Here is a 72089-nt window from a genome sequence, read left to right on the forward strand (position 1 = left end):
GATTTCTGAGTTCGAGGCCAGCCTGGTCTACAGAGTGAGTTCCAGGACAGCCAGGGCTATACAGAGAAACCCTGCCTTGGGAAAAAAGTAATAGTTTTAAGTCTCTGTGTGTATGTGTGTGTGTGTCCACAAGCGCATACGCACGCATGCGTGCACCGTGCACATGTTCATGTAAGCGTAGGTGTTTGTGAAAGCTAGAGATGTCTGATCCTCGTGGAGATGAAATTAGGCTGTTTTAAACCACAAGACATGGGTGTTAGGTATTAAGCTTGGGTCCACTGCAAGAACACTTTGCAGTCTTAACTGCTGGGCCATCTCTCTAGCTCCCAATGAATTATTTCAATTCTGTCGTTACACACATAACTTGCAGAAATTAAGAAAATGTAAAAGAATCATCATAACAGAGGAATATATAAGCTAAAAAAGAAAATGGGTGGAAGATTAAGTATTTAGGGTGTGTTGTAAAAGTAGCCACCAGACATGTGGTATGGAGAACTTAAAATATGGCCAATATGATCTAAGACTAAGCTTTGAGTGTGATGTGCATATCAGCGTCCTGACTAGTAAGAAGAGAAATACTTGGGCCCTCTCTCCTCCTGTTAGAAGTCATCTCTACTGCTGCGTTCCCAGATGCGGGGGTGCCTCGTGTTTTGAGCACATTGAGAACAGGCTCTTGGCGGGACCTAAATGGATGTGAGCACTGCCAGAGAGGACATTAAGAAGGAAATGATCAATAATTCAAATCTCTCATCTTCAAGGAGGAACGAGGGGCAGATACTGGGGAACCCTACACTTTAACCGACTCCCCATTCTCCAACTTTGCTGCGACTGAAATTTCCCAGGGTCCATGCAGTGTCGCATGATTACTAGAAATTATCCTGTCTGAAAGAATTTTTTTTCAAAAGTGAAGGTCATTACATTTGAGCATGCCTAATTTCCCTTTCGTACACTTATCTGAAAGGTAATCTATAGAATCTTACTCAATTACTGGCTGCTTTATAAATCACTGTAAAATAGACACATTAAAAAAAGACAGTATCTGAGTAGAAGGTTTTGTGGGTGGGATGGTGTCCCTATCGCTCGCTCATCTGGGGTTTCTGTCTGGCTACTGGAGAACGCCTCCTCAGGTTCCATATCCCTAATGCCATGAATCACAGCTAAGGTCACCCTCCATTGATTCTTGGGTGCCTCCTTTATCCCAGGTCTCTGTCTTGCCTGGAGATGCCCCCCACCTCCTCACCTCTATCAGTTGCAGATTTCCATTCATTCTCATGGCCATCTGGCCTTCTCTCCTGTCCCACCTCACACTCACGCCTAATCCTGAACCGTCCCCTGTTCCCCTCCAAATCCCTCTTCCCTCCCAGTTCCGTCTCCCCATCTGTCTTGTAGTCTGTTTTATTCATCTTCTAAGTGAGATTCAAGGGGATGGGGCAGAGACAAGGGAATGACTAACCAATAACCAGCCCAACTTGAGACCCATCCCATGGGCAAACACCAATCCCTGACATTCATTTTTTTTTTGAGACAGGGTTTCTCTGTGTAGCCCTGGCTGTCCTGGAACTCACTCTGTAGACCCGGCTGGCCTCAAACTCAGAAATCCACCTGCCTCTGCCTCTCAAGTGCTGGGATTACAGGCATGCACCACCACGCCTGGCTAATCCTTGACACTCTTAATGATAACTCTTAATGATGTTATGCTTGCAGACAGGAGCATAACATCAACCTCTCATGGTTGTCCTCTGAGAGGCTCCACCAGGCAGCTGACTCAGACAGATGCAGTCAGCCACAGCCAAACAGTGGATGGAGCTTGGAAACTCTTATGGAAGAGTAGGAGGAAGGACTGAGGATCCTGAAGGGGAAAGGAACTCCACAGAAAGATCAACAGAGTAAACTAATCTGGACCCTTGGGGATCTCAGAGACTGAACCAGCAGCCAAGCTGTTGCTTGTGTGTGACATGTGTTCTTCTAGCTGGGCTGCCTTGTCTGGCCTCAGTAAGAGAGGATGCACTTAGCCTTGAAGAGACTTGATGTACCAGGGTGGGGGATATCTAGGGGGTTCTTACCCTCTCCGATGAGAAGGGAATTGGAGAATGAGAGCTAGAATTGTAGGAGGAGGTGATTGGGAAGGAGACAGTGAGTGGGATGTAAAGTGAATAAGTTTTATAAAAAACAGTATTTACTGAGCAGTTGCCAACATACCAGGACATTAGTCTGTGAGATAAATACTATTATGTCAATTTTAGTGATTTGAAAACTAAAGTAAATAGCTGAATTAATACATTCAAAAGAATATCCTTGGGGAGTGGGAGGAGTTATGGCATGGAAGAAAAATGATTCTTTAGTATTTCTCTCTTCTGCTGTCTTGGAAACAAGGCTTCAGATATGCAAATATCTTGGTTTTATTTTATGCTCATGTAGAAACTCAGGACAAGCTGACCATTTATCTTGTAGGGGCTACTTACCCCAGGGAGACATTCAGTGCATTCAAGTCTTGGGAGAAAGCATCAAGGGTCAGTTTGTTGATATCTGAAAAGGCGCAGCTGAAGAAGCTATAGTGTACTCAGACCAAAGAACAGAAACAAGTCTCATGTGATTGTGAGGTTGGTGCCCCCATCAAGTTCTGTGTGTCTCTACTGACAAAGAAGAAGAACCTGTGAGGGGTGCTCTGTAGCAAACTGCTTACCTGCTTACCGTCCAAGCACGGGACCTGATTTACCCCCAAGAACCCATGTAAAAAAGTAGTTTGTGGTGGCACAGGCTTTAAATCTCCCTTCTCGGGGGAGATTTCTGGGGCTCCCTGATGAACTAGCCTAGTCTAAATAGCAAGCTCCAGACCAATGAGAGACCTTGTCCCCAAGGTGACATGGGTAGGGACTGTACCTGAGGAATGGTAACACCCAAGGTTAGCCTCTGGCCTCTGGCATGCACAGACATGGATGTTTAAGTATACCTGCATATACATGTGTACCTGTGCATGCATGTGCATGTGTGTGCTTGTGTGTGTGCCCTTGTAACTGTCACAATGACCCAGAATCAAGAAAAGAAGGACTTCTACAATACTGAGCTTTTCATAGCAGAGTTAGGATGCCATGACCTTCCTGTTTGAGATTTCATTGTTGGTTTTATTCAATTATTCATTTTATTATTGCATTGTATTAGTATGTTGCATGTACACCATATTAATTCCTGTTACCCATGGAGGCCAGAAGAGGATGTTGGAATCCCTGGAACTGGAGTTAAAAATGGTTATGAGCCACTTGTGAGTGCTGGGAATTGAACCCTGGTCCTATGGAAAAGCAGCCCATGCTATTAACTGAAGAACGATTTCTCCAGTCTCTCATTTCTGGTTTTAAAGAACAGAAACTTAATCAGGTTAGCTTGAGTGCACAGGTGTGGCTGGAGGGTGCAGAGAGGCATTAGAAAACAGAGCATTCACTTTGGGGTATTAGTTGACCATTATCCAGATGCACCAGGATTATTTGGCTATTGCCTACTGAAGGACATTTTGGTTCCTTTCAAATTATATAATAAAGTTACTATATTCTTTGTGATGAGATCTGGGCATGTGCACCTTTTTTGTTAGTTCTGTGTCTGATATGGACAGAGCATGTTAGGGCAGAATAGAGGATGCCCAGGTCAGGTTGGGTTTAGAGGGTACCTAAAGCTTTGGTAGAGTGAATTAGGTGGACACAGAGGACTGGGATGTATTTCCTAGTCCAAGCCTGGAGTGTAGGGGTAGAAATGGGTAGTGGGGAAGGTTTATGGAAGTGGAACCAGGCAGACTCACCAACCCAGACTCTGGAGAAGGATGTGTAAAATCTTGCTAAGTGGTGAGGTTGGGTTTGCAGGGGGAGGGCATGCGAGTCCTATAAATACTATAAATATTCATGGTGCAGGTTCTTGTGCAGACAAATTTTTAGCTCCAGTGGATAAATACTAATTAGATCATTACATCATATAGCAAGAATAGATTTAGCTTTGTATGAATCACAGTCATTTCTATGTTAATCAGAAACTGAAATAGTTTAGATACATTGGCTTCAATAAAATATCTCATTAATCTCTTCTGTTATTATACATTCAGGTTTGACAACTGAAAACTTAAAATTATGCTATTTTAATAGTATATACAACAGAATTTAATATTTTGTTAGAAGAATGCTGTTTTAAAAATCAAACTACTGGAGTTTATAAATAATCCTCCGTGGACTTAATGTGTTACGGTAATCACTTAAAATATGATACCATGGTTTCCTTATCTGCTCAGGGGTTGTAATGTTAATATTCAACCTGAATGAGAATCATTTATTACTGCATGTATTGATCTTGGCAAGTGCCAGGTAATCACTGACTTACAAGTGAGATAACCAGTGGAATGACCGAAGAGTGAACTCATTCTTAGCACAGATTTGGAAGCAGGATATATATTGATTGGTTTCTATTGTCATCTTGACACAAACTAGAGCCTCCTGGCAAGAAGGCCTCTCCATTGAGGAACTTCCTGCACCAGATTGACCTGAGGATATGTCTGTGAGGTATTTTCTTGATTGCTAATTGCCATATGAGGGACTGGCCCACCGTGGGTGGAACCATCTCTATGCAGATAGGCATGCACTATATAAGAGAAGTAGCTGGGAATGAAGCACTGAGGTGGGGGTAAGGCAGTAAGCAGCATCCTTTCATAGTACCTGCCTTGATTTCCCCTCGGTCATGGATTGTGATCTAGAAATGTAAGCCAAACAAGCCTTTTCTTCCCCAAGATGCTTTTGGTCACGTTGTTTTATCATAGCAACAGAAAGCAAACTAAAACAGGATATAATTAAGAAAATCGAAGGATTGCTAGAACAGTTTATTGCTCCCTTCTCTTTCTCCACCCTCTCCAATGAAAGTCAAACAAACTGCTGGTTAATGTTTGACGTTTCCTTCCTCTTGTTCACACCTATCTCTACAGGGAAACGTAACAAATACCATTCTGCTACACCTCAAAAATCAAGGGGCTTGGGAATGAGTTCTCTCCCTAACTTTCTGTTAGTCTAATGATACAGACACTTGTTCCCAAACATGATCTCACCATCCACCGTGGAGTGCTGCAGCTTAAGAAGCCTCTTAGCATTCCTGAGCCACTGCGGGCACTGAGGGCCTTCATGCCATTCAATCTCACACACCAAATAAGTGTCCTTTCTTCAGAATTTCCCATGTCTTGAGTATTCCGTTGTAGTCATTAAAAACTAACATACCACTGACAAAAGAAGGACCATGACACCTCTGTGGCTACTGAATGGTCTTGAGGCATCCTTTCTAAGCACTCTTGAGGAAGCAGAAACTAAACCAAGTCAAACTTAGAGGCAACGAATTCTTTTATTTTCCTTTTTAAAATTTATTTTTATTGGATATTTTATGTTTTTATATTTCAAATGTTATCCCCTTTCCCAGTTTCCCTTCCAGAACCTTCCCATCCTGTCCCCCCTCCCCCTGCTCTTTGAGAATGCTCCTCCTCCCATCCACCCACTCCCATCTCTCAGCCCTGGCATCCCCTACACTGGGGCATCAGCCTTTACACAACCAAGGCCTCTCCTCCTATTGATGCCATACAATGCCATCCTCTGCTACCTATGATGCTGGAGCCATGAGTCCCTTCATGTGTACTCTTTGGGTGGTGGCTTAGTCCTTGGGAGCTCTGGGGTGGTCTGGTTTGTTGATATTGTTGTTCTTCCTATGGGGTTGCAAACTCCTTCAGCTCTTTCAGTTCTTTCTTTAACTCCTCCACTGGGAACCCCGTGATCAGTCCAGTGGTTGGCTGTGAGCATTTGTCTCTGTTTGTCAGACTCTGCCAGTGCCTCTCAGGAGACAGCTATAATAGGCTCCTGTCAACAAGTACTTCTTGTCATCCACAGTAGTGTCTGGGTTTGGTGTGTGTATGGGATGGATTCCCAGGTGGGGTAGTCTCTGGATGGCCTTTCTTTCAGTCTCTGTTTCACACTTTGGCCCCGTATTTCCTTTAGACAGGAGCCCTTCTGGGTTAAGAATTTGGAGATAAGTAAGTGGCCCCATTCCCCAACTGGGGGGCCTTGCTTAACCTCTGGATATGGTCTCTACAGGTTCTTCCTCCCCTTTGTTGGGCAATTCAGCTAATCTCATCCATGTTGGGACCTCGGAGCCTCTTGCTTTCCTGGCATCTGGGACTCGCTGGTAGGTACTGTTGCATCCCCCATTGCTACACACCTGCTAAACTTCCTGATGGTCTGTATATCACCCCCATCTCCTCCCATACCTAATCCTACCCCTATTTTCCCCTCCCCTTCCTTTCTTCCTCCCAAATCTCTCCCACTCTCTACCTCCCATGAGTATTTTGTTCCCTCTTCTAAGAAGGACAGAAACATCCATATTTTGGTCTTCCTTCTTCTTAAGTTTCATGTGGTCTATGAATTGTATCATGGGTATTCAGAGATTTGGGGCTAATATCCACTTATCAGCAAGTATATACCATGTGTGTTCTTTTGTGACTGGGTTACTTCACTCAGGATGATATTTCCTAGTTCCATCCATTGATGCGACAAATTCTTAAAAAAGACTGCTATCAGTGGTCATCTCAAACCCCAAACAAACACCTGTATATAGAATTTACCTGTCACTTTTCTTTGGGGACAATTAAAAAGCATTATACTACCCATAAAATTGTTGTACAAATTGAGTAGAGGGGCTAGAGAGGTGGCTCAGAGATTAAGAGCACTTGCTCTTGCAGAAGACAGTTTCCAGCACCCACATAGGGCGGTTCCAAAGTACCATAACTGTGTTTCCAGGGACTCTGACACACTCTTCTGGCCTCCACAGATACCTGTACACATGTGGTGTGCAGATAATTGGGAGTGCACACATATACATAAATATTTTAAAATAAATGAAACATTATATCCATGATAGTAGGGGCTTATGAATATTAATGAGTAATATTATGATGAGTTACCTCATCAGTGTTATAGATTTGATTCACCATGTCAAAAAAAGGGTAACGGTGAGCCATGTCAAGATTAGAATTATTAAAATGTAATCAAATTTGGAGGAAGCAATTCTAAGAAGAAATTAATGTGGGTAGCTGTGCTAATTTAAAATGTGAAACACTTCAAGACTTGAGAACCGTGAATAATTTGGAACTTTAATACTTCTTACGTATCTGTGTAATGATGATGCCTGAAAATACATTTTCAAGAGGCAGAACTTCAAAATTATGTAAAATCCAAAGAGCTGCGATATAGAGAAAGCAAATTAATTATTTCCTTGTGGATAAAATGTGATAATCATTATAGAACGGGTAAATGAATAGCAAATTAATTATAAGGCAATGGAAAGAAAATAAAGCAATATTGGTACCTATTAGGAAAAGATTTGACTAGCTGTGTAGGCAGAGTGGCTATTCAGCTTGCAAAGAAGCCCCCATCCCTGACAGATATTGGTTCCCACAGAGAACATTAGTTCAGATACGGACACGTGATTAGTTAGGTCAATAAGGTTTAAGGTTTTGAAGCTAAGGACTACAGAAACGTGGAACCTGAGGTAGACTGATAGCAGAATACTAAGGATGAGACCTGTGGTTTCATTGTTGAGGGCCTTAAAGTCACCTTGGTTCTTCCTTTGACAATATTCACCTAATGTTTATGGCACTGCGCCATGGTAATGTAGCTCCACACTCTTCACCCACTCTTCTTGGGTTCAGTCTAACCTGATTTAGTTTCTGACATTAAAACAAGAAATAATATATATAACTCCTGGCTCTCACTTCAAGAGCTCGGAATTATGGGAAGTCTTTCTTCTCTTTCACCTGGGCTGTCAAGGTAGTTGCTACTGGCTGAGGGCCATCTTGGACCTTAGACGGAAAGATAGCAACAAGAAAGATCAAATTGGATTTAGTCAGCGCTGACTGACTGGTTATGAAATGTAGGGAGAAAAAACAGGGCATGCTAACATACCCCTTTAATTTTAGCACAAAAGGGGCTGAGGCAGGGGGATCTCTAGCTGGAAGCAGAACCTCACTTCAACAACAAAAAACTGCATGAAGTGCTCACGGGGTCCAAGCATACTCTGAAGAGAATCAGACAGAGCAAGGAGGTCAACTTGACCATCCTTCTTGGCAACACCAAGATTCTGAGGAAATGGAAGAAAGAGTAGAATTCTGTCTTAGTCAAAGTGTGTCTGTCAAATGGTGCCACTAATTTTGAATTGAGAAGAGTTGGCAGAACACCTGAGTATCCTGATACCATTGGAAGTGTGCCAGAATGGACTGGTAAAAAGTAAATAAAACAAAAGTTTTGTTTTGTTTTTAGGAAAATTCACAGGAAGTGGGTTCCCCTGCCCTTTACCCCTGGGTCTGCAGTAACCCAGGATGGACTTAAACTTACTAAGTAGCAGAGGCTGACTTTGAACCCTTGGTCCTCTAGTCCTACTTCTAAGGGCTAGGATCATAGACACATGTCACCACATGGAGCTCTCTTTTATTTAAAAATAATAAAAAGCCACTCGGGCTGGAGAGATGGCTCAGCTGTTAAAGGCTGGGCTCGCGACCAAAATGTCAAAAAAGTTAAAAAAAAATAAATCCTACTACAAGAACATTAACAAAATATCAAGATACATGTTACCACATTGATGTTATCAATAAAATTCTGAATGCTAAATCTAAATTCTCTGTGAAGTTTGCACATATGCAGTTTATTTCAATATGAAGTTTACTTCCATACTACATGACTCTTCTACATGTTTTCTCATTCAGCAATTGGAAGTTTAAAGGCAGTGTTATTGGAAGCTAGCTCATGGTCATAGGCTGTTATTTGAGAACTACTTGAACTGGCTCTGAAAGATAGGACTTTAAAATAAAATCCTTTTGTTACTCTGTAAGCTCACTTCAACAAACAGGGTAGTTTGGGGTCAGGGGAAATTGATTTTTTTCAAGGTCAGGAGGATAATTTTAGACAAAGTTGCTTCTAGATATTCCATGTTCCTTGAAAATAAATACATTGTTAAAGAAACATCTCTTGTAGATCAGATTCATGATGAACAGAGCTTATCCAGACAAGCTTACCCATTACTCCGGCTGACTGGTCATCAAATTTGTTTGTCATGTTGTGAATGCTTAGACTAGAAGTGTCTAGACATTTCATCAATATTTACTGAAGCATGGGAGACATTAATTTGCCCACTTATGAGTCACTGATGATAGAAAACGCAGATAAATGAAACTGTCTCATAATGGGAAATACTGCCACTTCATAACAATTCAATGCTCACGATCTTCAATTGGTGGTTGATTGGGCACCAATATATTATGCTAAAATTCATTTCAGTTTTATTAGTCTAGAATTAGTGGGTAGGGATATCTGAAATGATTACTCCCAGGATTAGGAAAGCACAATCTGCTGGGCACATGGTTTTTTTTTTTTTTTAAATATGTGTGACTAAAACCACATATTTTACTGTCCCCACTAATACATGCATGGGACACATCATAGCAACCTATCAAAAGAGGGGCCCATGCTGCATCTAGACATCAGACACAGGGAAATCGCTACTCCTCTTCCCCACTGTTTTATGACAAGGTTTTATTTGAGTCAAATTACAGAGTAGCATAAACAAGTGCCAGGTTATGATTTTAATATAATATAATGCAAATTTAGGAAAATTCCTTGAGTATCTAACATTCTCCATGTCTCAATGTACATTGAGAAGTGTATTTGAAATAACTTAGCACGATAAGCACTTTAGTATCTTATTTGACCAATCACCAGGTGTGTGTATATACATGCAGCTTATCAATGTGTGCGTGCACACAGACACCTCTAAATTAAATACATTTATATAAAAGGCCAAAGACTGATGTGCTATGTTTAATCCCTTTTAAAAAATCTTATAGTAAATTTTATTCCTGCATTGAAAGCAAAAATATAAAAAGAAATATAAAATGGCCAATTTACTAAATATAAATGAGTTCACAAAGGAGTTGAAAATTAAATTAAACATTCTATTGAAATGTTAAATTCAAGTTTGACATTTAAGAGGCACCAACAAACTGGGAATAAACATATTTTTTGTATACATTTTGGAGAGACTGAAGACTGCAGGAGCAGTTCTGGGCCCCCTAACCTAAGAAAGGAATTATAGTGGGAAAAGATGACATATAGTTTCCTCCTTTCTCACTGTGGGAACTGTAGGGAAGCAGTCACAACACAGTCTGTGCTACCCAGCCTGAGTTTTCTGTTCTTTTATCAGTGGAGGCCTGGCTTCTGATGGAAAGATACAGCCGGTTCATCTCTGATGCTTGCTGCATAGTGCTTAGCCTAGGTGCTTGCCAGAGCATATTTGAGAGAGGAAGCCCTCCAACAAATGCTCCAGCTACACCTGTACCAATTTCTTTCTGGTCTTAAGACAGCAGAAGCAGTGAGTTTTCCGTAGTCTGTCTTGCTCATGGGTGAAGATCGTGATTCCATGCCTTTCTGAGTTTACCTTTGGAAGAGCTTGTGCCTTTCTATCTCTTTAATGCCTGTCGTCTCAAATCCTTGATTTCTTTAGCAAAAGTGGCAGCAGCTTCCATTTCATTTCGGAAAAGGTTTTGCACATAAGGCATAACTATTATCAAGGATTCCATGAAGGACCTGGTGTAGAAAACTTTAGAGAGCTTGTTATTTTCATAAGCATGTTGAGCCATCTTCAACACTGTCTTTGGGAAGACTACAAGATAAAAAGCCAACCATATACTAAACTCCTGTGTTTCCTACCAAAGCCCCCTTTCTCCAAATCCGCATGTTTTCTATTTTAATAACATTTGGAAGCAGAAAGATTGGCTGTGAGGAACCTGTTGCTACCAGCAACTTCTGCAGCACAAGTTCCTGTTGGCTGATACTTCTGATTTGGAGCATCCACTTGGGCTCTGGCAGCTGTTCTTTTGAGGATTTCCACAAATCCACCTGTGGTGGCTTGAATAGACATAAACTCATGTGTTTGAAGGCCTGACCATACAAAATTGGAATGGCACTATTAAGAGGTATGCCTTGTTGTATGGAATAGGTGTGGGCTTTTTGGAGAAAGTGTGTCACTGTGGTAGTGGGCTTTGAAGTCTCCTATATTCAAGTTATGCCCAGGGTGGTACACCGTCTCCTGCTGACCGCTGATCAAGATGTAGAACTCTCATCTCTTTCTCCAACACCATGTCTGCCTGCACACCACCATGCTTCCCAACATGATGATAATGGATTAAACCACTAAAGCTGCAAGCCAGCCCCAAATTAAATGTTTTCCTTTATAAGAGTTGCTGTGGCCATGGTGTCTGTTCACAGCAATAGAACCTGAACAACTTTGAATTTTATTTTTACTAGATTATCAACAAAGTTCCTTGTGCTCATCTTCAGCCAAGATTTTGTTGCCTGGTTTTAGAGAATATTTATGAAGGAAATCTTTTGCTCACTATGGCTAGGACATCAAGAAATGAGCCCCCTATCTCAAAGAAGGTATTTTCACTTGGTATGGAAAGGCACCTTAAGTCTGGGCTTCAACTCCTTATCAGCTGCTACTGTCTTTGTTTCTCTTCTAGATACAAAATACAGTGGTGAGATTAAATGAGTCTGCATCTTCTACTCTGCAATCATTTTAACTGGAAACTTTCATTTCATTTACACACACACACACACACACACACTGCAATGTTAAGCCAGAAAAGTGAATTCATTTTCTATAGTGGTTAAATATTTTCTGTAGATCTAGGAAAAATGCATTCTTTTAGAATAAGTACAATAAATGGACATTTTCCCTCTCTTGTTGGTGACTTTATTTGCATATGTGCTTATATGTAAGTATATATGTTTCACTTTCATTTTGAAGTCCTGCTTGCAAAGTTGGTTCTTTCTTGATACCCAACAACTTCCTACATGGATATGCAATGTTCCCTCACTGGTAAGATGGACTCGCCATGGCGTCCTTGGCAAACTCTCCTACTTACACTTCTCCCACCTGCATTCCTTCTGAGAATCTGGAACTTCTGGCATGCAAGACATTGGTACCTGTAAAACAATATCTCTCAGCTAGCTTTACAATCACTAAGATAAACACCGTAACCAAAAGGAACTCAGCTAGGAAAGGGCTGCTTGGCTTACACTTCCATGTGACAATGTCCTGTTGAGGGAGGACAGGACAGGAATTCAAGCACGAACCTTTAGCCAGCAGGCACATGGGAGACAGAGACAGGTGGATTTCTGAGTTCTGAGGTCAGCCTGGTCTACAGAGTGAGTTCCAGGACAACCAGGGTTATACAGAGAAACTCTGTCTTGAAAAAACAAAAACAAAACCAAACATATAAACAAACAAAGGAACCTTGAGCCAGGAGCTAAGGCGGAGAACATGGAGGGATGCTGCTTACTATCTTGCTCTCCAAAGCTTGCTCAGCTTACTTTTTTATATGCCACAGGGCCACCAGCCACAGGGTCGTCACTGTCCACTTCGGACCAGGCCTTCCCACATCAACCATCCATCAAGAAAAGGCCCTACAAATCTGTCTACAGGCTGATCTGATGAAGGCACTTTCTCATTTGAGGCTCCTAGTCCCAGAAAACTCAAACTTGTATTAAGCTGACAAAATACTGGGCAGGATAACCTACTCTGCCTTTGGGCAGGAGTCTTAACTAATTTCCCTGTACCCATTAGTTAGAAAAGTAATTCCTGTAGGGCATCTCTGGCATTGCCATGGCCTAAACAGGATATGTTCCCCACAGGTTCTGTGAAGTGTTTGGGCTCCCTATGACAATGTTATTTTGGTTTCTGAGTAGTTTCTTCCACGAACTTTCTGCCATGATGCTTTGCCCTGCCGTAAGCCCCAAGTCAATAGGGCTAAAGACTACAGTTGACACCGATGACACTGTAAGCCCAAAGAAAGTCTTCCTCCCTTAGGTAGTTTATGCCTGGTGCTTTGTCACAGTGGTGAGGAAAGCAGTTAGCAGAGAATCTTAGTCTTGGGCTTGGTCACCTCTGGATTTCATGAGTGTTTTCCTTTCACTGATACCGTGTGTAACCTTTTGCTAGAATAACTGTTATCCATGAATACATGGGAGCCTGTGAGTGTTATTATGAAACAACTCAACAGGACAGAGTTCTTGGAATTCTGTGGCACACAGTCACTCTTCAGCCATCACAGTGACAGCACCAATCCTGTCCCTACCTGTGTCAGTCTGCATTACATTGGAAAGGACAGCCCTTCATATTTATATATAGGCTTTAAGATGCCTAATCCTGTGTCAGAGAAGGTCAATTGGGAAATCCAGAATCTCACCAAATCCCCACCACCATCAGCTATCCTCCAAACTCTAAAAAGTGTCCCTAGGGCCAGGACAAGCAACAATGAGGCACCTTTCTCCTTTCCAACCAAGAGAAAGGAAATGAAGTACCTACCCTCCCTCCTCCAAACCTGGCTTGTCCACAGAAGCAATCTTAACATGCTTAGCATCTGCCTTTGCCTACCAACTCAGTGTCAGAGGAGGCCTGCTGAGATAAGATCCACACGAGCTTCAGTAGGAGCCAGAGTCTCCAAACTGTTCAGTCTATATAATAAGATGCGATTCAGCACCCACCAATTTGGAGAATTTCCATCAGAAAAAAAAACCCCAAATAATCAGTAGATTTTTTTTGTGGCACCTTAAATAATAAATGTCCCCAATATGATCATACATTTGAACTTGTGGTCCCAGTGAATGGGGCAGTATAGGGAAACTATGGAATCTTTTTTATTAGATATTTGCTTTATTTATATTTCAAATGGTATCCCCTTTCCTCATTACCCTTCTGAAAACCCCCATACCATCCCCCCTCCCTCTGCTCACCCTACCCCCAACTTCCTGACTTACATTCCCCTATTCTGGGGAATCGAGACTTTAAAGCATCAATAGCCTCTCTTCTCATTTATGTCTGAAATGCCCATCTTCTGCTACGTATGTAGTTGGAGCCATGGTTCCCTCCATGTGTACTCTGGTTGGTGATTTAGTCCCTGGGAGCTCTGGGGGTACTGGTTGGTTCATATTGTTGTTCTTCCTATGGGGCTGCAAACCTCTTCAGTTCCTTGGGTCCTTTCTCTAACTGTTCCATTGGGGACCTATGCTCAGTCTATTGGTTGGATGTGAGCCATAGGTATTTTGATCCACCTTCCAATAAGGATCAAAGTATCCACACTTTGGTGTTCCTTCTTCTTGAGCTTCATGTGATCTATGAGTTGTATCTTGGGTATTCTGAGCTTTTGGGCTAATATCCAATTACAGTAAGTGCATACCATGTGTGTTCTTTTGTGATTGGTATACCTCACTCAGGATAATATTTTCTAGCTCCGCCTATTTGCCCAAGAATTTTATGAATTCATTGTTTTTAATCCCCGAGTAGTACCCCATTGTATAAATGTACCACATTTTCTGTATCCATTTCTCTGTTGAGGGACATCTGGGTTCTTTGCAGCTTCTGGCTGTTATAAATCAGGCTACTATGAACATAGTAGAGCATGTGTCCTTATTATATGTGGGAGCATCTTCTGGGTATATTCCCAGGAGTGGTATAGCTGGGTCCTCGGGTAGTGCTATGTCCAGTTTTCTGAGGAACCACCAAACTGATTTCCAGCGTGGTTTTACCAACTTGCATCCCACCAGCAATGGAGGAGTGTTCTTCTTTCTTCACATTCTCTCCAGCATTTGCTGTTCCCTGAATTTTTGATCTTGACCATTCTGAATGGTATGAGGTAGAATCTCAGGGTTGTTTTGATTTGCATTTCCCTGATAATTAAGGATGTTGAACATTTCTTTAGGTGTTTCTCAGGCATCTGGTATTCCTCTGTTGAGAATTCTTTGTTTAGCTCTGTACCCTATTTTAATAGGGTTATTTGGTTCTCTGAAGTCTAACTTTTTGAGTTCTTTGTAAATATTGGATACTATCCCTCTATCGGATGTAGGATTGGTAAAGATTTTTCCCAATATGTTGGTTGGTGTTTTGTCCGATTGACAGTGACCTTTGCTGTACAGAAGCTTTGCACATTTTATGAAGTTCCATTTGTCAATTCTTGATCTTAGAGCATAAGCTATTAGTGTTCTATTCAGGAAAATTTCCCCTGTGCCCAGGTGCTCCAGGTTCTATCTCACATTCTCTTCTATTAGATTCATTGTATCTGGTTTTATGTGAGGTCCTTGATCCACTTGGATTCCATTGACTGTCAGTTGACTCAGCCCCATTTGTTGAAAATGCTGCATTTTTCCACTGGATGGTTTTAGCTCCTTTGACAAAGATCAAGTGACTATAGGTGTGAGGGTTCATTACTGGGTCTTCATTCTATTCCATTGATCTACCTGCCTGACACTGTGCCAATACTGTGCAGTTTTTATCAGTAGCTGTAGTGTAGCTTGAGATCAAGGATGGTGATTCTGCCAGAAGTTCTTTTATTGTTGAGAATACATTTGGCTATCCTGGATTTTTTGTTAATTCAGATATAGAAATTGCTATTTCTAACTCTATGAAGAATTGAGTTGGAATTTTGATGGGGATTGCATTGAATCTGTTGATTGCTTTAGGCAAGGTGGCCATTTTTACTATATTAACCCTACCAATCCACAAGCATGGGAGATATTTCCATCTTCTGAGATCTTCAATTTCTTTCTTCAGAGACTTGAAGTTCTTGTCATACAGATTTTTCACTTGCTTGGTCAGAGTAACCCTAAGGTATTTTATATTATTTGTGACTATTATGAAGTGTGTCATTTCCCTAATTTCTTTCTCAGCCTCTTTATCCTTTGAGTATAGGAAGGCTACTGATTTGTTTGAGTTAATTTTATATCCAGTCACTTTGCTGAAGTTGTTGATCAGGTTTAGGAGTTCTCTGATGGAATTTTTGGGGTCACTTAGGTATACTATCATATCATCTGCAAATAGTAATACTTTGACTTCTTTCTTTCCAATTTGAATCCCTTTGACCTCCTTTTGTTGTCTAATTGCTCTGGTGAGGACTTATAGTACTATATTGAACAGGTAGGGAGAGAGTGGACAGCCTTGTCTAGTCCCTAATTTCAGTGGGAATGCTTCAAGTTTCTCTCCATTTAGTTTGATGTTGTCTATTGGTTTGCTGTATATTGCTTTTGCTATGTTTAAGTATGGACCTCGAATTCCTGATCTTTCCAAGACTTTTATCATGAAGAGGTGTTGGATTTTGTCAAATGCTTTCTCAGTATCTAATCGAATTCCTGATCTTTCCAAGACTTTTATCATGAAGAGGTGTTGGATTTTGTCAAATGCTTTCTCAGTATCTAATGAAATGATCATGTGTTTTTTTTCTTTGAGTTTGTTTTTGTAGTGGGTTACATTGATGGATTTCAGTATATTGAAGCATCCCTGCATCCCTGGGATGAAGCCTACTTGATCATAGTGGATGATCATTTTGATGTGTTCTTGGATTCGGTTGGTATGAATTTTATTGAGTATTTTTTTGCATCGATATTCATAAGGGAAATTGGTCTAAAGTTCTCTTTCTTTATTGGGTCTTTGTGTGGTTTAGGTATCAGAGTAATTTTGGCTTCATAGAATGAATTGGGTAGAGTTTCTTCTGTTTCTATTTTGCAGAATAGTTTGAAGAGTATTGGTATTAGGTCTTCTTTGAAGGTCTGATAGAACTCTGCATTAAACCCATCTGGTCCTGGGCTTTTTTTGGTTGGGAGAATATTAATGACTGCTTCTATTTCTTTAGGGTTTATGGAATTGTTTAGATTATTTATCTGATCCTGATTTAACTTTGGTACCTGGTATCTGTCTAGAAAATTGTCCATTTCATCTAGATTTTCCACTTTTATTGAGTATAGGTTTTTGTAGTAGGATATGATGATTTTTTTTTTGATGTCCTCGGTACCTGTTATTAGGTCTTCCTTTTTATTTCTGATGTTGCTGCTATAGATACTGTCTCTATGCCCTCTGCTTAGTTTGGCTAAGGGTTTATCTATCTTGTTGGTTTTTCAAAGAACCAGCTCCTGGTTTGGTTGATTCTTTGTATAGTTCTTTTTGGTTGATCTACTTGGTTGATTTTAGCCCTGAGTTTGGTTATTTCCTGCCTTCTACTCTTCTTGGGTGCATTGGCTTCTTTTTGTTCTAGAGCCTTCAGCTGTGCTGTCAAGCTGTTAGTGTATGCTCTGTTGAGTTTCTTTTTGGAGGCACTCAGAGCTATGAGTTTTCCTCTTAGCACTGCTTTCATTGTGTTCCATAAGTTTGGGTATGTTGTGTGTTAATTTTCATTAAATTCTAAAAAGTCATTAATTTCGTTCTTTATTTCTTCCTTGACCAAGTTATCGTTGAGTAGAATGTTGTTCAGTTTCCATGTGTATGTGGACTTTCTGTAGTTTTTATTGTTATTGAAGACCAGCCTTAGTTCGTGGTGATCTGATAGGGTGTATGGAATTATTTTAATCTTCTAATATTTGCTGAGGTTTGTTTTGTGACTAAGTATATGGTCAGTTTTGGAGAAGGTACCGTGAGGTGCTGAGAAGAAGGTATATTCTTTTGTTTTAGGATAAAATGTTCTATAAATATCTGTTAAATACATTTGGTTCATAACTTCTGTTAGTTTCACTGTTTCTCTGTTTAGTTTGTGTTTCCCTTATATATCCATTGATGAGAGTGGGATGTTGAAGTCTCCCACTATTATTGTGTGGGATGCAATGTGTGCATTGAGCTTTAGTATAGTTTCTTTTATGAATGAGGGTGCCCTTGTATTTGGAGCATATATGTTCAGAATTGAGAGTTCATCTTGGTAGATTTTTCTTTTGATGAGTATGAAGTGTCCTTCCTTATCCTTTTTGATTACTTTAGGCTGAAATTTGATTTTATTCTATATTAGAATGGCTACACCAGCTTGTTTCTTGGGACCATTTGCTTGCAAAATTGTTTTCCAGCCTTTTTCTCTGAGGTAGTGTCTGTCTTTGTGCTTGAGGTGAATTTCCTGTATGCAGTAAAATGCTAGGTCCTGCTTGAAAGTATAGAATCTTTAGGAGACACATCTTCATGGAGGAAGTACATCACTTTGAGGGTTCATAGGTTTGCACCACTTCCTGTTCTTTCTTGTCTGCTTCCAGTGAGTGAATGAAAATATGATCAGCCTATTTCTTGCTTCTGCTGTCAAGCATTTTCTATTGTCATATCTATCCTGTCATGATGAACTAACTACCTGAGAAAATGACTGCCGACATGCTCTACCAAGGAAGGAAATGAAGAGGATCCTGAATATTGGAAAGGAAAAGAAAAAAAAAGCAATGGAAAGAGCAAAATGTGAGTAGATAAAATAGCTTCTCTGGAGATTTCTAGATTTTGTTTGATGACAGAAACAAAGATTGTAGCATTGTTTCCTATGGTTATCAATGCACATAAAAGAGACAGTTACAATGGCCATAAACTGGGGAGAGTAAAGAAACTTAAACAGAGCTCAAGGTCTTGAGTTTTTGAACTGGTAATAATCTGATCACTATGGCAAGTCATGCACATGCAACACTGGAATACCAGCTATAAAAATTTATTTACCCTAGAAAATGTATGCCAAGGCTCACACAGTCTATATACAAATCAAAATGAAACCCCAAACAATATTTAAATAAGCAACAGAAAGATAAGGGGGAGGGGAATCAGAAAACCAAAAACAGAAACAACAGGGGCCAGAAAAGAATGTGGATGACTAAGTGTTATCATGTCAGCCATCATTTCTAAATGCTCCCTTTCATCTCTAAAAGCCATGGGACTAGAAATAATCAAAATGATCAATAGAGGGTGATTAAATTGTGATAAATCTATACCAGGAACTCACACTCAGTCATAAAAGAGAGTGAGCCACTATTGTACACACTGGTTACAATGGATCTCAAGGCCTTATGTGGAATAAAAAGGTCATTTTGTTGGGGACTGTCCATCAGAAAAGTCTGCTCTGGCTTTAAGCCAACAATAAGTCTTTATTATCAGGCTCTCAAGTACGCTGGGTATTCAGAGTCCCGGTGTTGTACCAACTCTTTCTCAAGGGAAGCATTTACGCATAAAAACCACATCCTGGATTGACACACCTCAGCTAGCAAGAACAGTTAGCTAGAATCAGAAGTATAAAAGCCAAAAAAGCCAAGTTAGTACATTTAGAGATGTTCCCAGAATGATGGACTCTGACAGATTAGGTCTTTGTTTTCGTTTTGGCAGGTGGTGTTGTCTACACCGGATTCTTGCAGCCAGAATGGTTCTTCCACCATGCAACAGTTGCCTAAAGATCTGGGGCCCTGTTACAACCTAAGAGGGTTTGTGCTGTGTGCTTTCATTACCTGAACACTCTGGCCAGGGATTCTGGAGGAGTAGAGATGGAGAGTACCAGATGAGCACAGTTGACACGAATGGTGATGGACAGTTCTGCATCTTGCCTGGAGTCGTGGCTGTATAATCCTGCCTCAGGGTAAAGGGATAGAGAGCCGTATGCACACATTGTACACATGTAAAGAAGAGGTAATCATTAGGGGAAAAAAGAGTAAGCGATGCACCTGTCTCTTTTTGGAACCTCTTGTGAATCTATTTTTATCTGTTTTTAAAAACATACACAGGCATGATGGCACATGCCTGTAATTGCAGCTTTTAGGAGGTGAGGCAGGGAGTGAGTGCAAATGGTGTATATATATATATAAACATACATACATATATTCTATGAAACATATAAACTATTTTCAGATAACAAAGGTAACTGTGGTAAGAACATATCTGTGCAATTTACACATATCTGTTTTAATAAAACTGTTAGCTTGGATCTGGAATGTCAACTCCCAGGCCACATGAAGTGTTTTCTCCCCACACAGACTGTGGCACTACACGCAGGTCATAGAAACTCAGGAGGTGATGCCTCGTGAGAGGAAATTAGGTTATTTGAGGATGATTCTTGAAAGAAAAACTAGAGCCCTTACTCCTGTCTGCTTCCATCAGGTGAAGAGACTGCCATGTCTTACACTCTGTGCGCTACTAGGGCTCAAATTAATTAGGACACACAGCCATGTATTGAACTCCTCATACAGTGCAAATGAACATTTCCTCTTTTAAAACTGATCATCTTGTGTGTTTTGTCACAGTAATGATGCTATGACCTGCCAACATTGTAGTTTAATATTTATATATTATTATATAAATATATAACACATCTATATTATATTATATCATATTATATTATATACATATAATAATATAACATATTATATTATATATAGGCAGGTATATGGTAAAGATTATAATAACAATATTATAATGTATTATCATAATTTATATATTATAACATTGTAATGTATAATGTAATATATAGTATAATATATAATAATATCTCATATTGAAATATTAATATAGGATATGTGTTATGTTTTTATATAATATGTATATTTTAGAACATTGCAAACACTGAGTATTACACTCATTTAAGTATTCATTGATATACAGTATTACATGCAGGTGTTTTATTATATGATACATTCTTATTTAACATGTTATTCACTAATTCATCACATTTCTATTGAGCCTCAACTTTAACCAACACCACCCTAGTCTCTAAATTAACTAAAATTGTTAATAAATAGAGAATAATCTGTTTCCTCACAAAACTGACAGTTCTGTAAGTGAGACTATTATGTTAATAATGTTCCAAAGAAATGCTCTAGGGTAGCATACACTTAGTAATAAGCAATATTTAGACAAGTGTAACTAAGTGCTTTGAAGGACTAGCCTGTGACAGAAAGGTTGGGTCCCTGGATTTATAGACTGTTTCCTGATAAGAATGGAGTCAGAATTCAAGCACAAGGGCTGTCTTTTGGTAGAAGGGAAATGTCTTGATTCATTCAGAAGCAAAGGAAGTGAAGGTGAGTGCAGACAGGGCTTCCTTTCTAAATTTGAAGAGATTTGAAGGGGAACTGCAGAAATCTGGGACAATACCACCTGCCTAGAAAAAGGGAGTAATTGAAGGTCAGAAGTCTGAGGGGAGGGGAAGTTTTAAGTGGTTGTTCTGGGAAAGCAAGCTGAATAGAGAGGATATGTAATTTGCCAGGCTTAGTTAAGAGCCTGTAGAATCTGTCCTATGGGGAAGATTCCAGCCATTTTTAGCATGGTGATTGCAGCAAGAGAGGCAAGAAGGTAGGTATCTGGAGAGAGAAAAAGGAAATACAATTCTAGAGCTGAGCTAAATAACACAATATACATACACACATACATATGTATATATTATAATACATATATATACATTTGTAGTATGTGTCTCTTTCAGAGTCTGAAATATATAAATATATTTACATATATTTATATATGTAAATATATAATACATTTGTAGTATGTGTCTCTTTCAGAGTCTGATGAGGGAAAAGAAAGCACCACTAGAGAAAAAGAATTGGGTTGAAAGAGAAAAGAAAATCAATAGTTCCTACGGAAAGTTGAGATCAACTACAACGGCAATGATACTGAGATTAGTAAATGTCTTTTGCTCTTCCAAAGTAATCATTGCCATAGTGATATCTGAAATTTAGCATCTAATTTTCTTAAACTGGATCTTTCTTTTAAGCCTTTTAGTCCTGTTAACCAACCATCTTCGAGGCTGTCCACAGATCTTTGATTACTGCAAAGACACTAGGGAGGCCAAGACTATCATTTACTCTGTGTGTGTTGGGAGAGCAATGGCACGGAGCTTCTGTTGTGAGTTGCTGTGAGGCCTTTTCTAGGTCAATTCTGCAGCTATCCCTGGTCACTAAGAGTTCAGTTTCTTTATTAAAATAAAGGAATAATAATACTGTTCTATCCATACCAAGTTTTCTTTTTTAAAAAATTTAAATATTATTTATTTATTTTGTGGTGTATGAGAACATACACACTTTCCCACACAGGAGTGGAGGTCAGAGGGCTTGCAAGGTTTGGTTTTCTTCACCTTGTGGGCCATCCATAGGGATGGAACTGAAGTGGTCAGGCTTGAAGGCAAGCTCCTTTATCCCTGGGCCATCTAGCTTGCCCTCCAGGTGTGTCTTAATTGGACTTTTCATTTCATGAAGGTTTAGCTAAACAGAGATGAACACAGATGACCTGTTATGTTGGTGTATGCCTGTAATCTAGGAAATAAGGGGACCACGACAGGAGAATGAAGTTTCGGCCCAGCACGGTGCCACAAGGGGACAAAGCTAAGGGTTGGAAATATGCTTGGTAGACCATGGTTTAGCATGTGTAATGTTCTGGGTTTGATACTCACTTCCAAAAAAAAAAAAAAAAAACCACCAAACCAAGCCAAAAAGCAAAACAGGCAGAGATGAATTGGAGTCATCTTTTTGGTTGGGTATTTGACAAAGCTGCTCTGCTACACAACTCTTTGAGAAATGCCACTAAACACTTGGCTGCTATTATGCTCTGATAATATTAGATAAATTATTAGACCTTTTGCAATATGGGTTGTCTAACATCAAAGCAAGGACTTCTTTATGAAGTGTTGCCATGGCAACGGTGATGTAGCTTCCACATAGTCTAGTTGACCTTAGTGGTTAGCAAATTTACGGATTGTGGGGGTGACAATAGAAAGGGGCCTTGCCAAGCAGTGAATTAAGCATGGGGGGGGGATCTGGGTGAAAAAGCATATTCATATTGGAGATCAGTTTCTTGCTTTTTGATCTTTTTGATGGTCGTTTTGATGGTGTTGTTAAACTCCTCCTTCAGTGTGGGTTTTGTAGAAAGACTTTCTTTTTTGAAGAAAGCAAGGGATTTGTTTTGAATGAGTAGATATTGTCATTTTCAAGAAAAAAAAAAGGTCGAACCTCTTAACTAAAGAACCCTCAAGGTGGGACTGGAGTGATGACTCTTGCAGAGGAAGTGGGCTTGGTTCCCATCACTCCTATGGAGATTCGCAATCATCTTTAAGTCCAGTTCCAAAGGCAAAATACTCACACACATTGAAAAACAAATCTTTTAAAGAATTGCTAAGACACGAAATTTAGTTGCCTTATTTCTAACAAGCCCAAGAAATGCAAAACCAAAACAAACAAAAAAGCAGCAACAGTCTGTAAGTTAAAGACTCACATGGGGCCAATATTACCTTTTAATTCCCCCTTCCCTTCTGCAAGACACTGGTTTAAGAAAACGTTTTGGTTTTGTGTTTTTATAATGGAAAACTGACATTAACTTAAGCCGGACATGCTGGTGCATGCCGTTGATCTTAGCATTTGGGCAGGTGGATCTTTGTGAGTTTCAGGCTAGCCTGGTCTACAGAGTGAATTCCAGGACAGCCAGGGCTATATACAAAGACACCATGTCTCCCCCCCTCCCCAATTACATTAATTTTTCTGTGGGTGTGTATGTACCAAGGCACATGAAGTTTGAGAGCTGTCACCTCTTATGGGTCTCTGGGATTGATTTTGAAATTGAAGTTTTAAGAAGTATCACGTACACTTACATAGGGGCTGATGATGTAAACATTCTTCAAGTTACTTTTTATTTTTATTTTTGCATAACAAGTGACACTGGGAATTTCTTGAATGGATCAGAAAGGTTCTACTCTTTGGAGGCTTTCTTCTGTCTGAGTCAGTTTGAGTCTGTATCCCAGGACTGGAACTAGAATTCTCTATGCCCAGGCTGGCTTCAAATTTATGTACTACCCTACTGCCTCAGCTGGGATTATAGGCACGAGCCGCCATAGCTAAGAAAAACTTCACTTTATGCGAGGCACTCATTCTAAATTCCGAAAAGACAAGTTTCTAGCAACTCTGACTCCTTGCCCCTTCCCCAGAATTGGAAAACTGTTATGAAATGATTAACTGCCAGCTCTGGTTTCTCCGCTCATCATTACACACAACAGGAGGAAGCAGTTCTTCACATACCTGTGAATTTCACAGAAATGAAGTAATCGTAACCTGCCTTTAAAAGCCCCTTTCCTGTTTTAGCTCAGCCTTTAAAAGCCCCTTTCCTGTTTTAGCTCACGGGAACTAAGGACGGTGGCTGCTTAAAAAGAAAAATTCGGCTAATTATAATTTAAATCGAGCCTTCGGTCTCTAGGTGTTTTCGAACGCTGCAACATTTATTTCTATTAAAGCATGAAATTCTCTTGTAAAGAGAACTAGCTTTCCTTGTATTTAAGAGGCAAAACAGGCACGAGTGGGTGGAGTTGAAACCCGATCTACCGCTCTGGAACACAGTTGTCAAACGGATATTTGGTTTGGTTTTTGTTTTTTAAAATATATTTTTAAAGACTTTATGTGAGTACACTGTCGCCTGTGGATCCCATCACAGACGGTTAGGACCCACCATGTGGTTGCTGGGAATCTGAACTCAAGATCTCTGGAAGGGCAGTCACTGCTCTTAACCACTGAGCCATCTCTCCAGCCCCCAAACGGACATTTGTTCCTGGATCACTTTGGCCGGCCTTCCCCTGGACTGGGCAAAATCTCAAGGCCCCGAAATTATATTCCTGGCTCCTTGCGTCTACAGAATAGTCTCCTCTTCAGTTTCCAAAGGTCGGCTTCCTTCGGAACAGGACACTGCCGCAGGAGTCACAGGGCTCCACAAAGCTCGGCTCTAGCAGAAAAAAAAAATACGCCACAAGGCCAAAGCGTCCGCCCAAATTCGGAGCATGCGCAGATCAGCCGGCGGCCAGCCAGTAACCGGGAGGGGTCTCTTTCACAGAGGTCACAGTCTGGAAAACACTCTGCCAGGGCTACGGCGGAGTAACACGAGCAGAAACCAAACAAGCTGTAGCCTAGTCCCCTACACCACATTTCCGGTCTCAACCGCACTTCCGGTCCGCCCGCCGGTTCCGGTCCCGCCCCTCGCTTCCGGTCTCCTTAGGTTCCGCTGCGGCCGGCTTTTTCGTCCGCTGTAGCTGGTTCCGCCGCGCTCCAGGTGAGAGGACGCGGGATTCTTCGGCGCGCCTACCTGTGAAGGCGACGCTGCGACTGGGGGGATGCCACCGAACTGCATGCGCCCCGTGGTTTGTTTCGCCGCGGTCCGGGTGGGCTGGGACCGCAGCTGTCCCGCCCGGCGTCCAGAGGCCCCTGTCCCGGCGCGCTGCGGGTCGTGGCCGCCGCCTTCGCATCCGGCCTTCTCACCTGATCCCAAGGCTTCCCACGTCCTAGAATGTTCTGCGTCCGCAGGCCTCATTCCTCCCTCTTGCAGGGTCTGTCTCGTCCTCCCCTCACGCGGGTTGCCGAAGGCGTCCGAGGCAGTTTGTTTCTGGGTCTCTGCCTGTCTTCGGATGCTCTCCCGGGCCAGTCCCAGCTGCACCCCGCGCTGGCCGGTGCCAGGGCCCGGGGCCCACCACCGCACACTCACTTTTTGCCAGGCTTGATGAAAAGTTCACACTGTTAACATTTGAAATTGCCGCCGTTAGCTGCTTTTAGTGATGCGGTTTTGGGCGAGAATCGCTGTGATTTATTTTGCAGGTTTCTAATCTGTACAGTGAGGTCATTTGTTAGTCCAGGCTTGTGAAGATTAAGATAGTTAACGGTAGTTAACATACTCTCCTCTCACTGCCATCGTTCTTCTAGCCCTTCGCAGCTTATAAAATGCTGTTAGGTGTTATCGCTTATCAAAACACATACATATGGATTGACTCATCTCAGGGTTTAGGAGGCTGACTAGGCAACGCCTAACAGGATGTTAGGCAGAACTCCAACTTAAACATAGGTTGATTACATATCCCATAAAAATGTCCTCTTTGAGTTGGATTGCCACCCCCCACCCCCGCCCCCCTATTTGGGGGACGGGACAAATGTGATAAACTATTAGAATTGTATGAGAAAGAAAGTATAAACATGCTCATGCTTTTTTTTTTTTTTGTTCTGCATGATTCTCAGTAGTGATGAAATGAGATTCAAAAATTAAAAACTAAGTTTTAAGAACTTAAGTGGTAAAGGTGTGTATAACCCTTGTTTTCTATGCCCAGCGTTTTGAGGGCATTTGTCAACTTGTCTTTACCATTTGTGGCACAAGTTCTCTATGAGGTAGTGCTTTTTTGTTAAGGGCACGGGCCCCATGCCATTGGCAGGTTTTTCTAAAGCTGGTAACATGAGAGAGGCTAGAGGAATTAGTATGCTCAGACTTTAGCATGCTTCCGAGATGGTAGGATAAGACTGGTTAAACTGTACATTGTTAGGTCCCTTTCCTTTACTTCAGATGATACTTCCAAGAAGTCTTTATCAATTAGGGCAGTGCTCTTGGTTGGGAGCCACTGGTCAAAAAACTCTCCTGGTCTCCAGACTACCCCGCCCATCAAAGCACAGATGAGCACAGCACAGCACAGCAAGATGCCTTTCTAGCTCTTAGGAACAGTCATTTCTGTTTCTGTGTCTTACAGGAAAATTACATGTAAATGCTTTCAAATTGACCCACATGCCTGTTTATTCAAGGTCAGAAAACTTCTTAGGGCAGATTCTGCCCAAAGTGGCATTGTTGCCCTAAGTTAGTGTGCTTGCTGCTGATTTTCTGTAAAACCTTATTAACATATGAGTAAGTCTAAGTGTGACTCTAAAGGGAAACAGGTATGCCAGTGTGAATATTACTCTTTTCCAAGCACAGTAACAGATTTTCTAAGTTAAGCCTTTGCAGATTGTTACTTAAAATTTGCCTTCTCTTAAGTGATCAAAGACTTCATCACCCATGCGAAAGCTCTGCAAAAATGCCAATGCTCTGAGATTCAGAAACTCCGTTCTGTGACCTATAAAGGAAGTGAGTTTATAAATGTTGAAAGCCTTATGGGACAAGCAGTCTACATTTAGTTGTTAGAATAGCAGCTGCTGTGTAACATTTCTGTGGTTGGATCTACATGAGCACATTAAAAGAAAAGAAAACCCTACAATTCGATGCTTTAACTCCTGTAGATTGACTTTGAGTTAGACAGGTTACATAATGGATATAGAATGTGGTAAGATTTAGTCAGGAAATCAATACCAGTTATGTGCATGTGGGTAGATTATGTAACTTTCCTTAATGGCAAAGAGGGATATTCTTATCAGACACCTTTATTACATGAGATGATCTTCGTATATATTGTCAATTAGTAAAATATAAACCACATAATGGTGTATAATCTAGGACTGCCTAAAACAGCATTCAGCTTTAGATTTATATATGTAAGTCTCAGATTTATATATGTAAGTTTACCAGACACTATGTGAGTTAGAAATGTCAGCGAATTTACTCTTCATAAGAACCCTAATATACCAATAGTATTCCTTTGTTTTACAGATGAGAAAAGGTATGTGCTAAGCGAAATAGTCAAATAGTCGCATAGAAATCTAGGGTCTGAACTCAGGTAGTTGGCTCAGGGTTCAGTGCTGATGAATGCCTCTCTAATATTAATTGAACATGGATATCTGTTGTGCAGGGACTTGCCTCTCCAGCATAAACTCAGCCAAACTACAGGAGGGGTAGGTAGCTCATTGTTCCTCTCAAGGTGAGCAAGAGAAAGAATCTGAAAGAGTGTGAGGAAATACTAACTTTAAGCCAAAACAATACTAACTTTAAGCCAAAACAAGTAGGAAAATTGTAACGTGTAGAATTCTGGGAGCGCCTCTCTGAGAAGCCACAGTTACCTCTACCATCAGACTGTACAGCAGAGTTCGGGCTGCACACACAAGTTTGTGTTTGACCTGTCAGTTTTCATTTCCTCATTTGCATGTGTCCGTCTCCTAGGTGTGTTGTTCTGACAGAAAGCTACTGCTTCATATGCCTGAAGAATGGCACTCCCCATCATTGTGAAATGGGGTGGGCAGGAATACTCAGTGACCACGCTCTCAGAAGACGATACTGTGCTGGATCTCAAGCAGTTCCTCAAGACGCTGACGGGAGTGCTCCCAGAGCGCCAGAAGTTACTAGGGCTCAAAGTTAAAGGTAACGCCCACTTCCTGGTTTCCGCACTGACAGTTATGGGTTTTCATGCTGCCATTATAGGTTTGTTTTTTAAAAAAGAAACTTTTTTTTTTGATTTTCCTAAACTTGTTTAAGCGATAAAAATAAGAATAATGAACTTAGTTGAAAATATCACTGCTGTTCGGATGACTGACAGTTGTGGTTACCCTGACAGCTGGTATTTACTTGTTAAGGCTCTGACACAACAATCCTAGATGAATCATTGATTTCTGTCATCTGCACTTTACCTTTCTCTATGTCTTGGGCCGTATAGTCTTCCCAAGTTGCCTCTCCTCTTTCAGAAGTGGAGATTATATTTTATTGGCACTGTTCCTTCCTAGCTTACATGTGTCTGTTATGTCATTGACAGCTGAGTTTGGAGTAATAGAGAATCTGTAGTTTAGTCTTTGGCTTCAGGGTATCTAGGACAGCACTTTTTTTATCTTGAGCAAATAAAGCATGCGTTGCTTTTGCTTTTAGTTAGTACACTAACGGACCAGATGAGACTCAGGGACCCAACCCCTGAATGACTTGTGACTTACTGTGCTAGATACATATTTAGTAGTAGTGATTTTTTTTCTTTTTTTAATGTAAGAAAAAAAAAAAATAAAAGAAACCTCAAACTCCCAGACCTGTCAATGTGCGGCTTTTATGTAATAGAATAGTGAATTACCACTTTAGCACTTGAACTTTAGTGAGAAAACAGTCATTTGCTTGTGTTGTAGGCAAACCTGCAGAAAATGATGTTAAGCTTGGAGCTCTCAAACTGAAACCAAATACTAAAATCATGATGATGGGAACGCGTGAGGAAAGCTTGGTAAATGTTTACTTTGTTACCATGTGTCCTTTGGAGGTGTTATGATGTACGCGTACTGTTACTGCATAGTTTAAATTGTAGTAAAACTTTCCATCTAATGATCAGTGAAGAATAACTGCACGATGAATGTGGTGTTAACTCAGCAGGACCAAGTAGTGGGATATTTTAGTATGTAGTTAGTTGTAAGTAAACAATGTGGTAACATTTAACATGGCAGATCTGCCCATGGGACATATAGAACGAGTAGTTAACAGTGGGATCTTCCCACCATGTATGCTTGAACTCAGATTACCAATATCTGTTTGTTACGGTGAAACACAGCTTTCCTGTTTTAATAGGAAGATGTCTTATGTCCTCCCCCTGACAATGATGATGTCATCAATGATTTTGACATTGAAGATGAAGTAGTTGAAGTAGAAAATAGGTAAGTGCATTTGGCCTGGAAAGACATTGTCACGTGGGAAGACAGGAGATTTTCATTTGGTTTTACCATTTCTCTTAGGGAAGAAAACCTACTGAAGATCTCTCGCAGAGTCAAGGAGTACAAAGTGGAGGTGCTGAACCCTCCCAGGGAAGGGAAGAAGCTTCTGGTGCTGGATGTTGATTATACACTGTTTGGTGAGCTTGTTAAGGCGCTTGGCAGCTTTTTTACCTGTAACAGTTTTGTTCTCCCCATAGCAATTCACGTGAAATGTTTAAAGCTTCCTTTATTGTTACAAAAGTAAATCATTCATTTTAGGAAATAACAGATAAGCAAAGTAAGGCATTACCTAAACATTTAAGAACAAAAGAATACCACATTTAATATTTTGATATCTTTTACAAAGTATGTTTGTGTATATCTTCTCTTTTTGTTACTGCTATGAATTAAATATATGCTGTGCTGGCCAGGTTTTATGCCAACTTGACTTAAGCCAAGGTTATCTGGGAAGAAGTCTTAGTAAAGAAAATGTCTCCATATCATTGGCCTGCAGGTAGCAGTCTGGTGCATTTTCTTGATTGGGCCTGCTTACTGTGGGTGGGGCCTTCCCTGGGCTGGGTTTCTTGGATGCCATAGAAGGCAGGTGGCTAAGCCATGGCAACAAGGCAGTATGTGCCATTCTTCATGGCTTTGACTGCAGTTCCTGCCTTGAGCTCCTACTCTGACTCCTCTCTATGAAGGACTGACCTGGGAGCCATAAGAGGTTTTTGGTCGTGGTCTTCTATCATAGCAGTAGAAGCCCCAACTCAGCCACCTAAAAGTATTTGTATACACACAGAGAGATTCATGGGGCACAGATTATGGATGTGTCCTAATTTAAACTCAATCCTGACTAAACATTTTATGAGGACTGTTTTTACCCTTTACTATATTTTACTCTTGTTTCTGTTTAAGTATATTCAGGCACCTTTCTTAAATTTAAAATTACTGGTTTCAGTTGAAAAAGAAAAGCATTCATTTTTATCTTCTTGTGTTGGCAATCAGTAATTTCTGATACTAGTATTTTCTTGCTTGTAACCCTAAATGTTAAATGTTTTGTAACCTAATGTGCACTTTGTTTAAGAATTAATCAACTGTTGTGCAGTGAAGTTGATTTTCTCAGGATGATGAGTATATGTGAGTATGGGGGCCTTAGTGTTTGTTATTATAAATAATATTCAAAATAGGTAAGAAAAATGTATAGCAGATGATGTAAGCCTGAATTTTCAGTTGCTCTTTGCACATTATACAGAATTGGCCTACTGAAGCTACAGTTCATAGGCATTAAATTCTGTGTTTGGTAAAGCATCTATCTGCCTTTACTCATTGTCTTTCAGTCTCATGTGATTTGCTATACTCAGTACTTGTCCCTGATAATAAACTAATAATGTTTTTATGATCTACTTTCTTTTAGATCATAGGTCTTGTGCAGAGACTGGGGTAGAGTTAATGAGACCATATCTTCATGAATTTCTAACATCTGCATATGAAGATTATGACATTGTTATTTGGTGTAAGCGTAATTTTTTTTATTAGATTTCCATGGAAATAAGGTGGCTATAAAGCATAACTTAAAAAGACTTCTTAAATGTAAAAGTTTTCTTTTTTAAGTAAATTTCTAAAATGATGTTTGACTTTCTTACATTATTATACTAAGTACATATATGTTTGCTTAATAGCAGTGACTTAGGTGACTATAGGAGAAGAATAGTCCATGGTATTAGCATAGAAGTGGTTATTTTCACAGTTGGGATTGAACTAGGGCTTTGTGTGTACACTAGACACTCTGCAATGAGCTATACTCAAGCCCTTAATCTTTAATGTTTCCTTCCCTTTCCTTACTCTAGTTTCAAAACATTTGGAGACCTTTTAAAGGCAAATCTTAGTGGTGGACAGAAATGAAGAACACTGTGACTTGCTTCTGGAAAAATGAATGCACATTCTGGACACTCAGGAACATGCAGACCACAGCAGAGCATGAGCTGGCTGCAGTGCAGAGACTTAGGCATTACTAAGGACATGCTTTGAGTTTAATTGGCAGTTTTCTTCTCACTGCCTGGTGAATGAAGCAGTGCACTGATAGACATCACACCTGCAAACATTTAAAGTTACTTCTTGGCGGCAGTTTCATAATCAGAGAGTTCCCTGAATGGAGTAAGATCTCGTCAAGTATGAAAGTGTGTAGTAGGCATTGGGTGAGAAGCAGACAGTGCAGTCTGTAAGCTTCCTTAGCACTCTCCCTGTAATTGAGAATATTTCCCTTGTTCACTGACACTGAGCTCACAACCCTAGATTAAAAACATGATCAAAATGTGCTGATTTCCTTGTTCAGTCTGGTAGAAGAGAACTCACTGGAGCGGAGAAAAGAAAAGTCAGTTTTACTAAGTTTGACTTAGACATTTAGACAACCTTTATAGTCATTATATTTAAAAATAAGCTATTGGCAAATTATTTTATTGTCGTAGATTGAAAGGGGTACTTAACTTTGGAGCTAAACACACTCAGGCAGGGCATTTAATCTCTGTGAACCTCATGGTCGTCACCTTGAAGTAGTAACTTGACCTATATTTTAGATGGATTGTAAAAATAGATGTCAGTATGGTAACTAGCACTATTGCTAAGTGATTACTTCACAAAGAACAAGTATTTTACTCTATGTTTTACTCTTGTTTTTCATCTGGAAATTACATGTAGAATAGGTACTAAGCTAACTTTTTCTTACTGATGTTTTCATTGTAAATAGGACACTCTACACTTAGAGTTTTACTGACCAATTAATTTTGCATATCTTGCAAGTTGAGACCAGGAGAGCATGTAAAGATGAAGACTGAATTTCCTGTCAGTGATTTTCAGTTCAAGTCTATTGGAACAGACATGTATACATTTCTCTCTGGCCCTTTTAAGGTGCTGGGCTTAATGCGCTTAATTTGGAAGCTGGACAAAGTACACATAGTCATTGTCCTGGCTGCTCTCCGCACAGTAGTGTGTGTGCATGTGCTGTGCATGCTCATGCCCTGCCTGGGTCTGCTGTCTGCCGAGTGGGGGTTCTCTCATCGCAGACTCACTTTGGAATGAGTAAATACTGGCAGGCTGACTTAAAAGGAGTGTGGGTTTTAGTATAATGGTCACCTCTGTCTTACAAAGTGGTTTAAGTTTATACTTTTTAGAAGGCACCTTAAAGTAAGTTTATTAAGGACTAGTATTCATGATGTTTTAATGATTGTGGTCTTACTTAAAAAGCTTATTTATTCAGAAGAAAACATTTTTTAAAAATGAAACTCAAAACTTTTCATATGTATTGTATTATTCCTCATGTTTTAGCTGCAACAAATATGAAGTGGATTGAAGCTAAAATGAAAGTAAGTGTTAGAAACAAGCTATTTCACAATGCTTTGAAATCACATTTGATAGATCATAGGTTCTAGAACCGAAACCAATTTCACTTTTATTGGCTATCTTTTAGTAGATACAGAATCCAGCCAGTATTGGGAGTAGTGTGTGAGCCTGCTTAATGGTGGATTGATCTGAATGCCTAAGCTGTTTTCAAGAGAAAGCTAAGCCCCCTTACCTCCCTTATGCTCCAGGAATGTTCACTCTGCCCTCTGCTGGGGTGTGAGCCTGAGGAGGTGATTCGTTTTCTAAAATGGTCAGTTAGGAATGAATGCACTTTGCTTTACTCACTGACACAGTTCAGCAAAGCAAATATTTTGCTGTTGTGTAGTAAAATGTAGCTGTCATTGCTGTAAAAAATTGGCGTTTTGAGATTTTTGCAACTAGAATGCTCAGAAAGCCTGGCCTTTTCCACATTTGTATTTTAACCTTGTGAATGTCTGTGTTCCAGGAACTGGGAGTGAGCACAAATGCCAACTATAAGATTACCTTCATGCTGGACAGCGCTGCCATGATAACTGTGCACACGCCGCGGAGAGGGCTCATTGATGTAAGCCGGGGACTGGGGGAACGACTGCTGTGTTTTTTAGTGCACATTTTGAACTGAAACTGATGGGGGGGGAAACACCTAGAAAGAATTTAGAATTTTATCTGAACAAGTAGTAAAATGACAGTTGAATGTTGACAAAGACATTATATTTAAATGATTTGCAACAGTGAGGAGACAGGTAGATCTTCTGAGTTCAAGGCTGGGCATGGTCTACATAGTGAATTCCAGGTCAGTGAGGGCTATATATAATGAGACCCTATCTCAAAAAATTAAATTTAATGAATTAATTTTAAAAAATTAAAAAGTGAATTATAATGATGCAATTAAGGACATGGAAGGACTATCAAGAAAGGAACTTCAGCCGGGCGGTGGTGGCGCATGCCTGTAATCCCAGCACTTGGGAGGCAGAGGCAGGTGGATTTCTGAGTTCGAGGCCAGCCTGGTCTACAGAGTGAGTTCCAGGATAGCCAGGGCTACACAGAGAAACCCTGTTTTGAAAAACCAAAAAAAGAAAGAAAAAAAAAAGAAAGGAACTGTGCCAAGGCTGTGGTAATGGCACTGAATGAAGTATTATTGCAAGACAAGTCGGCTGAGAAAAACCCTAAACATAATCATGAAGTATGCTGGAAACAAAGCAAATATTTCTCACTGTTCTCTAGAAGAAGCTGATGCATTATAATCCAGGGATCAGGCTGCACAAGTTCCCCTAGAAAATAGCAGCAGGACATCAGGGAAGAAGATCGGGTTTAAAAATGACTAATTTTAGCATGGTTTTCTCCTCAAGTAACTGCTTCTACAAGGCCCCGCAGCAGGCATGGTTAGAGAGATAAGGGACCTGCCACCCATGTCTTTTGAAAACATCCTAGGAATGGAGAGAGGTTAGCATGCTGGAGCTGTCTAGGGTGCTGTCAGTGGTAAAATGAGTCGTCTAAGCACGCTCAGTGTGCTCACCAGCGGAGAAGCAGAATTATGACCTACTGCATACCTTCTCCACTCTAAGTGATCCTGAGCTCAGGAAATGCTAAGCACAGCAGGCTTGTAATAGTGGATATCAAAGGACAGCAGACTGGACTGCCCTTGGCTAGGGATGCGAGCTGGATGGGTGCAGTGTGCTGTGATCTGCTCTCCCACCCACATAGTAGAATAGTTAGGACCCGAGGGGGAGTGTCTAGGTGGCCTTGGCAGCTGGTGAGAATGGGTCTTAGTCTTGTGCAGTGTCGTAGTCCCTTCTGGTTCGTGATGAATTTTCCGAGGCAGTTTTTTATTTAAACAAAATAAAACAAGCCTAGAGATAAATCAGACTGTCTAGTACCTGATTTGGAAATTTCCTTTGTGCCTTTCTGTATTTTCAGATTATTCTATGGTCAGCAATGTTGGAATAATAACTTTTTAAAAGTAGTCTATGTTTGGGGAACTGGTGTGCTAGACTCAATTGCCAAGCAGATGTGGGATTTTGTCTTGTTCGCTTCTGGTGCCTGTGAACAGTCTTGTCCTGGGATGTCCTGAAACAAGTGCCCTGCAGACCACCAGATTCTGCTTTACTGTGTTCCTATATTCTTTTCTTAGGAATTAGGCAGTTTTGTTTCAAGAGTAAAGAAATAGAAAATAATTTTGGTGAAAAAATGTTTAGCAAAATTAAAATAGTAATTCGTAGGGAAGCAAAAGTCATGTTAGGCCGAGGAGGAGCCGAGGCTCCAGGGGCAGTGCTTCTCTCCTTGCTGCTGAGTCCTCACCACTGTGTGCGATTCCTGCCACTAAGAATCTGCTTGTAAAAAATCTATTTGAGGCATTTTCTCAATGTTTTATTCATTTGTATTTATTCTTCAAAGTAAAGTCAGGTTTATAGTTAGTGAACTTGTCTTCCTAGGACTGCAGTGCTGAACCTGAGGACCGAGACCCCTTTGAGGGTCGGAAGATCCTTTCACAGGGGTCACCTAAAACCCTCAGAAAACACAAGTGTTTATATCACAGTGCCTAACAGTAGCAACGTAACAGTTATGAAGTAGCAGTGAAAATAATTGTGTGGTTGGGGGTGTCACCACAATATGAAGAACTGTATTTAAGTTATTTATGTCGCAGCATAGGAAGTCTGAGAAGCACTGTCCTAGGAAGATACTCCTCCATCTCATGAAAGCTGGGGACCCTTTGGTAGAGAAGCATTGTTTTCAGTTTTCATTGTGTAAGACTTTTGGAAACTGTGAATGTTGGCAGAGATGTCTTTATAGAGACCTTTGTAGTCCTAAAACAAAACCAGGAATTAAAAATTCTGGTGCTTTTGAAATTCATGTATCAAATGCTGTGGAAATCAGGCACCAGTGGTAATGATTTAAAGACAGAAGTCAGCTGGGCACAGTGGTAGATACCTGTGTTCCAGGGCTCAGGAGGCTGAGTCTGGAGGACTATGATTTCAAGGCCAACCTGGGCTGCAGAAGGAGACTCAAATGACAGAACTGAAGGGACACCGCAGACAAAAGCCATGGATTTATTTTGCATTAGATGCTGAAACTATTAACTCCAGAGTCTCTGTAGTTTTCCTCACTAAGATGTTCCTGGTCTGAAAGGTCTTGAGAGATTGATTAGTCCAGGAAGGACCTTCTCTTTTTGCCCAGAATCTTCATATGAAAATTATATAAGAGTTATGGTTGGGTTAGGTGAGTTGAACATGCACCAGATGGTGAACATTTGAGGCTCATGTGGTGCCTGGTGATTAGCTGTTGTAGCCCCCCGGGCAGGAAGGAGCTTGCCCTCCTTTTAGGATGGGGTGAGCCGTTACTACTTACTGAGTTAAATATAAACCTTTATTTTAAGGTGAAGCCTCTTGGTGTCATTTGGGGAAAGTTTTCTGAATTCTACAGCAAAAAAAACACCATTATGTTTGATGACATTGGAAGAAATTTTCTAATGAATCCACAAAATGGACTGAAGGTAAGGCAGTTTTACTTGTTTAAGCTCATGTAACTGAGCTGTGGCGTGTCCTGAAGTTTTAGATGATCTTTCAGTTAATAATGGACAAGTATTATTATTGATCTTGTAAGATAACAGAGTAGAAATTTTTTTGTTCCCTAGTGTTTTGACTGTGTTGTGTCTTTTGTCTAGATACTTAATCATTGTGCTACATTGCCTATAGTATTAAATACAGGACATGTGGTTTTGTGGCCTGGAGCAGCAGGCTATATATACCATCAGGCTTAGGTGTATATAGTGGATATTCTGTGATTTTCATTCTAGGTTGAAAAGTCAAGACTTGCTCAGAATCATGTATGTAATGGGCATTTGACAGAACTTGGACAACTTCTGTGTGACTTGGTTCCTGGGTCAGTGATACTTTTAGCACAAGTAACATGAAATCCGTGTGGGAACTAGAGACATTGATTCTACGGTGGAGAACACTGGAGCTTGAATGCTCTGGTGCTGCTAATGTAGCGGCAGAGGAAAACGGAGGTGTCTCCGTGTGACATGGAAATCCTGGGGCTAAGATGTTTTTGCTCTGTCCTGAACTACTTAGCCAGTTAGGTTCTGAGTACAGACAAGGGATGGGAGTGTCCTAAGCAGGTCCTTAAGCTTTTATTGCATTGGTTTTAGTGTGTAGTGAGTGTATCAGGAGTGCTGACGCAAGCCCTGGAGTTTATCCCTTTAGAATGAAATGTAAAATGTGAAAGGCTATATTGAGTTGTATAAACATGTCTGAGCTGATCTTAAGAAAAGAAAAACTATTAGGGAAATCATTCAGAAGTGTGTCAAATAGCTTATAATCCAGACAAGATTCACTTTTGTTTGTTTTTCTGATTTATAGTTTGAAGTAATGCTTTTTAAATGAAGTATTAATACTATAAAATACATCAACCTTACAATTTGGGAGAACATAAGTGACTGCCCTTTTTATGGAAACCAGTCTGTATAAATAAATGGCAAAGTGAAATAAATGTTTATGGCAAACAGTGGCAGAAAGCTGGTATGAATGTGTAATAATCTCAGCTTATAGAAGTGCATGACGGGGCCTACATGATAGCAGTTCCCTCCCCAGGACCCACATGGTGGAGGGAGAGAGCTGACTCCTGTAAGTGTCCCCTGTGTGTGCACATGGGGTGCACAGGCACACAGCAGATGGAGACAAGGATAGAAAGACAAGGGCACTCATGAGGCAGTGCTCTGATAAAGATAACCCCGCCTGCTCAGGCCACGCTCGGCTCTCGGTGGGGGGCCCTGGTCACAGTAGACAGTGGCCAGAATGAAGTGAGTCAGTGGAACGCACAGACGACAGGAGGAAGCGAAGTGTGAGCAGCATTGCTAGAGAGAAGTGGCTGTGCTGTCAGTTAGCCTGAGGTAGAGTAGGTAGGTGGGAGAGTTTAAGAAATACTTCCCCGTGACTTCTTAGAAACTTAGGTGGCGTGAGAGTCACTTGCACTGGTATGTTAGCCTCAGTAACTGACTGAAATGGTGGAGTAGCACGGCCTTTTGTTACCTTTCTTGCCAGAAGATGAAGTGTGATGAGGTTTGTTGATTTTCTGACAGATCAGGCCTTTCATGAAAGCTCATCTGAACCGCGACAAAGACAAGGAGCTGGTGAAGCTCACTCAGTACCTCAAGGAGATAGCCAAGCTCGATGACTTCCTGCAGCTCAACCACAAGTACTGGGAAAGGTAATGCTGACTGCCGCACTTACTCTTGACCAGCGAGTGAAAACGCGCTGCCTATGCCAAACTGTGCTCTTAATTTTTATATAAGGTGGGAAAAGTCTGAAACTATTTTTCAATCTACTGGAGTCCCCTCAGGTATTTCTGCTAACCCCTAACCTTTTCATAAACCCACATTCCTTCAGGTCTTTAATATTCCAGTAGTAGAACTGAGAAACTGGAGAGTCGCTTTGGGACACTAATCAGGTTATTCTGAATTCCCTGCTCCTCCTACCCTGATTCTTTAAGGCAAGGTCTCTCTCTGTGTGGCCTATGCTGGCTTCAAATTTGTGATCCTCCTGCCTCAGCCTTCTGGCTGCTGGAATTTCAGACACATGCCAGCATACGGGGCTGACTAGGGGCTAACCACTATTGTTACACTGTAAGTTGTGTCTGAATGACAATGTTTAAAATGTAAGAAACTTTTGTGTATAGCAGCAGAAATAGAAAACAGAAGCTTGTGATTTTTCTTTCTAAAGATTACCATATTGGTGTAGAATCTTCTGGTCTCTTTTCTAAGTATAGCCATAGAAAAGTACAGTATAAATTACAGTCAGTATCACAATGATGAAGCTGGGGAAACCTGGAGACATGGGCGGCTGCGCTTAGAAATCACACCTATGTTAGTTTGGTCCCAGTGAAAGCGCCAGAAGAAGCTGCCGGTGGGCGGGTGCTTCGCTTCCTCGCCTCCCGCTTTTGACTTTTTTCATTACTTTGACCCAGAGCTTCTGTGTAGTGACTTAGGATCGTAGGAAAATGGAGTAGTTTAACGTAGTTATGCAGGGAAGTGATACTCGGCACCCACCATACACAAGGCCCCTCTCACCATGATACTCACCTGTTTCCTGCTTCTGTCTCTCTCCACACTACTAATGATGGTAGTTTCTGAGTGGGAGAAATTTTAACTTAGTAATGGATCCTATTAAATAATATGAGGAAACAGTTGTAAAGAATAGTATAGTCAGTTCTTTCTGTAGTGCTGGTCATCGAGTCTAGCTATGAGCATGCTGTACAGCCACTGCACCTCTGAGTGACAGCCTTCTCTTAGGTTTTTGCTAGAGTCCTATTATTGTTTAATTGTTAATATATTTGAGGTGTGGGGTGTGTGCATGCAGGTATGTCCTCCTAGTATCTTTTATTTCACTATATGCAGGAAAAAAATAACATCTTTAGATAAAGTCTGAATTAATTAGAAATCACAATTCTATTTAACATTGGGAAGTAGGCAGTAGGTGTGGTATCTGATGCTTACAACCTCTAAAGGCTAATTGTGATTCTGAGCAGCCTGGTAGGGCAACTCGCTTAACCTTTATGTCTGAGAAACACCAGGAACATAGCACTCAACAGTTCCAAGTAATTGCTAAAAAAAAACTCATCTTGAAAGGCCCACACTGAAGGAAGTCCTTTGGCAGGAAAGGTAGATTGCTTTCCTGAGCTTAGTCTTCTGTTTTGACGAGTTTATCTTATTTCCTGCAGGTATCTATCAAAGAAGCAAGGACAGTAGTTACCTGTTACACTCAGAGCTGAAGATCCTTGAGACCCGTGGGCCTTTGTTTTTTTGCTAGGCATTACCATGACTGTGCTGGACACTAAAGCAGTTGCCAGGCTGCCTAGCTGTGGTCTTCCAATGCTTTGTAAATTTAATTTTGTATTTTTTTTTGAAGATCATAACAAAGTTCTAAAAAAAACCCAAACAAAAAGTTCTCTCCCTCTGTGTTAATTTACTCTTGAAGAAATGTTCTCTGGCATTAATTATTGAGGTGTTTCCCAAACCCTCTAAAAATGCAAAAATGAAAGGAAATGAAAATGGAGGAAAATGTATCCATGAGTGTCATCTTGTGACTTTGGAAATAAGTTTTGTCTTATGCTTTTATGCTTTTGTCTCCTGTATAATCAGCTGCCTGAGTCTGAGACCAAATCTATCTTCAAACTAGCTAGTGCTTTCCCCTTAAAACCAAAAGCAAAACCAAAAACCCCAGACCAGCTTTTACGTAATAACCTGGGTTGTTAGGCTGGAAACTCCCAAGGTTGTCCTTCAGAGTTTCTCTGCTGCAGTTGACCAGGAAGACCCTGAAGCTGGAGGTGTATCTGTGCTCTCTTAAGAATGAAGGGCCTCTGTATGGTAAGGCTGTGCCCCAGATGACAGGGTAATGCCAACTGAAGTGACACTACAGGACAAGAATATGTTTCTTCTTGGTGGCTGAGTAGAAGCACTTCTGCCTAACACTAGTAATGAGCGCAGCTTACCACAGTAGTAAAAAGGCCCCATCACCAACTCCTCTCTCAGAAGCATGGACAGCATTTCCGCCTACTCCAGCTGGGTGTCATTGTAACTGCTAACACCATTGCAGCAAACGTCTAGCCGTAAGATTAAAAATACCTGTTACTTGCAATGCTTAAGCCTGCAAATATGTAATGTGACTATTGTTATGTTGACAGTATTGCTTTATACAGTTCTTGTATTGAAGGGAATTGCTCCTTTTAAATGAACATGGTGTACATTGTTCTTAGGGACTATTTCAGTGGTGTAAATAATAAATATCTTTTCTTAAAACATTTGTTATTTGTTTTATATTGTCTCAAATATTTTACCTCTATCAATTCACCAACCATGTTCAAGCTAGGACCTCTGAAAATTAAGTGCAGAAGCAGAAAGAATCAGAGCTGGAGATGAGCTGCAACTCTATCACACGTATCTCAAGCAAATCTGTGTGCTGCTTTGTGTATATCGTACATTCAAAATGGTATTAGCAGCTAGGTAACATGCAATGAAAATAATTTATTAAAATGTGTCTTAAACATCTGAGAATTTTTTAAAGAAGCAATTAAGGGCCAATAGAATGTTTAAGTTTGTATTCATGTGTGCGTGTGCCTTTGTCCTTTTCAGTTGATGTCTTACTGAGACAGTATCAGCAGGATCTGCCTGTCCACCTCCTAGTACAAGGATGCTAGTAGGTTCAATCCTGTCTGCATCCCCAGTACAAGAATGCGAGGCTCATTTTGTGTTGTTTGGCTTTTTCCTCGTGTGGATGTGTTATGTGTGGGCGCACGTGGAGGCTAGAGGTTGATATTGGGCATTTCCTTTGGTAGCTCTCCACTTTACTTGAATCAGGGTTTCTTGATGAACCAGGTAGAATAAATCTAAGCCAGTTTACCCCCAGGATTATGTCTCTCTCCCGAGTGCTGGGATTGCAGACCTTGTTTGCCATCTGTCTTGTGTGTAGGTGCTAAGGATCTGGACTCATTGTGTACTCAGATGGCTAGCCCTCTACTCATCAAACCATCTCCAGCTCCCGCGCCTGCCTTTCCCATGAGTGCCAATGATCTGAACACAGGTCCTCATGTTTATTATGCAGGCCTTGCCATGTTCTTCATCTTAGACTAGAACATTTTAAGAGTATTTAAGGTTAGTTACATTTTCCTTGTATGATGACAGTTATTGTTCCAAATAGTAACAGAGAAGGACTTTATGCTTCAAAGTGAGCTGAATATGAAAGATAAGTTATTAACCTAGGTCAGGAAAGAACAAACACATTTTATTTTATTTACATTTCAAGTGTTATCCCCTTACCCAGTTTTCCCCTCTCCCAGAAACCCCCTCTCCTGTCCGCCCCCCCCCCCCTTCTATGAGGGTGTTCCTCCATCCATCCACGCACTCACACCTCCCTGCCCTTGATTTTCCTATACTGGCGCATCTCTCAAACCTGCATAGGACCAAGGACCTCTCTTCCCATTGATGTCTGACATGACTATCCTCTGCTACATATGCAGCCAGAGCCATGTGTGCTCCTTGGTTGGTGACTTAGTCCCTGGGAGCTTTGGGGGTCTGGTTGGTTGATTCTGTTGTTCTTCCTATGGGATTGCAAACCCCTTCAGTGACTTCATCCTTTCTGTGACTCCTCCATTGGGGACCCCACACTCAGTGCAATGGTTGGCTGTGAGCATCTGACTCTGTATTTGTAAGGCTCTAGCAGGGCCTCTCAGGAGACAGCCATATCAGGCTCCTTTCAGCAAGCCTTTCTTAGCATCCACAATAGTGTCCGAGTTTGGTAACTATCTCGGATGAATCCCCAGGTGGAACAGTCTCTGAATGGCCTTTCCTTCAGTCTCTACTTTGTCCATATTTGTTCCCGTGAGTATTTTGTTCCCCTTTCTAAGAAGGATTGAAGCACCCACACTTGGATCTTCCTTCTTCTTGAGCTTCATGTGGACTTTGAATTATTAGCCTAGAACAAATAACATTCTTAATAGGAGCTAAACCACATATAGCCTGGTGGGTTTTTTACATTTTCTACCAGTAGGTGGCACTCAAACCCAAGTTTTCTAGCCAGTATGCTATTAACCACTGAGGCCGTTTGGGATTGTGTGCTTTGTGTGACAGTTCAAAGGTGTATCTGTTAAAACTCACTCTTAGCAGGCATAATTCCAAGATCGAAATAATTGATATTTACTGGTGTACATTCATCCTAACGACTATATAGTATCATGAAATCTTACATTTAGAGAGTAGTTGCGATCCAGGAGCCTTTTGGGTTTGCATGAGCAAACACTGGGATACTGAATTCTTTGTAACTATAGTAGCATTCAGGCCTAGAGGGGACCTAGAGGTGAATAGTAAGCAACTGAAGCGTGTTCAGTTCTGGAAAGTGAACCAGTTGTCTTCTGCTGGGGTAGAGCTACACAGGCATGAGACTAGAACAGCTGTGCAAAAGAAAAAAAATGCTTAGTATCATTTAGCTTTAAATACTAATAAGATATTATTCTGGTTCTCAAAACTCATGTGTTAAAGACTTGGACCCCAGTGCTCAGAGGTGGGGCCTTGAGAAAGCAATGGGACTCCAAGTCCTCACCTAATAAAGGGATCCATAGCCTGCTGGATTTTGCCATAGACATGAGCTCTGCTTGCTGCCTACACAGCTAAGCAGTGTTCTCCAGCATGTCTCTGTCAAATACTGAAAGGTAATGCAGTCAGCTGGCCATTTGCTAACACCTCCAGTTAGACTTTCTTCTTCTAAGTTGTTTATCTCAGGTACTTTGTCAGAGACAGAGCACTGACTTACACAACCATGAATCTACGTGGAATTTCCTCCTATCAGGTCATCAGCAGAACCCTCTCATAGATTGTTAGAAGTTTCTACTAACGTATAAAACTTCAGAGGTATCTTGGAGAGTAAATGCATAGCTATTTATGTAAAAATTTAATTTTTAGAATAGTTTTGGGGAACCATGTGGGTCTTTGTATGAATGTCAAGTGTTTTGAACTTAGAACTCCTTGGAGATTCTTCGATTGATCTAAGACTTAGGACAGATCAGTTCATTAGAAGAGAAAGGGCTATTCTCAGACCTGTAAGCTAGGCATTCATGACTAGGAGTGAGAGTGAGATTCTCTGTAGAATATGATAATAGCAGGATTCTTCCAACAAAACAAACGACAACAAAATTCACGAAACCTAAAAGCCTTTCAATAGTAAATTTCCTTCCTCCTCTTCCCCCTTCGCCTCTTCTACCTTTTACTCCCCTTTCTCCTCCTTTCGGCATGAGTATGTGATGTTGGTCTCCTCTCTGCTTCCGGCTGTGGTTTCCCCTCTAAGGCTTTGAGAAGAAAGTGCAAATGTTGAGTCAGGAAGGAGGTCCTTGGGCAAGTGACCTCATCTGTGCAGTTACCTTTTCTCCTTACAGAGCACCAAAAGGGGAACTCTTCTGCCTTTCTCATTGGCTGTGGTAAAGATCAAATAGAGCAACAGAGGCCCAAGTAATTTCAAGTAAAGGCTGGCGTGAAATCAGGTGTTAGGTGCAATCCATGCCACCGTCTGTAAGTGAGCCGTGCAATCTTTTTTTTACAGTGCTATGGCTGGAACTGTGGGCCTCTCTTTACCCCTGACCTACATCCCCACGCAAGCCATATCATTCTCATAATTCTCATCACCAAGAGTGTACTTTTGAAAGGAAAGAAACTGATCAGGCATATACCTTGCAAAACTATTACCTTGGTTTTCTAAGAGGCTTAAAATGTGTTATCCTTTGATGTGTGTGTGCACGCTTAAAGGTGTGTGCATCAGAGTACAGATGTCTGGGGAAGCCAGAAGAGGATGTCTGATTCCTTGGCATTAGAGTTCTTTGGAATTGTGACCCTTTTGACATGGGTATTAGGAACCAAATATGAGTCTTCTGCAAGAGCAGTATGTGTTCTTGTCTATGAGGCATCTTTCCATCTCTATAGTTTTATTGATCACCTTTATATACTCTAGAGTCACCTGGAAGAGTCTCGGTGAGGGACTGTCCTGATCAGGGTGGCCGGTAAGCTTGTCTGAGGTGGGTTGCTTACTGTTGATTGATGTAAGAAGACCCACTTGACACCATTCCCTGGGGTTCAGTCCTGGACTAGTTGTATGTGTGGTAGGAGTTGGGAGGGGTGTGGTCTGAGCATGAGCTGGCATATGTATGCCATTGTCTGACTGCCCTTGACTGTGGCTGTGAACAGCTGCTTCGTGTTCCTGTATTGGTTTTTGCCACGATGGTGTGCTATAACCTGGAACTGTGGCCAGATAAACCCTCTCTTCCTTAAAACTGCTTTTGTCAGGATGCTTAATCACAGCACCAGAGGTAAAGGCAGGGCCCTGCTTCAGGCTATTTGTTAAGAAGTTTATTTAACTCACAGTTTGAGAGCCTGAAAGTCCGTGGCTGCAGCCCATGGAGAGGTCTTCCTGATTCTTTTACACTACAGTGGGTAACAGTGATAAGAGATAAGACTGTCCCAGAGGAGTTCACACTGTCAAAGCAGGAAGCCAGAGAGAGTGGTTCCCAGGATGCCTTCCACGAGCACACTACGAAGACCTTCCTCTGAGCCCCACCAGTTATAGGTCTTGCTTGCCAACATTAACCTACCATATGGAGGACCAAACCTCCACCAAGTGCATCTTCCAGAGGTCCATGGGACAGTATTCAAGGCCTATCAATGGCATTTGCACAGAGAACTAGGTAAGAGCTGTTATTTAGGATTTATAGACACAATTACAGTACGAAGACGTTGACAAACCTGCAGGCAAGCCGTCAGATTTAGGGTCTAGTGGGATAAAAGTGGCAGGAAAGGTAGCTGAGTCCACAGAAAGGGTACCGTTCTGCAGGCCTTCATAAGCAGTCTGGTGAACACTAAGGGACACATGAGGGTCATTCATTTCTATGTTTGGATAGATATTGGGATAGCATTTCCGCACTAGGGAATCTCCCCACTTGAAGTGTGATTCAGTGACTTGGAGTATTTGAAAACTGTGTAATGATCACAGTGATCACATTTGTTATTCTCTCTCTCTCTCTCTCTCTCTCTCTCTCTCTTTTTTTAGAAAAACAGTCACCTGAAGTCTGACAAGATGACTTAGCAGTTAAGACCACGTAGTGTGCTTGCAAAGGACCTGTGTTTATTTCCCACCATCCTCTTTGGGTGGCTCACAACTGCCTGTAACTCCAGCTCCGGGGATGCGGTGCTTCTGGCCTCTGCAGGCACCTTGTCTCATGTGCACATACTCATGTATAGGGGAGCACACACGTGGAATAAAGTAAATCTCTAAAAAGGAAACTGTTATAGATGATTCCGAACTCACAGAGACTCTGACAATAGGTACAAAACCTGCCCAAGTTCAAACCAGACGAAGTCCCAGCACTGAGGGGGAAGTGAACATGGTCCCACTCCTAACCCAGAAGCTATTTGTAATTGATACCTATGATACCTACTGGGAAAGGAAAAGTCAGTTTTCTGTAGTGGACTGCCACTGGGTAGATCAACCACACTTTGTGGTCAGGGCCGTGCTTAGAAGTGGTTGTTGAACCCAAACAGACTCCAGGTGTTTTTATTGGGTGATTTTGTCTTGTTTTAATATTTTTGTTTTACTGGTTCTGTTTTTTTGTTTGTCTGCTTTGATTTTCATTTTTTATTACCTTTTTTTTTCATTTTAAAAGAAAAGAAGATGAATTGAGTGGGTAGGGAGGATCAGGAAGGAGTTGGGAGGGGAGGAATATGATCAAAGTATATTGTGTGAAAAAAGAAATAAAATTTTTTAAAATAAAAAGAAAAATCTTTCTGGCTCTTGTGTAGAGATCAGATTTGAAAACTAGAAAGTTCATGACCATGCTGGGGCTTAGATCAGGTGTGGCATTCTTGACCAGCATGTATAAGACTTTAGGCTTGATTGATGGTATTGTTTTTTTTTGTTGTTTGTTTGTTTTAAGGATATGTTTTTTGTTTGTTTGTTTGTTTGTTTTTCGAGACAGGGTTTCTCTGTATAGCCCTGGCTGTCCTGGAACTCACTTTGTAGACCAGGCTGGCCTCGAACTCAGAAATCCACCTGCCTCTGCCTCCCAAGTGCTGGGATTAAAGGTGTGGGCCACCACCACCCGGCAAGGATATGTTTTTGTTTGCTTGTCTTTTTTTTTTTTTTTAAAGAAGTAAAAGCTGGGACCAGTCCAGGGACTATAGATTGTATTCAGATGAAGTCCTTTTAGTGTAAGCAGAGGAAAATGCACTTCTTCATCTTATTATTTAATTTCCCAACTACTATTGAGCTATCATCATGATGGACCAAGGTGCAAACTATTCAGTGGGAACAAGAGGGGATCCTGCTGTGGGAGCAAGTGGCTATGCACATGCTCAGGAAATACTACTCTCCCACGTTTGTCAGCTGTCAGAGAGTCAGTGTGGCGAGCAGAAAGCTCCGTGTATCCAAGTCTCATCGCGGTCTGTGACTTCTAGCCACTCTCAGTCCAGAGTTCTGTCATGAGTGTCCATAGGCGTGGCCTATGCAGCATGCAGCAAAGCAGATGCAGGAAGAAGTGCCCCGTTGTCTCTCCCCATGGAGATGCTATAGCCAGGGCACCCCGCGCCGTGTGTCATACATGAGCAGTTCACGCAGCATCATTCATGTGCTCCTCCTCTTGGGTTCTACTGTCGCCTCCTCCCTAGACCTGAATGAAAGCTGCAGTATGTCCCCTAGTCCTGGCTCCATTGTCATTGTCCTGCTGACTCCCAGTCCTCGAGGCCCCTCTCATCAGCAGCCCCAGTGTTCACCTCTTACAAACAGACAGTAAGGTGCTTCTTTACGATCAGACCCTTCAGGGCATCTATATATATATGTATGTATATGTGTGTGTGTGTGTGTGTATATATATATATATATATATATATATGATATATAGATCTCTACATATATCATCTACTATAAGATTTATGACATTTCAGTCAAAGCAAATACAAAAAAATAAGTTTAAATGTCCAAAGGGGGAAATAGTGTAGTGCACAATTTGGAAAAAAGTTATAACATTTTCGAAAGAATGTAGATTATAAATGTTTCGTTTTAGAAAGATTTCTTCATACTTATTTTGTATATATGAGCATTTGCCTGTATGTATATGTATGTATGTATGCATGTATATATGTATGTATATGTATGTATGTATATATGTGTATGCATCTTGTACATATAGGAGACAATGGAGGGCAGGAGAGCATCGAATCCTCTGGAACTGCATTTAGGGATGGTTGGGAGCCTCCTAGCGGGTATTTGGAACTGAACCTGGGCCCTTTGCAAGAGCATGTGTGCTGCCAACTGCTGAGGCATCTCAATAACCCACAGTTACTTGTTTATTATCCCTTAGCTGGCTCACTGCTAAAATAATAATAATAAAGCATATCATTGATTTGGTGAATCTATGCAGCTAGTGATAGGCATAATTTTTGTTGCAGTTAGAATGTGAAGCGCGGTGATGTGTCCCCTAGGTTCACGTGGAGGAACGTTTGGTTTCCAGCTGGCGCCTTGAGGTGGGCGCTATCTGAAGGAAGTGGGACACTGACAGCAGACCTCGGGGTTTCTTAGCTCCACCAAGTTTCTGTCCCCTTTCTATTTTTTAACTGCTGATGCTATGTGACCAGCCAGCTCCTCTTCCTAAAACCTGCCCTCTTTAAATCATTTCCTGTCGGTTATGAGATTATGGCGATGGGAAACGTAACTAGCAAGAGCTTTGTTCCTGAGTCAGGACATCACTGTGTAGCTCAGGCTGGCACTGCTGTCTCAGCCCCTGCATAAGAAGATTACAGGTTCATGAATGCCCAGCTGACCTGAGGTTATAAAGACCTAGGGGTGAAAATCTGTAATACCTTTTGCTCACTCATCTTGAAGTCACGCTGGCCCTTCTGTAACAAAGGACAAGTTAGAAAAAAAAAAGGCACAACACATATGTGTTTATTTTAAGATTTATTTAAACATTTACATTTTTTATTTCAAGCTTTGAGGTTTTAATATAATTATATCATTTCCTTTCCTTCCCTCCCTCCAAACCCTTTCATAGATCATCTTGCTATCTTTCGAATTCATAGCCACTTTATTCATATATTGTTCTCTCTCTCTCTCTCTCTCTCTCTCTCTCTCTCTCTCTCTCTCTCTCTCACACACACACACACACACACACACATATACATAAGTGAATTTGTTTAGTCTTAATAATGTTACTCGAACGTAGCTTTTCAGGGCTGACCATCTGTTATTGGATAACCATTTGCTGTATTCTTCCATGAGGAAGACTGTTTCTCCCACTCCCAGCATTCCTTAGTTGCCGTAGTTCCTCATTATGGCGGAGGCTTCCTGGCTTCCTGTCATATATGTTAACATGTCTGCTGCTGTTGTCCTTATTCAGCTGATGTCTAAGCAAATCATGCTGGTGAGACTTTATGAGTGTAACTGAAGCTGGCTGTGGTGGCACACACCTTTAATCTCAGGATTCAGGGGACAGAGGCAGGCAGGTCTGTAAGTTTGAGGCTAGCATGGTCTGCAAAGAGAGTTCCAGGACAGCCAGGGCTGTTACACAGAGATACCCTGTGTATCGAGAAACAAAACCAAAATAAAACAAAAAGAAGGTGGTAAGCTACAATCATAATGGAAATAAACTGGCATGAGCTTATCAAGACTGTTCAAATTACCTTACCTCTCCTTATAAAATCCTTTGCCCCTGAAGATGGTAGGGTTCTTAGATCACAGTGACATGGCCTTGCTTCTAAAGCTCCTCCAGGATTCTTCACTTCGAAGTCCTGAACGTTATAAAGCACTGCTTTGAAATACCATGTGTCTGTAACAGGCCCTCAGACCTTAGCATAACTGACGCCATGTTGGAGGCACCACTCTCATCTTAGAGCCTAGCACACAGGCCCCAGCATCTGCTGAAACAGTAATAAAGACCAAATCCATCGAAGATCTAGCCCGTAGTTCAGTGATCTAGGAAAGTCCCTAAGTGTACTAACCTTGCCTTTTGGCTTCCGTGGTTTTACTTCTCACTAACTGTTCTTGCTAATCAAAGTGTGTTAGCCAGAATGTAGTTTTTGTGCATGAAAGACAAAGAATGGTGAAATTTGGGCAAGGTCCTGCTCCACCTGCTGGCCAGCAATATAGACTTTCTTTTAGGCTTACAGAATGTGTGTGTTCGCTGATGAGCTTACCTTGTAGTATATTGGTCCTTCGAATTGTTAATATTAAACATGATTTTTTTTAAATTTTATGACCTACTTTATTTGTTTTAGAAATAAGTATAACTTAAAAAAAACATACATATAATCTCACATCCCAAGGTTACTATCATGAAGTTGCATTGTGATCAGGATTAGCAATTTGGTGTACATGTGTTTGAGAATTCCTCCCTTGGGGAACTTAGTCTACATCTATCCATTCCACATAGTCCCAACAACAGCTAAAGTAAGATTACACCAAAGTTTAATGTGGAGAACCAGTGGTTTTATTGAACTTACCTACAGAACTTAGGTGAGAGATTACTATAGGGGCATGGGAGAACTGAAAACAGCTGCACTGGAAGACCTTTACCCATCATAGGTGTTGGCTTCCACATGGCTACATATGTGGATCTTAGCATCTCTGCCTATATATTCTTGACACTTCCTGAAAGCTTCGGTGGGGCAGAATTGCATACAAATGGCTGAGAGGTTTGAATATGCTTATCCCCCCCCCCCCACAATGTCTCTTAGAAAGTGAGGTCTTGTAGGTGTTGCCTTGTTGGAGGAAATGTGTCACTGTGGGGGTGGGCTCCTCCTAGCTGCCTGAGGACAGGCTGCTCCTGGCTCCCTTCTGATTAAGATGTAGAACTCTCAGCTCCTTCTCCAACCACATGTCTGTCTGGACACTGGGATGATTTCCAGTCTTAATGATAATGGACTGAACCTCTGAACCTGTAAGCTAGTCCCAACTAAATGCTGTCCCAGTATAGGAGTTGGTCATGGTGTCTCTTCACAGCAATGGACACCATAACTAAGACAGAGGATTAGCTAGAATCTCCTCGCCTGCTCAATCTGTGAGACAACTTCCCGTCCAAGAGCCTCATCTTGATGGTTTCTTTCTAGCAGGCACAGACGGTGGAGCGAAGACCGGCAGAGGCTTTGTGCAGAGGGTGGTGCTCTAAAGCCACATCCTTCCAGGATTTTTTTTTATACACATGTGTTCTGACAAGATTTATTCACAAGAATGGGCCATCCTCATGTCATTAAAATTATGAAGCCACACAAAATATGATAGGCTTTAAAAAGTAGCAATAGGATTGACCCAAAAAAGTAGCAATAGGATTGACCCATCGTGGTGGGGCAGGCCTTTAATCCCAGTACTTGGGATGCAGATCTCTGTGCGATTGAGGCTAGCCTGGTCTAAATAGTGAGTTCCAGGATAGCTAGGGGTATACACCCGCAGCCACACACCAGAGAGAAAGATTGTATATATAGAGAGATCATAGTGCTCATCCAGGGAACCAAATGAGTTCCAGCACCTGCTGCAAGCCTGTCACCATGAGTTTGATCACCAGGATCCTCATGATAGAAGAGGAGAACCTTTTCCCACAAATCCTCCTTCATATCCAGGCTGTGCGCGCGTGCACACATACACACACAGAGTACATGCAATAAAAAAGGTAATATTCTTTGAAAACACAACTAAATGGCAGCGTCGCACCTCATTGGCTACTGACAGGAAGCCAGCATCATCTCATTCTAAACAGCCAAATGGAAGAGGAATATCTCAGGAGCAGATTAGACCATCCTTATTTTATTACAGTGATTCTTAAAGAATTGAAAAAAATTTCTTATAACCAGTAGATGTTGTGGATAGCCCTGGGCTTGTATTTTGATGCTAATTCCACCCTTGTGGGGGCAGACGAGGAGTTAATAATGTATATCAGTGCCTTGTGAACCTTCTCCCCACCTTAACTTTTCAAATAAAGACTACAGCCGATGATTGGGCAGGAGGAAGGAGGAGGAGCTGAGAGTTTGGGGGAGGGGAGAAGATAGATGGGGGAAATGGGAGGAGCTACAGAGGATGGATGGAGATGATGGAGAAACTGCAAGTGATATGGGATAATATAGATGGGAATAGAGAAGAGTGGTGGGAGATCTGCCCAATCTAGGCATAGAGTTTGAGTTGATTTTCATTGACATGAGATTTCTTTTACTGGGTAATTGGGTTGGAAAATGATCGAAACAAGTAGGTATTTAAAATCTTTTCAGTTATAGAGCTTCAAAGTGGAATTTGGAAACAATCTGACCTTAAACAGGTAGCAGAATCTTGGCATGTCTCTCTGACATGTTCTCCTTTATTGAGGTTTTTTTTTTTGTTTTTTTTTTTTGTTTTTTTTTTTACATGAGTGTGAGCTCTTCTTGCTACATTTATTTATTTTGTGTATGCATGTACGTGTGAGTGCATGGGTGTGCACTGTGAGCTCATATGTGCACACAAACACATGTGAAATTCAGAAACAACCTTTGGGTGTTCTCTTTTCTTAGTGTTTGTGCTGCAGTGATCACACTTAGGACATCATGCAAGGCTGCCAGCGCCTTTACCCACTGAACCACTGTACTGGTCCATATGTGGCATTTCTTTCCTGTATCTTAAGACTTTGGATATTTTATTTCTCTAATATATAATGTTCCAAGTTAGCGCTGATGTGAACATCAGTCTTTGTTTTCTTATCACCAACTGTAACTAAGTTGATTATTCTCATGATAAAAATGAAACTTTCCTTGTCATTGTAAGTAATAGCTACCTGTAATTCCTAACATTTTTTTTTTTTTTTTGGTTTTTTGGATTTAGTTTTTTTCAAGACAGGGTTTTTCTGTATAGTACTGGCTGTCCTGGAACTCACTCTGTAGACCAGGTTGGCCTCAAACTCAGAAATCCCCCTGCCTCTGCCTCCCAGAGTGCTGGGATTACAGGTGTGCGCCACCACTGCCTGACAATTACTAACATTTTTATGTTTAATGTTTAAAATGGTTGGATCCTTAGAGCTCATCTGGCCAGCCTGCCTGTCCAGATGTGTGTACATTGAGATTCAGCAAGAGATGTTTCTCAAAAAAATAAAGGTGGAGGGTGTTTAAGTAAAAACATTCAATGTCAACATTCAGTCTCAACACACACGCATGTGTGTGCACACACACACACATACACACACACAAACACGTGCACACACATATACACATGCATACTCACACACCTTTTAACAAGCACATATACCACACACATGCACATACACACACGTGCCAATATTTACAATACTAACATCCCCCTATGCTGGGGCGTCAAGCCTCCCTCCCCTCCTATTGATGTCAGATAAGACCATCCTCTGTTACATATATATCTGCAGCCATGGATCCCTCCTTGTATACTCTTTGGTTAGAGGTTTTGTCCCTAGGAGCTCTGAGTGGTCTGGTTAGTTGATATTGTTCTTCCTATGGGGTTGCAATCCCCTTCAGTTCCTTCAGTCCTTCCCCTAGCTCTTCCATTGGGGTCCCTGGGCTCAGTTCAATGGTTGGCTGCCTGTGAGTATCTGCATTTGTATTGGTCATGTGCTGGTATAACTTCTATGTGGGTGCTCCTCCACCCAATGAAAAGACAGAGACAAAAAAGTGGAGCAGAGATTAGAGGAAAGGCTATCCAGAGACCTAGGAATCCATCCCATCTGCAGACACCAAACACCGACACTAGTCTTTGCTGATACCAAGAGGTGCTTGCTGACAGCAGCCCAGTGAGGCTGTCCCCTTATACGTTTCTGTTCCCATATGTCTTATTTAAGGTTACTATTGCTGTGATAAAACCCCATAATCAAAAGTAACTTAGGGAGGAAAGAGTTTATTTGGCTTATAATATACTAACTTACAATCTATTGAAGGAAATCAAGACAAAAACTCAAACTGGGCAGGAACATGGAAGCAGAAACTGGCGCAGAGGCCACAGAGGCCATAGAGGACCACCAGGCCAGGAGTGGTCCCTCTGACAATAGGATCCCTATCAATCACTAATAATCCACCAATCACTACCAGCTTGCCTGCCTACAGCCAGCTCTTATGAAGGCATTTTCTCAATTGAGGTTTCCTCCTTTCAGATGACTCTTGCCAAGTAGACCTAAAACTAGCCAGCACACCACACACTTATGGTTTAAACACCACATGTTTATTACTTCATAGTTTCCAAGCTCAAAAGTCCAAGCCTGGCTTAGTTGGATATTCTGACTCACAAGGCTGACCCTTTGAAGGGATGCTACAGCTGTCTGGTTTAGGGCTGTGCATTGATTCTCAGCACTCTGAGCAGTCATGTGCTTATGCACTAATTAGAGCATTATGCACTAATCAGCATTCTCTATAAAACAAAGCTTATCCAGCGGAGCCTGAAAGCAATTCTCATTCCTTCTCTAGCTTCAGTGACTGCTTCCCATTTTATTATGATGCAGGAACTCCCATTGCATCTACAGCTTATCGACTGGGCTAGGTTGGTCAGTGAGTTTCAGGAACGATATCTGTCTCTGTTCAGTCAGCACCTGAATTGCATGGTGTTATGCCTAGATTTTGAACTGGTCTTTATGCTTACACAGAAGGCACTTTACCTGGTGAACAACCTCACAGCTCCATTTGCCATATTATGATAGAGATTTGCTACAGTTTGGCTTCAACTGTCCCCTAAAAACCCAAGTGCTGAAGGTTTGTTCCCCAGAGTGGCACCACAGGGAGAGGGGAAGATGAAGGTGTGGCGTCCTGTGTAAGACTTTTGGTCATTTGGAGATGATGAGAAAAATTTGCTCTTGGACATAACGTGGAGAATTTGCCATGGTCTGCCATCGTGCCATTCCCCCTCTCCACACATGCAAAAGCAACCAGGCCAACCAGTCATGGGCAGAAATCAACGAAAATTATGTGCCAAAATAATCCTTTTGCCTTAAAATTATCTCTGGCATTTGTCATAGTTGCAGACTGACTATCGTGGAGGCTTCCTCGCTGATGTGATTAAATTAACCTAAGGAAGGAAGGGTTTATTTGGCTTACAGTTATAAATGGATAGAGTTTAACATAGTGGGGGAGACATGACAGCAGGCATGGAAGATAATGGCAGGAGTGGAGGCCTGGCTGGTCATGTTACCTCTACCTGCTGGAAGTAGAGACTGAACCAGAAGTGGGGCAGGGCTACAAAGTCCCGCCCCTATTGACCCACTTCCTCCAACAAGGCTCCACCTCCTAAAGCTTCCACAGTCTTCCCAAAGAGTACCACCAGTTGGAATCAAGTGTTGGGACACGTGAGCCTTTGGGTACATTTTACAGTCAAGTCACAACACAGACTAATAGCATTCTTTCAGGGTGACCTGATGGGCTTCCTTTCCCTCCTGTCTTTGCAGTCCTTCAGTGCCAGAAGAATTTCATTTCATTGGTCGAAGAGTAAGAGAAAGCTTCGCTTGAATCATAGTATCTCCTCAAATCCACTGCTTTGCTTCTGAGACTCAAAAGCTGATAACCAGCCATTCTGCTCTCTGCTTTCTTGAGTGAACCATTTCTTTAGGCAATGGATGACTGAATAGGGGTGAGAATGTGGAGGACCATGCTATGCAAAAGCAAGAGTGCACGCGCACGCACACACACACACACAACCAAAAAGGGAGGTTTTTTTTAATTTAAAAAGTTATTTGTCCACCACAAACAGTACTTTTCATTCATGAGTAATGAAATGGAACATCAACCCTAATGCACAGTAACCCTAGTATTTGATTGTTGGAGACCAATGTGTCTATAATGTGTACATTTATGTATCTCCCAAATAAACCTCTTTGGCATAAGGATTATTTTTTAGCTTTTTGTCCTTTTTCTTTAGAAGACTGAGTCTCATGTAGGTCAGGTTGGCCTCAAGCTTGCTCTGTGGATGAAGATGACCTTGAACTCTTGACCTTCCTGCATTGACTTACAGAATGCTGGAATAAGTATGTATCACCACAACTGGTTGTGAGCCAACGAGATTAACAACAGAAACAGGAATTCTGAACACAGAATAGAAGCTGCCTGTTTGGATAAGGAACAAACATGTAAGGTGGCTTGCTTTCTGTACCAGGAAGCAGGGTGACTGGAAAAGCTGGTGTAGCTCAGTGGTATATAAAGCTCTGGACTAGCATGGGGGAGGCCCTGAGTTCTAATGTCTGTGCCACCAAATGAATCCAGTAAGACAAATTGCAGGAAATGTTTATCAATGGAGAAGGCATTGGCTTGCCCTTCTGCAATAAAGTGTACCCTTGATCCAGGCACTTTTCCTGGCCATCTTGTCAAAAGTCAAATTGTTCTCATTGATACATACAACTGATGAGACTTTCGCCATCTTGCTGCAGTTTGAACATGTCTGTTAAAGCCAGTGCCTTGAACATTAAATGGCAAATGCTCCCGGGCTCAGAGCAGGAACCTGCGAGAAGAGAGTTGATCCCAACTCTCTACCTTCATGGATCGACTCATGCTTTTATCGACGGAGTGGGTTTATTATAAAAGCCAGTTCAAAAATAAACACATAAATACATAGATAAATAAAAATAAAAGCTAGTCCAGCCCTTTCTTGCTTCCTGACCAGGTGGTAAGCTTTCCGCTGAGTTATGATACAGCAAGAAGGCCCTTGCCAGATGGGGCTCTTTGATTTTGGACTTTGTAATCTTCATGAGACAAATTCCTGTGTATTATGAACTACCTACCTAGCCTGGGGCACTCTGTGACATCATCCTGAAAGAGACTAAGACATACATGTAAGGGACTTCTTCTTGAGAACGGTTCATTTTATCTTCTGTGTGTATTTTCCAAGTACATTATTTCCCAGCATGTATTAATTAATGTCTGCTGTTATTTATCTATTTGTTGGTTGCAAAGATCTTTACTAGGTGCTGGAGAGATGGCTCTGCAGCTAACAGCACATACTGTTCCTCCAGTGGGCCACAGTTGACTTCTCAGCACCCACTTCAGGTGCCTCACAAGTGCCTGTAACTGGAGCTTCCAGGCACCCAATTCCCTCTTCTGGTCTCTGTGAGCACTGCACACATGTGGCATGTATTTACACAAACACATACTTACACATGCACTGTAAATTAATCTTAAAAATTATAGCTTTGAGTTTTAATTATAAAACTTAATGATAATTTCAATTTGTAATTGGAAGTGTAAAATCACATATAAGGATTTTTCTATTTTGAGTAATTTTTCTACTATTTAGAAGTAAAAATGTTTTCTTTTTGTGACCCTTGGGCTAAATACAAACTCATAGATTTCCTTTATTATGTATATTTGTCAACGGAGAGTTAGGAGTTAATAATATCTTACCTAGTGAAATTAGAATTACTCTGGTTTAAATTTAAAAAAATCATTTTAAAGCATTGCATTTTTCTCTTGAAAAGTGCTAAGACATTTGTGGTTGTGTGTAAGTATGTAGTTGTGTGTGTGTGTATGTGGTTGTTTGTATGTGTATGTGGTTGTGTGTGTGTGCATGTGGTTGTGTGTGTGCATGTGGTTGTGTGTGCATGTGGTTGTGTGTGCATGTGGTTGTGTGTGTGCATGTGGTTGTGTGTGTGCATGTGGTTGTGTATGTGGTTGTATGTATGTGGTTGTGTGTGTATGTGGTTGTGTGTGCATGTGGTTGTGTGTGTGCATGTGGTTGTGTATGTGCATGTGGTTGTGTGTGTATGTGGTTGTGTGTGGTATGTGGTTGTATGTGTATGTGGTTGTGTATGAATATGGTTGGTTGTGTGTATATGTGGCTATTTGTGTGTATGTGGCTGTTTGTTTGTGCATGTGATTGTGTGTGCATGTGGCTGTGTGTGTATGTGGTTGTGTGTGTATGTGGTTGTTTGTGTGTGTGTGTGTGAGTGTGCACACATGCTATGGGGAGCATGTGGAAGTCGGAGGACAACTAAAGCCCTTCCCTTCTGCCTTGTTTGAGGCCAGGTCTCTGCTATTTTTACTGCAGGTACCAGGCCGGCTTGGATTTGAACTCAGGTCCTCATGCTTGTGCAGCGTGTGCCTAACCTACTGAGCCTCCTCTACAGCCCCCTGCAGCATTTACATAACAATCCAGATAAATCCAAGGTATTTTTCACTCCCTCCTCAACACTATGCCTTCTCAGAGCATTAATTCCTTTGGCATAAATTGCTGACTAAATATCAGAGGTGGAGTCTTTTCAGCTCATCAGAATCAGCAGTAATTAAGCACATTTGCTTACTCGGCCAAGTGTGTTCTAAATTCTAACCTCTTCAACACAATAACATTTCTTCATGATTTAGTTTGTATAATTTGTTTCAAAACATCACCCTGCAAAGCAGGCTGAACCATGCCTGGCCCAACAAACTTGGTCTTGCTGATTTATGGATACGGGTCTCGAAAACAGAAACTTTCTTTAAAGGAGACCACAGTGTGTACTCTACAGAGTCACCTAGAAACATTGTCAACACCCATCATACAGTGGGTTTCCCATCATACATTGGGTTTCCTATGGCATCAGCCCTGAGATATGGGACCAAAGCTTGCAAGCCAAGGCACATCAGTGCATTTCTAGATTCTAATGTCACCACTGCTATAATTTTTCCCAAGCTGTCTGTCCCGTGGGCTGTATGGATGCTGTTGAGATTTTAGATATAAGTTTGAGAGATCTTAGTTGATCCTGAAGACCACCCCACCAGCATGGCAGCCCACACCAGCCACTGCCAGTGACCATCCTGCAGCTAGGGCAGGCAGACTTTAAGGACAGGAAAGGGGGAGGGGCACAGGGCAGAGGAGCCTGGGTCCCCAGCTGGACCTTTGCCTTTTAGGGTAAAGTCTGATGTTCTGGAGGTCTGTGATAGTCTGAGGCTGGGGTGTTGCTGTTGGCCGAGACTCAGCTATTTGTCTGACAAAAAGAAAAAAAATTTCCTAAAATGGGTTTGTAGTTCATTATGTAGGGATTCAAGGTATGGGCGTAGTCTCTGTTCACTTCAGCAATTGAACAATTCGGAGGTGGGCATCTGTTTTAGAATCATGGCTGATGGGAAACTGGTTTGTGTTTGTGAAGTTGTTGACAGATCACAGCCTCTTCCTCACTAATGATGGCAGCTCCAGGAAACACCGTCATAATTTGTCTTTATTTTTATTTGCTTTTACATTTTCATTCCTGCTTGCCTCTGGGCATTGTGCGCATGCCCAGAGGTCTCTCAAGAGCAGCAATATTCTTAACCACTGAGTCATAGCTCTAGTTCTATCTTTACAATTTAAATAGCACTGGGAGATTCTACAGATGCCCAAAGAAGGAATTCAAAACAACTGACATAACACTATTAGTACATTGGCCTAGGTGAATGCCATTTGAAAGAAGTAAAGAGAGAACAGCAAATGTGAATCAAACCCATAACTTAAAGTGTTCTTGTATCTACATTTAGCAGAAATGTGACATAAAGGTTAATAGTACTTTAACTTAATATTAAAAGAGATATGACTATAATACACAACCAACTCAAACGTTATTAGCGAGTCGTTTTACATTCTCTTCCTAACCCAGAGTATCCTTTACTGGTACAGTTTTTCTTACCCTAGTTCAAGTGCTGGTGTCTGTCTGCACAGGTCAGTATAGGTGGCTGTGTTTTTCTTTCCTAGGATTGGGATATTTACGGAGAAGCATTCCTGGTTTTCTTAGCAGCTCATCCAGGTCTGAAGGTGGGAACAGAAGGCTAAGAGGGTGGTCAGGCCTGTCAGCAAGCACCATCGCTATGACAGTAAAAAGTCCCAGTGAGATGGCTCAGCAGGTAAAGGAACTTATTCCTAAACCTAATGACCTGTGTCTGATCCCTGCACTCCACGGCGTGAGTGACTGACTCCTGAAAATTGTCCCCTCATCTCTGATCCAGCGCAAACACACACACATAATATAACTATTTAAACAGCAATATGAAAGAGATATAGAGAAAGCAGTATTATATTAATCTCTCTCCACTTATATCCAGCTATATAATATATACTTACTGACTTTCTAGAAAAGGAAGGATATTCAAGACTATTCAGAAATATCAAGTGGAGGAAGAAAGCTTAACACTTAACCAGAAGAAGAGAGGTGGGCAGTCGGAGGACAATCCCACCTCCACCTTGCCCATTATCCAGTGCAGCCCATTACTGCTCTGCCCTGGTCTCCCTCTTCCTGGATTGTCCTGTGCCTAAAACCACAGCACTTCCTGACTTCTGTGCACTTCCAGCACTTTCAGGCCTCGGTCACCTGAGCTCTTCTACCTCATCTGAGGCATATTCAGGTCATCCAAATAGACAGTCTTCTCTGTCGTGTGTCACCTTGCTGTGCCTCTGCAGTTAAGGTTTTCACCAAGCATCTGCTACAGATAGGATTGTTTCCCATGAAACTGGAAGCTGGAGTCCTAGGTTTTGTGATTTATTTTGCTTACTGCTTTCAACCCAGCATGTAGAGAACTGGCTGGCACACAGTAGGTTTTTAGACATGGTTGTGGAATGGATGCCTGGGAGAAAGAAATAAAGAGACCTAGCCGATGGGGGCAGGGTGTGCTCACAGCCAGTGCGGATACATGTTTTTGAGAAGCACGGCTCAGAATTTTCCTTTCTAAAGAAAGGCTGATTTGTTTTCAAGCACCCAGAATAACATTAGGCTAACTAAGGACTTCTGGAATGCCTTGGGGTTTGTTTTAATGAATAGCTAGAAATTGTATGTAATTAGCATTAATTTTTATGTGTATATCCAGTTGTATAAAAACAGTTCTCTTGAATAATTTAAACATCCTCTTAGCCCCGAGAAGCATTTGGCACACTGGGCCTTCAAAGATTCTATTAATGGGAAGTCATGAGGTTTAAATGCAAAACAAAAAGGATTTTTTTCCTTTGTGTAGTACATGGAGAATACTTCAGAAGTGGGCAGACTCGAGAATTGAGTCTTAGGGAGCCTATAGAATGATTTCTGCTAGCAAAGTTAGAAAGAGGCTATAGTTAAAACAGAAATAATACTAATGGAAAGAGTGATGTATATATATATATATATATGTGTGTGTGTGTGTGTGTGTGTGTTGTGTGTTGTGTGTGTAAGTAGTGTGTAAGTATGATCAAAAGCAGGGTCTCACAGTGCACCTCCAGAGGTACATTCATCCCACAGTCAAGAATAGCTGCACAGGAGAGAAACACTGAGGGCACTACACAAAACACATGGCCAAAGTTAACATCACCAACCCTGACATTGTCAGCCCCCTGATAGTATTCACTGAGTTGGGTACAAGATGGCTGCTGTGAGGGCCTGGACTCTGTGGAATGAAAGTGCTTGAACCCAAGTTCAGTTCCCAGGATTCACTTGGTGAAAGAAGCAAACCAACATGGACTGGAAGTTGTTCTCTGACCTCTACATCCTGCTGGAGCATGATCAGCTCCCTCCCCCGTTATAAAGACATAAAAAGTAAATAAATATAAAATAGGATTATCAGTGTAATAAGAAGAGGAAGAGAACTAGGAGGAGGAGCGGGAAGAAGGAGAGGAAGAAGAGGAGGAAGAGGGGGACACGAAAGGGGAGGGAGAGGAGGAGGCGAAGGAGAGGGGGAAGGGGAGGAGGAAGAAGAGGAGGAGGAGGAGAAGGAAGAAGAAGAAGAAGAAGAAGAAGAAGAAGAAGAAGAAGAAGAAGAAGAAGAAGAAGAAGAAGAAGAAGAAGAAGAAGAAGAAGAAGTGGATTTAATCATGAGGAAATAGACAAATCTGGGAGACAATTACGCACAAACTGGCCACTGTTCTTCAAAGCGTCAGGGCAGTGTGTGAGTGAGGAAGAGTAAGGAACTTTCCTAGTGTTGATGTGGTGGTAGGAAACTAAATGCACTCATGTAGGAGTTGATCCTACATCACCATGAGGACATTAATGGGACAGATCTGAATTAAGAAATCGGAGTAAGGTAATAAAATTGTGCAAATATTAATTCTGGGTTTAGTTAATTGTAGTGCAATTATGTTAATATTAGGGAAAATCTGGTGACAGTAATAGGAAATATCAACAAGTATTTTAAATCCTCCAATAAACAAAAACTGAAAGGTTAAAAAGAAAAATACATATCTTTACTTGGTAACCTGGCATGAGTATAGCAATAATGTTAGAAGCAGAATGCCTAGTTGTTAAGGTTGGAACATGTTTCTGTAAAATTCATATGTAGGAAATTGCAACTTGGTGTTTTCACATGTGCTAGAAGTAGGTTTCTGCAGATGTAATTATTAAGATGGGGTCCTATGGCAATAGAATGTGTCCCTGAGCTAATATTTATGGTTTCCTATTAGAAGTAGAACTTTGGACATACATGGAAACACAAAGAGCTATCTTAAGAAGGTGTAGGCAGGGAGCTGGGGAGATAACTCAGCGGTAAAGAACACTGACCATTCTTCCGAAGGTCCTGAGTTCAAATCACAACAACCACATGGCGGCTCACGACTATCCATAATGAGATATTCTCTTCTGGTGTGTCTGAAGACAGCTACAGTGTACTTAGATATAATACTCAGTAAATCTTAAAAGAAAAAAGAAAGTGTAGGCAGACACAGAGTTCTGCAGGAAAGCTGAGAGGCAGTAGGACTGTCAACAAAGCACCAAGAACTAAGGAGAGGCACAGTGCAGATCTGTCCCTCATAGCCCTATGCCAGCCTATGGTCTAAGCCCTGGGAAACTAATCAGAGCTCTGGGAAACTAATACACTGGGTAACATGTATTGCAACCCTAATATTAAGGACCCACGGTGAGCTCTTTCCCTCAGGCTCTTAACAATAGGCATTGTTAGTGCTCCCTTCTGTAAGCTGACCATCTTGTAGTTGCACAGTTGGTATGTGGAAGAACAGATTTTTAGCCTCTGCACCTGACATCAGCGAACCTATTCCTAATCACCTGTGAAACAGTTTCTTTCTCCTGGATTCTAATTCTAAAGGCTTCTTACAGTGTTAGAGATGGCTGCTGGATTAATTACTTTTCTGTCATGGTGATAAAACACCATGCCCAAGACAACCTAGGGAAGAAAAAGTTTATTTGGGCTTATGGTTCTAGAATGTGAGATTTATAATGGCAGGGTTCTACTCACATGCTGAGCAGAACCATGAAATAGAGAGCATGAAACATATGCAGGCAAAGCTTTTTACTTTCAAACCTAGACCCAGTAACATACTTCCTCCTACAAGTGACATACTTCCTTTGACAAAGCTAGACAAGTTGAATCTCCCCAAGTCACCAACTGGGGACTGAGGGCTTAAATTTCCAAGATTATGGGGGTTATCTCTTCTTCAAACCACCACAGTTCCCTGTCAATTTCTTGGCATACACCGTATATAATTCCCAAGGCGGAAAACAGTGAACTGCATGAACCCTGGATACCGCATCCAGTTTTATTATTGTCCACCCCTGCCTTAACCACCTCAGCCTTGTGAAATGAAATATCAGCTTCTCTGCAAACATTGAAAGTCAGGCTTGTTGAGTCCTCCCAAGGGAATGCATGAGTCAACCATTTTGAGAGCACCAATTAATCTAAGTGGAAACTAGAGACTTAGCTCAACAGCTAAACCTCAAGGGAGGGCATTCTGGAGCCGTGGGATGACTTCAGAAAAAGCAGAGAACAAGGCTTTCCTTTCTGTTATGTAAAGCAGTGTAAGAGAGAATCGTCTATTGGGTTTTATCCATCTGCCCTTCTCAGTTATTCCCTCATTCCATTATGTGCACTGAGCATTCCTGGTGCTTCCTGGCACCAGCTCAGCCAGCATGACTTGAAGAACATGGTCCCAGTTTTCAGTGGGTCTCTCATTCAGGATGGGTCCTTCTGCACGTTAAGCATGCATTTGATCACTGAGCTATATGTCCCCCATTGGAACAAGGCAACATCACTGCCTTGTATATTCTGCTGATACCCAGTCCTTACCACCCAGACCAGATCTCACATAAAGTCCTGGATCCATTATTCCAGTCGTGGAGGATCTCACCATTGACTGAGCCGTGAACATCCACAGATCCGAAGTGGCAGTGGTTCACCCTCCTTGCTTCTTCCCCAGCTCAACCCTGCTTTTGTTTCTGCAGGGAACACTGACTCCAGGGACCAAGCTGAGCAGGGAGACGTCTCTAAGTTCTTTGTGAGTAGAGATGATGTCTGTCCTGCCCAAGTGTCTATGTCTGTCTTTGGAGAATGCTAACAATCCAGGGTTGGATGAATTTGCCTCATTCTCACTTCTTCCTCTTCACCCCTCACGCACTCCCAGCAGTTCCTGTCAGGTCTACCCAGCCCCTGAGCACGCAGGCTACATACGCTCTCTTCTCTCTCTTCGTGATGCCGAGTGTGGTACATCCAGTTGTTCAAAGTTCCTGCCATCTTGATTTCTCAGTGGGTGGTGACTTGGGGTTGTGAGCTAAAACAAACCCGTTTCTTTCACTCCTGCATTGCTTCTTTTTGTCAGATTATTATTTCATCACAGCATCAGAAATGGAGCTAGAATGGACCTCACACAGGACCGTCGTTTCTCTGCCACAAGTTCCCACTGCCACCTCCGGGTTTCATGGTCCTCCTCTAAGCTCTGGTAGCAGGCGCTGGCCACAGTTTAACACACCGTGCCTTCCAACCCTCAGCTCCTTCCTGCCCTCTGTGGGTGGAAAGACCAAATTCTTAATTTTCTAAGCTCCTGTTAAAGCTAAAATGTGGGTATGCGCTAGGGGACTGGGGGGGCGGGGGGAGGGAAATGCCTTTCCTAGTTGAAGAACAAAACAAACAAAACAAAACAAACTACAACAGAAAAACCAACAACAACAACAACAACCCTCTTTTAGAAGAGAACTGCCCTTCTGGTTTTGATACACCGCAACACAACAGTGTTGGTTGTTGATACAGCAGCCATCTTGGAGTAGGAAAAACAAAACATTAAGGCTGATGGAAAAGACCCAAGCTTGTAAATGATGTCATTGAATTGCTGGATTAATTAATCACCACATCTTCTTCCCAGAATTCCTAGCATTTTTATCCTTCATGCCTTTTATTGGTCAACTCAGTTTCAAGACAGGTCCTCTTATTTGCAGCTCAAAGTATCCCAACTTATAACTCCCTTCCTCACCTATGCAAGCAAGCACTTACCATTCTGTCCTGTCTAAGGTGGAGGATCTTAAAGGGCAGTCATTCTGGCCACCTTGTTCCTCTGTTCTCTTTTGCATTGCATACAGAGGCATACTATCTGCTAAATGAAAGAAGAAATAAACAGAATGAAACTCCTCCTATTTCAATCTCTCCCAGCACCAACCTTTTTTTTTTTAATTGAGTATAGATGACTAATGAATCAAGTGAAGGCCTTAATCTAGCTCTGCTACTAAATTACACGGACCGACACGAGGCTGGGTGCCTGCAGCAGGCACATGGTCTCATTAGGCCAGCGCTGCTGAAGACCTGCGGCAGGCAGCGCAGGACAAGTCCTGCCATGACCTTCCCATGTTGATAAGCCACACCGGTTACTCACCTTGTTGCTTTGACAAAGTATCTGACAAAAGTGACTTAAGGACAAAGAACAGTTCGTTTTGATTGACAGCCGGAGAGTGCAGCAGTCTGTCGTGGGAGGGACATTCCGGTGTGGGGAGGTTTAGGCAGCAAGACATACTGCACCTGCATCATACCTACATTCTGCAGTCGGGAAGCGGAGAGGGATGCTAGTCCTGTCTGCAATCCCGGTCCATGAGAGGGTAGCACTTGCACAGGGTAGGGCTTCTCGACTCCGGAAACCAAATTTAGAAGCACAGACGTGCTCAGGACTTTGGTTCTATGATGATTAAAGGAGACAGTGAAGAAAAGCCACGACACAGACTCACAGGGTTTGCTGGAGTTTTCCACTCTCTCGTGGAAGAGAGTGGAAGCTACCCTCCCGGTGCTGAACACCACGATCCGAGGAGACAGACACTATTTTGAGAAGGCAATTAGCACTAGAGCATGCTTGTAGGAGATAGTAAATTTTAGCACGCTGTCTCACTCTGGCGACAGACTGGTCATATTAATGCCAATCTCCTGGGAATTATGACTCATTATGAGGGCTGGACAGAGTGGGAGTCGGAGATCAGCGGTCACGTTTGAGCACCGACATCAGTCAGGCTCCAGTCCTTGGGCAAGGCACCAGGCTGCCTTCATTTTTCTCCTTTTACAGGGCCAGAAATTCTTCAACTGTGTCCTGCAAAGCTGTGGGGGTATGGTGAGGCCTAGGGCTCTCTGTGGTGAACGAGACTGGGGGGGAGGGGCTGGGGTTGGACAATTCTGCTTTTGTCTGCTTCTCCTATGAGAAGACACACAAAGTTTAAAGTTTAATCACACAGGAAATAAACTAATACATTCTGCTTGAAAGGAACCAGAGCATCTCGGGTGCAGCAGATTCTCCTTTATGATCCTCCCGCTAAAGCACCGTGTGGAGGCACTGCATCTAAGATGCCCAGCTGAACAGAGAGACCTTGACTCAAACCAGCTAGACAACTTTTGGTTGGCAACCTCTAAGGATGTTTGTGTGTGTGTGTGTGTGTGTGTGTGTGTGTCTGGGTGGACGGATTTCAGTGAAAAGAACTGGCCACAGCTGAAGAAAGAATGTTTTAGAAGGTTCTGCAGAACAATTTGACATGCATTTTTGAAGCCGGCCATTGCTTTGGGTACTGTGACTTGGGGGCCCCCGTCATTGCCATGTGTCTGGTAAGTGGCAGAACATAGCTTTGGGTGAGCACAAGGTCTAAACCCAAAGGAGGAGAGAAGAGAGGATTTAGGATTGTCTCTCTGTGACTGACCTTAGAAGACTAGCAATCACAGTGGACATTCTTTGTGCTTCCCTCCCCCTCAACCCCAAGGCCACTGGAGGACACCTGGTGTCCTGATCCACATTTCTCTCATGACCCTGCCCACTTTAATTAACTGCCTTCTACCAGCACCTGGGGGAGGTGCCAGGTAGGCGGGGCAAAGGGGAGTTTCGAGGTGGTCTGTGATCTTTGTGAGGCAAGATGGGAACTCAGTGAACAGCTGTGGGGCTCTAAAACCCGTCATGCCCTGAGATCCATCAGTGGAGAAGCCGTAGGAAGCGGTGGGAGGGCAGCCAGAGTGCCCAGATCCACAGAACCCAGGCCTGTGTGAAGGGAAATGTAAATGAACCCTGTAGCACGCCTCCCTGTAGCAGAGGGAGGGTTTTCAGTATGCGCTCCTGGTTCCCTCAGCCTTCAGCTCCATGAAAGCTGATTTTAGTTTTGCATTTTATGAGCCTGAAAGAGGGAATTAATTTCCTTGGTATAATACAACCCTCTGGAGAAAGTCTTGTCCAAAGACATTTTCCTCACAAATGCTATCCCGGAAGAAGGGCTGTACTGAAATAGAAGGACATGCTTCAGAGTCTGATTTAGAGGCAAGGTGAATTGGTAGGTTGATGCTAAATTACTATATTCTGGGAAGATGACAAAGAAAGCGCTCCTCCCAGGAGCTATAAACCTCTGTAAGGGAAACATTTGTGGTGCAAACCTCTTTATCTGAGCTGGCTTAGATTTTAATGCACTCGCTTTAGCCGTGTGTTAAATACTCTCTTAACAGACTGTATGATCCCTGAAGTCAGCGGCTGGGATCACTGCATCTCCATGGTTCCAAATGAAGGAGGGTTTGCAAACTGACTTGTAAGAAAAAAGATTCTGAGACAAATTATCTCCTCGCGACTCCCCCTTGATGAATGAGCCCTCAGTCCCAGCTTAGTTCTCAGAGACCTCAGCAGCTGGGCTCCCTCTCTCACCCCTACTCAGGTCCAGAATCAGATTGTTGCTTTTTTTGTTTTTTGTTTTTTTTTTGTTTTTGTTTTTTTGACGCCGTGTAATAAGTTGATTGTGGTTTGAATCCATGGCCTCATGTTTTCGATCCTTGGCCCCCATCTTGTGGCACTATTTTGAAGGCTGCAGAGCCTCTAGGAGGTGGGACTTGGCTGGTGGACATAAGTCAATAGAGATACTCCCTGGAGAAGTCAGACTTCCGGGTTCTGCTTTCACTCTCTTCTTCCTGAACCACGGCCAGATAGGTGAAACATCTCCCAGCATTCCCTGCGGCCAAAAGGACACCTGGTGCTTTCCTGTTACAATATCAGTCTTAGACTTGACTTAAAATAAATGCTGTCTCCGTAAGTGGTTTCTGTCAGGTATTTTGTTACGGCTGTGCAAAAGTAGCTAACACACAAGTCTAGTAAAAAATTCACTTCCTAAGCATTACTGGGACTTGGAATAGGGAAGACCAGTGTGACACTTGGGCACACAGAGGTGTTTAAGCAAAAGGACATTGAAAGGGCCTCCAATGCAAATCTCCCATTTTTTGCAATCCGCAGCAATATTACCAACCAGGCACCTTCCTGGCTTGCCCTCGGGAGACGCTGTGGGACAAGAAGACACCTTCCAATTGTTGCCCTGTCACATGTCCTGCGCATACACCACAGCCCCTATAAAAAGCTGTGTTTTCCTCTCTCCCCCTCCCTGCTTCCCTTCCTCCTCCCGCTCCCTCTTAATAAACCTCCCACATCAGACCTATTGCATGGTGTGATTTGTCAGAACCTGCTGCTTAGTTCCATCATTGGTGCAGAGACAGAGTCATGGTCCTGCCTATGTGTGCACCCCGCGTGGTGGGGTCAGCCCACAGGCTGGGACCCTATCCTGACAAATCTGCCTGCTCTGTAGACTTGCTTTCCTGCCATCAGATCGATAGAGCTCTGCTTTCAAACACAGGCATATTGGGAGTTTCCTCTCCTGGTTGGCATAAATGCCCTCTCCTGGATCCAAGGGATCAACTGTTGAGCTCCCAGCAACTCTGGTGTCCTTTGGGACAGAGGAACTCCTAGTCACTGTCTTCACAGCTATGGCTGGTGCTTCTTGCTTACCCCACACTATAGGACATTTTTTTAACCCTTGGGTGAGATTTCTCTCTTTCTGAGACACATTTGCTCCCTCTTCTCCCCCAAATCCTGGTCGTGGGTGGCCTGTGCCTTTCCAGGCATCTGCCATTGGTCCCTAGCTATCATATGATGACTTGTTCAGCCAGTTTGTACCATTTTCCCTATCTTTGGGATGCTGCCAGGGGTAGAAAGTAACCTTTTTCCTCACCCAGGGGATGCTTTTCCGTTCACCCCTTCATCCATACCTCCAGGCTCCCCCTGGGATGCTTCCTGGAAAAACCTTGAACCTCTAAACGTAGCGTTTGATTTAAAGTTTTCTATACTCATATGCCTTTGCAATCAAACTTGGCCCCAATACCTGTTAGGATAATGACTCTAAATGACAGCACTTTTGATCCTATTACAAGAGGTCTTTACAGCTACTGCCATGATTTAGAAAATGGAAGGGCGTTTCCCGCGTTTAGCTTTTTCTTACGGTTGCTCCAAACCTTCTTTTTGTTCTTCCTGTTCCCCAATTCAGCTCCTCCTAGCTATGAAAACTCAACTAGAGGAAACTTCCACTATTCTTAATCTAGCCAGTGACCTCCTCCTTACAGTTCTCCACTGGCTTCTTCGCCCCCCCCCCCCCCCCCCCGTGTTCTCCAGACTCCTCCCCTCTTCACCAGCTACAAGCCCCTCTAACTGCCCCATGTTGCACTTACTTTCACCCCACGTACAGTACAGCTTTTAGCCCTCCCACTAACTGCTCTGTCTCTGCAGCCAAATCCCCTCCTCCTTGCCCTACCCAGCCTAACCAAGCCTCATTCTTCCTTTGTGTGAAGTTTCTGGGGTGGATGGTCCGCTTAGGGCGCAAGTCCCCTTTTCATTAAGTGAACTTTCTCGACTAGAAAAAAAGACTGGGATCCTATACTTTTAATTCCTCCAACTTTATTAAAGAATTTCAGTATACTACTCAATCTTGTAGTCTGAATTTCCACAAATATGCATGTATATAACACATTATATATTATTACATTATATTAATATAATGAAAATTATACATAATTATATAACATAATTAATATAATTATATGATATAATTGTATATAATTATATCATATAATTATATTAATTATGAGTATAAGTATAAAATAATTTTTATATATGTATTTTTTTCTCCTCACTAACAATCTACTCCCTTAGGAGTACAGGCTAGAGCACACGCAGATGAAATACACCAGAACAACACAGCACACCCCATTGGGTCTGAGGTGGTGCCCAACCGGATCCCCAATGGAATTATAATACCTCAGGTGCATTTTAGCTAGAGATCAATTTATAACTTGCCTCCTGGCTGGTCTCTATAAGGCTGCCCTTAAATCAGTAAATTATGAAAAACTCCCAGAAGTCATCCAGGACAGGACAGACATGAAAACTCACCTCATTTTAAAGAGTGTGTTATGAAGGTCCTCTTACAATATACTAATCTAGACCCTGAAAAACCAGGTCAACAACTTCTGATAATCTGTTTCTTTTCCCAAAGTTAATCCGATATTAGGGTCAAGCTTAACACTTGGACAGAGGACCCTTAGTGCTGGCCTTTAAGGTATGCCATGGGAGAGATGAAAAGGCCTGCAAACAAAAATACCATATGCTGTCTAAAGCCTTTCGATCAGCTTGGGCAACTGCCTGGTCTCCCTGGCCTCCTAAAACCCAGGAACCACCAGGTCTCTGCTACAAATGAAATCAGCAGGGTCACTGACTAATCCCAGCAAAACACCAGGGCCATGTCCAAAGTGCCATCAAGAGGGACATTGTGCTGCTGATTGTCCTCATGTCATATGAGGCACGAGGACATCACTCCTAGATTGTCCTCCAGCTCTTCTCCCAGGCCTGCTTATGGGCAGTGGAAGGAGCCTGAGCTTCCTCGACCCAACCTCTACCATCACTGACAGTGAGCTCTGGGTAGTCATCATGGTATCAGGAGACACATCTCTTTCTTTTTGGATACTGGGACCATTTAGTTGGTACTGATGGAGTTTTGGGGACCCATCTCTTCTTCTCATTTCCCTATTGTTGAGGTAGGGAGACAGCCTTGCCAACCTCACAAGATCCCACCAATCAGCTGAGCTTTTAGGGGTGTTTCTCTCACACATTCTTTTCTTGTAGGGCCAATGTGTCCTGCCCCCTTATTGGAAGGGACCTTCTAGCCAAAGTGAGCGCCTCTATTTCTTTTACTCCCCTCTTTCACCTGAACTAAAGGTCAACGGCAGCCTCTCTCCTAGTTACCCAATCTACTGGCTCTAACACATCATTTCCTTTGCCAGCCTCCTAGGTGAACCTCCACAGTGGACTCCCAAGTCTGGGACCCACATGCCTACTGTTAAACATGCCAAGTACCTCCTGGTCTTGGTAGACACCTTCTCAGGGTGAGTGGAAGCATTCTCAACTACCAACAAAAGGGATCATCAGATAGTCTCTGATCTCCTCCTCCCTGAGGTCACCCCTCAATTTTGAATCAATGGTCCCGGATTCACCTCCTAAGTGTCTCAAATCCTATCGAAAGCTCTCAACATCCCTTGATATTTTCATATTCTGCACCAGCCCCAGTTCTCAGGGGCTCTTTTCAGGCTACTGGTTTTCCCCAAGAGACCTCTTCTCATCTCACCCTTTGAGTTCATGTATTAACTCGTTTTGACTCCCAGCCCTTCACCCAAGCCCTCACCTCTCCCTGATCATCTTTAATCTGTCATCTCCTATGGAACTTTTCTGACTGCCATCTACCATGGCCACACGGTCTCCTGTTTACTCCCTATCAACACTGGAGATCAGGTCCTTTTCTCTCCTTCAGACCACTACCCCTTACCTCTTTCCCCTAAATAGCAGGGCCCGTTCAATGTAATTCTCATGACCTCCACAGCTGCTAAGCTTGAAGGACTCTCATTGGATTCACCTGTCTCACCTCAAGCCCTTTACCCCTCTACCTCAAAATAACTCTTCTTATACATCAACTCCCAACAAGACCCTGCTCCCTTAAGTTTCAGAGGACCCTGAGACTTGACCCAGCCTCTTTGCTGGGGACTGCCCTTGTCCCCAGTTCCAGAAGAATGAGGCTCTCCACTCTAATGGATTACACATGGGTTTCTCCTCCTTCTCTCCTGTTTGTTTCTATCCAGGGTAACCCTTATGTATGGAGATTTAACGTCTGAGAAACCCTCACTCATGACAATCTCCAAATAGGGTCAGAATTTATCTATAGCTAGATGCCAGGAGTCAATCAGAATTCTTATCACCACCCCTATGCTCACCATTCCTTCTAAATATTATGACCTTTTTGTTTGCTTCCTTTTTGACCAGTCAAAGGATTATTTCAAGAAACGGCCAGACAGATATGGGGGCTGCCCATAATGGTCTTGCCAATTATACATGTTGACATCACAGATCAATCACTTCTTCGGTTTACTACGCTAGCCCCTCTTCTTCTATATCCAGGACCCAAGGAACCCAAGGTAGGAAATGGGCATTGTTGGAAAACTCTACTGACCAACAACTCTGGACTCCTGGTAAGCGCAATTCATATCCAGAGAAAATATGTCCCAATTATCCAACCTCTGGAGATAGAAGAAACAGGAGAAGTTATTGGACTCTTCTCCAAGGTCATGACTTCTTTGACATCCCCTCTCCTAAACAATACTGACCTGTCATTTTTGCCTTCTGCTCTGGACTCTGATCTCGGCCTACCAGCATTTTAATGTCACCTTTTCTGTATCATCCTCTTTGGTGTGGCAGACTGCTTTAAGGCATCCAGGACATGTTCCATAGGAACTTTAAGTTTTCTAGACTGCAGCAAAACCCTAACTCTAGATACCCCATCTCTACCACGATGCCCTCCATTATTAACCTTAACCTTTTTCCAGTTCATCTAAGATCTTCAACAGGTGGCCCAGAGCATACTTACTCTCCAAGGACAGATGGATTTTCTGTCAGCAGTGGCACTTGAAAACTGACAGTGAGTAGACATTTACAGCTGAAGATGGTGGCCTTTGCTTTTTCCTCCAAGAAAAGTGCTTCTTCTTCCGTCAACCAGTCGAGTATAGTAAAAACAAAATCCAACAACTCC

The 72089-nt window shown here is 42.0% G+C and overlaps 1 protein-coding gene across 1 annotated transcript; it reads left to right on the forward strand.

The window, feature by feature from the left end:
* Nucleotides 1-24805: 24805 nt before the first annotated feature.
* Ublcp1 (ubiquitin like domain containing CTD phosphatase 1) lies at nucleotides 24806-40345 on the forward strand. The gene is made up of 11 exons (XM_052195125.1): nucleotides 24806-24891; nucleotides 27682-27879; nucleotides 28623-28714; nucleotides 29053-29138; nucleotides 29217-29332; nucleotides 30589-30687; nucleotides 32496-32533; nucleotides 33016-33114; nucleotides 35923-36039; nucleotides 37627-37754; nucleotides 39264-40345. The coding sequence occupies exons 2-11, from the start codon at nucleotides 27726-27728 to the stop codon at nucleotides 39289-39291; spliced, it is 957 nt and encodes a 318-aa protein (XP_052051085.1). The 5' UTR covers nucleotides 24806-24891; nucleotides 27682-27725; the 3' UTR covers nucleotides 39292-40345.
* The last annotated feature ends 31744 nt before the right edge of the window (nucleotides 40346-72089 follow it).

Source organism: Apodemus sylvaticus, chromosome 10 (assembly GCF_947179515.1).
Source record: "Apodemus sylvaticus chromosome 10, mApoSyl1.1, whole genome shotgun sequence".
In the NCBI taxonomy this organism is placed as follows: Eukaryota; Metazoa; Chordata; class Mammalia; order Rodentia; family Muridae; genus Apodemus; species Apodemus sylvaticus.

Bases quoted from the DNA above. Each gene is read 5' to 3' on its own strand.
- Ublcp1 (XM_052195125.1), top strand. From the start codon at position 27,726: ATGGCACTCCCCATCATTGTGAAATGGGGTGGGCAGGAATACTCAGTG. The intron at 29,333-30,588 runs GTGAGCTTGTTA...ACTTTCTTTTAG, and splicing joins TGTTGATTATACACTGTTTG to ATCATAGGTCTTGTGCAGAG. The intron at 32,534-33,015 runs GTAAGTGTTAGA...TCTGTGTTCCAG, and splicing joins GGATTGAAGCTAAAATGAAA to GAACTGGGAGTGAGCACAAA.